The 72,089-nt window shown below is 38.4% G+C and overlaps 1 long non-coding RNA gene across 1 annotated transcript; it reads left to right on the forward strand.

The window, feature by feature from the left end:
- The first annotated feature begins 490 nt into the window (after positions 1-490).
- LOC309661743 lies at positions 491-59,397 on the forward strand. The gene is made up of 3 exons (XR_014264242.1): positions 491-602; positions 6,775-6,866; positions 59,179-59,397. It is a non-coding gene; the product is annotated as an uncharacterized lncRNA (long non-coding RNA).
- Positions 59,398-72,089: the final 12,692 nt, after the last annotated feature.

Consider the following 72,089-nt stretch of genomic DNA (forward strand, 5'->3'; position numbering starts at 1 on the left):
GGCCTCTCTCGTTGCGGAGCACAGGCTCCAGACGCGCAGGCTCAGTAGTTGTGGCTCACGGGCCTAGTTGCTCGGCAGCATGTGGGATCTTCCCAGACCAGGGCTCGAACCCGTGTCCCCTGCATTAGCAGGCAGATTCTCAACCACTGCGCCACCAGGGAAGCCCTCTGATACAATTTTAAGTGAAAATGGTGAGAAAGTGAAGCTGCCAGATGGCAAATATTTAATTTCTGCTCAGTTTTCTTCCATCACAAATACCCTGTGCTGGGCAGAGACTGAGGTCTAAATGGTCCTCATTCTTCACGCTCCTGGATTCACCCTCTTTGCCACATGGCTTTTCAGCTCCTTTTACTGAAGAGGCAGAATCTGTTCTCCCGACCCTTGATCCCGAGTTAGGTTATGAGATTTACTTCGGTCAATGGAATGCCAGCTGATGTGACACACGAAGATCAGAACAGACTTGTATTTTTCTGCTTCTTCTCTTAGTTCTGTGGCACCGCGGTGAGAGGTGCCTGGGTTTGTTTGCTGCGCAATGATACACAAGTCCAGTCATCTCAGATGGGGCCATTCTCCATCAGCGGACAACAGCCTCCCCAAGGCAGGTGCGCAGGAGACCAGAACACCTGCTGAGCCAAGAGTGTGGTCTTGAGACCCCTGAGCTCAGTAAAGTGGTGTCTGCCACTGAGGTTTCTGGTTGATTCACAGCATTATTATGGCAGTAAATAACGGATATTGCTGCTTATGTTTTTTAACTCCCATTTTTCAGTTACATTTCTATTTGGAATAGTGTGGTAAAGTAGATGTCAATGGATTCAATGTTTTTCTAGAGTTTCTGTATTCCTTTTTAAAAACAGCTTTGAGATATAATTCACCTACTGTACAATTCACCTACTTAAAGTGTCCAAATCAATTGTTTTTTTGTATATTCACAGAGTTGTGCATTCATCTCCACAATCTATTTTATCAATTTTATTGATAAAAAAAATTTTGGAAATTTTATCAATTTCCAAAAAAAGAAATCTTTCTTTTTCTAGCCTACAAGTCTCCCATCTCCCACAGCCCCAAGCAAACACTCATCTACTTTCTGTCTCTATAGGTTTGTCCTTTTTGACATTTCATATCAATGGGCTCATATAATATATGGTTCCTTATGACTAACTAATTTCACTCAGAGTATTTTCAAGATTCCTCTACATTGGAGTACTTCATTCATCAGTACTTCAGCCTAAAAAAATATCACTGGAATTATGGAATAAACTTAATCCTTAAGGGTGTATTTTTTTAATTAACCAGCACTATTACGAGTTCTCAGTCTTGTTTTCAATTTAAAAAGACTTTTAATGATAATCATTAAAATGCTTATGGTTGAATTTAGATTCAATTCTGTGCAATAAAATCAAATTGGTTATAACACAATAAAGGCCGTATATGAGAAGCCCATAGCTGATGTCATACTCTGTGCTTTTCCTCTAAGATCAAGAATAAGAGAACGATGCCCACTCTCGCCACTTTTATTCAACATAGTATTAGAAGTCCTAGTCAGAGTAATTAGGCAAAAAAAAAAAAAGGAAATCAGCAGCACCCAGCTGGAAAGGAAGAAGTAAAATTGTCAATATTTGCAGATGACATGATATTATATATAGAAAACCCTAAAGACTCCACCAAAAAAACACTGTTAGAACTAATAAACAACTTTAGTAATGTTGCAGAATACAAAATCAATATACAAAAATTGGTTGCATTTCTATATGCTAGTAATAAAACAATACCACTTACAATTGCATCAAAAGAATAAAATACCTATGAATAAATTTAACCATGGAGGTGAAAGACCTGTACATTGAAAACTATAAGACAGTGATGAAAGTAACTGAAGAAGACACAAATAAATGGAAAGATACTCTGTGGCTCAAAGATTAGAAGAATTAATATTGTTAAACTGTCCATACTACCAGAAGCAATCTACAGATTCAGTTCAATCCCTATCAAAATTCCAATGGCATTTTACACAGAAACAGAGCAAAAAAATCCTAAAATGTGTAAGGAACCACAAAACACCCTGAATAACCAAAGCAATCTTAAGAGAGAACAAAGCTGGAAGCATCATGCTTCCTGATTTTAAGTTATATTACAAAACTATGGTATGGTATTGGTATAAAAAGAGGCACATTGATGAATGGAGCAGAATAGAGAGCTCAGAAATAAACGCACACATATATGGTCACTTAATTTATGACAAAGGAGCCAAGAATATACAATGGGGAAAGGACAGTCTGTTCAACAAATGGTGTTGGCAAAACTGGACAGCCACATGCAAAAGAATAAAACTAGACTACTACCTTACACCATACAAAAATTAACTCAAAATGGAATAAAGACTTGAATTTAAGACCTGAAATCATAAAACTCCTAGAAGAAAACATATACGGTAAGCTCCTGAACATTGGTCATGGCCATGATTTTTTGGATATGACACCAAAAGCAAAGGCAATAAAAGTAAAAATAAACAAGTGTGACTACATCAAACTAAAAAGCTTTTGTACAGTAAAGGAAACCATTAACAAAATGAAAAGGCAACCAATTGAATGGGAGAAATATTTGCAAATCATGTATCTGATAATGGGCTAATATCTAATATATATAAAGATCTCGCACAACTCAATGGCAAAGAAACAATCTAATTAAAAATGGGTAAAGGATCTGAAGAGACATTTTTCCAAAGAACACATACAGTTGACCAACAGGTATAGGAAAAGATGTTCAACGTCACTAATCATCAGGGAAATGCAAATCGAAACCACAATGAGATATCACTTCACACCTGTTTGTATGATTATCATCAAAAGATAAGAAATAACAAGTGTTGGCAAGGATGTGAAGAGAAGGAGACACTTGTGCACTCTTGGTGGGAATGTAAATTGGTACAGACAGTATGGAAAATAGCATGGAGTTTCCTCAAAAGATCAAAACTGGGACTACCATATGATCCAGCAATTTCACTTCTGTGTATTTGTACAAAGAAAATGAAAACACTAACTCCAAAAGATATATGTACACCCATGTTTATTACAGAATTATTTACAATAGTTAAGACATGGGAACAACTTCAGTGTTCATTGATGGGTGAATGGATAAAAAAATGTGATACACACACTGGAATACTATTGAGCCATTAAGAAAAAGGAAATTGTGCCATTTGTGACAACATGGAGGGACTTCGAGAGCATTATGGTAAGTGAAATAAGTTAGAGAAAGATAACCTATGGTCTCACTGATATGAGTAATCTTAAAAAGAAAAAAAAGGAGCTCATAAATACAGAGAAGAGATAGTTGGTTGCCAGACTGGGGGGGTGGGGATGGGGGTGGGAAGTAGGTGACATGAGTGAAGGGGGTTCAAAAGGTACAAATTTCCAGTTATAAAATAAATAAGCCACAGGGATGTAATGTATAGCATGGTGAATATAGTTATTAATACTGTATTGCATATTTACCAGTTGCTGCAAGTAAATCTTAAAAGTTCTCATCACAAGAAGAAAGAAAAAAAATCTGTGACTGTGTATGGTGATCGATGGTAACCAGATTTACTGTGATGTTCATTTTGCAATACACACAAATGTCAAATCATTGAATTGTACACCTGAAACTAATATAGTGTTCTATGTCAATTATACCTCAATAGAAAAATTCTTAGGTCAAGATCAGATGTTGATTTTAATTTTAAATTAGAAAAGGACTTTTAAGGATGCACTCAACTCTGCCTCCCTCTTCCTACCCCAAAGGAGTAAAGAAAAATTGTGACCTTTTATGCCTTTCATAAAATTAGAAATTTTGTTTAAAGGGTATAATATATCTCAATTTAAAAAGTTTAAAAAAAAAAAGAATTTTTTTTCCTGGACACTCATGTAGTTGATTCTGTGAATTTATCCTTCTTTGTGATATGATAGAAGGAAGTTCTAGAATCTCCCTTTTCTCTATATGTATGCACCTCAGCTGCTGCCATCAGTGGACATGTGTGCAAGATGCTATTGGAGACTCTGGTGCTTGAATTGGGTAGAATGCTGGACAGCTGACTCTGCACTTCATTTTAACGTTAAGCCTCTCTGATTCTACTTGTGCCAGAATGTCAGAAAAAGTGTGTTGTTTATGCACAATCCTGTGAAATGTTTATTAAGCACTTTTGGAAATACCATGCAGTATTGCTTTTATACTTCAAGTTCTTAGTTGTGGTTTGTTCTATCTTAGATACCAGTGTTTGTTAGTCCCCAAAAGTCCTACTGGGTTGAAATGGGCTGAATTGGAAAGAAATAGTATGAGCAGATAAGGTAGGGGGTCTATGGAGAAAGAAAACCAGGCATGGCTTTCTGGACATAAGAGAACACCTATTAATTTAGTACAAGCCATTTTGTGAACTAAGCCTGGCCAGAGTGCTTGCCCTTGAACAGGTCTCAGTAATGAAGGATCTTAAGGGAAAACAAGAATGCTGACTGTTATCAGGCAAGAGAAGTAGCACTAGTAATAATGTATCAGTTGTAAAGACTTGCAGTTCTGTTTCCATGGTAAAGATTAGCCTGAAGCACTCAAGCACCAGGTCAAACGGAACCTAAGGGATGATGGCGTTGACCTTTTCTGATCCTCCGGATTTCAATCAACTAAAGCCTGGGCTCTGCCTACCTCCCAAGTCCTTTCATGAATATACATGTACCCTTAGCTTAAAACTTCCCCAGTTTTGCTGTTTGGGGAGACACCGCTTTGGGAAAGATCCCTGGTGTTCTACTTACTTGCTGCAAGTAACAAATCCTTCCTTCTCTCACTCTTTGTCTTGGTTGTGTCTTTTGGCTCGACACCCACCAAGAGGCAAACTTAGTTTTTCGGATAACAATATGAGGCTGACTATTCTCTAGCTGAGATTTATGTAATTAGATGCATAATCCTTTGGTTGTTAAAACCAGGGCTTCCAAGGGCTAGTTATAGGGAACATAGCTCATCAGAGATAACCTGCAAAGACACCGTGCAGCGTGTTTTTTATCACACATGTGACAATTCTTCTCCCTGCAGTCTGTCTCTCCATAATCGTTCTTCAGGATTTGTTGCCTGGGGGCTTATGTGAAAAATGACTCCTAATAGAAATACTATTATATTTTATTCACAGTATTCTTTCAGAGGATTTAATGATAAATCTGTTCCCATTACAAGAGTAAAGTTAAATGTATTCCCAGATTTAGATAAAACACGCAGAAATAATTTACAGGGAGAAAACTGCTGAATAAAGAAGAAAAATGAATGGAGTCATGTTTTGATCTATGGAGAGCATTGAGAAAGGATTTCATTCGGGTGGGGTGAGTTGATCCTTCCCCTTCTCGGTAGGGAATCCTGAGTGCACAGACTGCTCCCAGGTGAACAGGAAAACAGAAGACTTTGGTCAGGAAATGCCAAGGGTGTAGTTTCACTTAGAATATACTTTCCTAGGCAGCCTGTCTGCACTTACACATATGAGGGTCCACACACTTCTGAACATCGGAAGTTGATTTCTTGTCTTTTATTTGTGACGTGTGCTGATTTCAAGTTCTCTTTTGTGTTTGGTGTGAACTCTGCAGACACATACATATATGCGCGTGTGTGATTTGTGGGGTTTGAATCATCACTTATAGAAATGTGCAAGATTAGATCTACACTTTTGTTCACCTTTCCTTTGTTTTGATTTTTTAAAATTTAATTTAATTTTATATTGGAGTATAGCTGATTTACAATATTGTGTTAGTTTCAGTTGTACAGCAAAGTGATTCAGTTATACATATACATGTATCCATTCTTTTACAGATTCTTTTCCCATATAGATTATGACAGAATGTTGAGTAGAGTTCCCTGTGCTATACAGTAGGTCCTTGTTGATTATCTGTCATCTTTCTTACATAAAAGAGCAAAGGGCTGTGGAAACAGGTCACAGAATGCAGCGGACTGCCCCTGACCTGCAGGGATTTAGCTTGGAGGCCTTGGCGGTCCCGTTAGGCATCCTTTCTCCTCTGAGCCTGGAGCTCTAGCATCAGCCTACCTGATCCAGCGCCCTGTGGATGAGCATGGTGTTAAGTACTTGACATTCATTTTCTCCTGTAACCCTTGGATCAGTTGTCTGCTGGTAAGACTTCTATTATCTTATGAAACAGACAACGAAGCTGAGGATCACAGATGCTGAGCAGCTGCCGGGGGTCTCACGGGTGGGTACCAACTCCCAGGGCAGCTCTGGGGCTGGTACGTGGAATGCTCAGCAGTTTCCATCCCTTTGTGGGGGTTTCAGACCTGTAATTTCATAATGGCTCTATGACTGGCTATCATCACCATTCTACACACAAGAAAAGTGAAGCACAAAGCCACGAAGTCTCCAGCGAAAGAAGGCAGCTGGAAAGCGGTAAAACCAGGAGTCGCATCAGCTGTCTGCTAGCAAGTCCCTGCTTTGGGCCCTGCTTTGCCTGGTCTCTTCAAGCCGCCTCACCTGGGGCTGCCCTTGTCTTGGAAGATCATGTAACAGCCCCAGTGCTGTCCAGTGGTCAATGCTGTGCACCGCACAAGGACATCTGCCTGCAAATCTCAATCCCTCGTGGGCTGTTTCATCTCTGACTTGGAAAATCCATCCTGAATGTCTGCTCAAGTAATTTACCAGCATTGTCCTTTTTGGTTTTAATTGACATCAATTACTGAGGCGCCTTCTAACCCATTTTAAATGGATTTCCCATGAACAACTGAATAGAGTTTTCACAGGTGACAACTTTTCTGTTTCAGAGACCTGAGGGCCAGTGAGAAGGGGTTTCAGAGCTCAGCTGACCTGGTCCAAGTCTGGCTTGCTTTGTGACACATCCATTAAACTCTCTGAGGTTAGTCTGTCTATCCATTAAATGGGCAGAGTAACATTTACTTCAAAGGAATGCTGTGACCATTTATTTAGATTACACACACACACACAGACACACACACACAGACTGTCTGTTGTATAGGCTTTAAAAAATATTAGACACTTAATGTAAATCATTAATTTATATTTGCTTTAAAAAGTAGAAATACCATATTCAGGTTCTGGGACATGTATTAGGCACTAGGAAAATGTCTGACTAATAAATGAAGGTCACTCTACCGCTTGTGGCTTTTTTCAAGGTTCTAAATGCACCCTCCGAGCAAGCTTTGCTCAGTGTTTCCCGGGACTGCTGATTGATGGGGTGGGTGGGAAGAGTTCCTGATTCCCAGGGGCCCTGAGTAGGAGTGGAGAAAGCTGGAAAGTTGGGATCAGAATCTACATATTTGGATCAAATTCTACTTGTAAATTCTGTGGCCTTGCCAAGCTATTTACATTTTCTATTCTTGTTTTTGTTTTTTACCCAGGTTGCAGAATAGAAATAATAAAAACAGCTTTTCTGCTTTGTTCTCAGGCATATAACACCCTACTCAAGGTTAAAGTTACTTTCATATTCTGATCACTTTGGATGGTACAAGAATGCCTGGACACTGTTGCTAAGTCTCAGCACATTTGTCATGAGTCTGGTCACAGTTTTAGGAGAGTATTGATCCTAGTGATGCCATGCTCATACCTCCTTCATTTACATCTGCTGGCAGCCTCTTTAGGAAGTAGAGGAGGCCATGTGACTTACCTCAAGGTCATGGATCTTGAAATCCTTCTTCCTCCATGGGCCATCAGGCCTCTATCTGTATACTCGGAAACAATTTATCTATTTATCTGCCTATCTATCTATCCATTTATTTATCTATCCATTTATTTATTTATTTCAGACGCCTTTTATATTCCATCATTTTTCAATATGAACTTTTGGGTAATTGTATTAAAGAATTTGAATGGAAAGGAATACACATACAGTATATAGAAGCTGATTCAAAACTCTTCATTCTTCAATTAAGTGTATTCAGTTTACCTACTTAACATAAGGTCACTTCCCTGATGATATTTGGAGTAAGATTCCTTCTCCCAGGATGCCAGTTTTTAGTTTTATATATCTGCTGACCACAATTCTCAAATCTCCAAGTAGGAATATACATAAGAAAATGCTGACATTATAGTAGAAGTCGGGTCGGTGTTTGAATTAATTATTTTTTAATTTGAATATTTTCCAGCTTTATTGAGATGTATTTTGACACATAACACTGTATATATAACCGTATATATTTCGAAATGATTACCATAATAAGGTTCTTTCGGTTTTTATTTTTAAATATGAATCATTAAATGAGTTGGGAAAACAAAAGCAGTCTTTTTTACAACAGTTCTCAGTACATGTAAATATTTTCTTCAAACCGGATTAGTTACTTGTCCTAAATTCTTTTCAACCAAGAAAAAAAAAAAAACCTCACATTTTTCCTAGCATCGGTGTTAATGCTCAAGCCTCATCAGCGTGGTGAAGCTCGGTCTCAGACTGAAGTCCACTGAACTGCTCAGCTGTTCAGAGTGGGAAACCTGCCGGTGAAGGAGCTAGGACCGCGGATTCGGATTCGGAGCGAGTGCAGGTTGAAGACCTTCACCGACTTGACTCGCACTTCCTCCCGCCACCGCCAGGAGCGCCCGGGACGCGTGGAGCTCGCAGCGCGGCGGGAGCGGGTGGGGGTGGGGGTGGGGTGGGGGTGTGGCTGCAGGTTGGGGCTCCCGCCCCGCCGGCTGCGCGGGTTCGCCGAGCCCGGAGGAGGGAGCGCTAGCTACCCCGAGCGGGAGGGAGCTTGCAGACTCCGGCTCAGAGCAGCTGTCTGGACACCTTGGGTTTTGGGGTGGGGAGCCCAGGCGACTGTGAACATGGACTCCGCCGCGGGAGCCTGTCTCAGGATGCTCTTTCTTTTGTCTGCAAAGCCCTGGAGTACATTAGCAGCAGGGAATACTTGTGAGTACAGCAAATCTTTTAAAACTTATACTGACAACTGAGAATTCGTGTTTTTTAAAAAAATAATTGAATTTTACAAATGGAATCACTGGTCTGCTTCTGAAAATGAGGCATTTAAAAAACATCGCAAAGTCCCAACGCTTGGATAGGATGGTTTACAATGGTTTTTCCACTTGTCAAGTCTGTAATACACAAAGCCTGTTTTGACTTGTCTGTGAGCTGAATTTTGTCTGTGTGCTGTTGTTTGGAATATTCATTGAGAAAGCTCAAATTCTAGTAAAACCTAAAATTAGCATGAGAATATTGAGGCGGAGAGAGACCAGAGAGAGAATAGCAGGAGATGAGGAGAGAAGAGCATGCCAATATGTCATTTATTTCTTTTTACTATGAATACATTTTGCAGGATTTATGTCAGAAAGGAAATCGTTGGCCGACCTGGCGGGGTCCTGCATTAGCGCAGATGTTTGCAGTTGGCGCCCTGCGGAATCGGGTACCAAGAACTCGGGCGCTGCAGCGGCGGGCAGGCTCCGCAGCAGAGCCCAGGCGGCAAACCTTGTTAGTCCCCAGAATTACGAGAAGGATAGACCCCTCAGAATTAGAAGGCTTTTGCTTAAAGGAAAAACATAACCTGCCATTCAGGTTCATTTGCAAGTGCACATGCTTGTATATTGTGATGTGCTGTGTTTCTCATTTTGTTGGTTCAGTGAAGATGTATTAACCTCTCAGTTCTGGACTGGCAATGTGAGTCTGATCTAAAGATGCTAGCCAAATTGATTCAGCCGACCTCAAGGCATTTTAATCTGGAAATCGGAAAAAGTTTTCGAAGTGTTATTCAGATTGAAATTTCCATCATAGCGCTTTTCTTTCCTTGAGGGATTGGAAGAAAGCCCCCTTAGTCCTACATCCACACCCCATCCCCCTCAAGAATTTTTTTTTAAATCAGGTTGTAGGGAGTAAGGCAAGCTATTATGCATTTCAAGAAAGTGCTAGTAGGCATGTTAGAAACCGACCTTGCTGCTGGGTATCCAGTTTTATCTGGGGGTGGGGTGGGCTGGGGAACTCCGAGCTTACCAGGAAGTTTGTGCTAAAGTGAAAAGCATATTGTACAAATAGTTACCCTTCCAGCATTCATCCATATATGCCCCGAGGCTGTGATAAGTTTGTGTTGTCATCATTTAGTATCAGCTGATTTAATGCCATATTATATGAGTCACTCCTGAAAATGAGCCTTAGTCTCCTTTAAGAAAATACTGCCCCGTGTTTCAGACAGAATTTTAATTTAGCTTTGGGCACAATTTCCATGAATTAATTAAAATGGAGGCATTTACATGAAATCCTTAGGTCCTGCGGTAAAGCATTTATCACTTTGCTAAGAAATTAAAAATGTAGTACTAAATGATTTGCTAGTATAAAAGAATTGTAGAATAATTTAACATAGTACACTGAGGTGCAATTAAAAAGTCACCAGAGGTCACTCTTACTTAAAGGAAACATGGCTTCAAAAATCCTTCCCTTATAAGAGAAGCAGAGTGCTGTGCTGCCTTTCTTGTCTCCTTAGTTGTGATTACAGGATATTGCAAGATCAGTTTTGATATTTCTTTATTTTCTGTTTGTATTTTATTCCCTGAAATCCACAGAGGTATCATGTTCTTCATACTGAGCATCTTTTTTAAGAGTCACATGCTCTGAGGTGCTCCATGTCTGAATATCCAGGCAGATATCCTTTTCTGAATTGAATATATCTCTAAGCTCAGTTCGTCTGGGTCTCTGGCTGACTCTTCAAATGTCAATGCTAGTTTTCACTTTTCAGCCTCTGTTTTATTTAGATGTGTTTAGTACTCTGATTAAAAGTTCAGTAAGTTAAAAGTACCTATGTAAATTTGCATGGCTAAGAACATTTTAGATACTATAGAGTCCTTGATCACCGCAAAGATGGCTACTATAGTTGTTCAAGTGTCAAGTATATATTTAAATGTCTTTGCAGACTTAAAGATTCATAGAGGGTACACAAACTGTGTTTGATAATTGCTTGCTAATCTCATTTGACAGTATCCTTTGTGGCAGTAGAGGTAATTATAGTCTAGATTATAGACTATTATATTCTATATATTATAGTATTATAATATAGATTATTATATTATAATATAACAATCTATATTATAGTATTATAATATTACATATATTACTATCGTATTATAGTCTAGATTACATATTATAGTAATATGTAATAGTCTAGATAGTCTATATAGTCTAGATTACATATATAATTACTATTATATATATAATATATATATTATATATATTACATATATTATTATTATTATAATATTACATATAATACTATCGTATTATAGTCTAGATTAGCTAATTTGACCAATTGGATTTTTCCTTAACTCTCGAATATTTGGGAGGTGTTTGTTTGTATGTGTAGATGTATATACAAGCAAGGTATTTCAAACCCATATTTGAAATTTGTTACTACATAAATCAAGGTAGAGGGTTCTTCTAGTCCTGTCCCATCATTTGAGAAATTCTAAAGAGGAGTTTGCCAGCAGGATGGGATTTAGGTTACCAACAAGAAATCACGAACACGAGCATTTGCTCAAGTCTTTTGATCGCTAACCTTTTATTCCTAAGAAGTGTTTTAAGAACTCAAGTAATCTTTTCAGACAAGACTTTAAAACTAACAAAAATGAAATATTCTTAAGCCCTGATAAAATAATGAGAACTGTATGTAAATTTTTAAAAAGGTAAAGATCTTCTCCCCAAAAGGATACAGTGACATTTTTCCTCTATTTACAACTGGTTCTCAGTAGTAAATTAGTCAGACAGAGGCGGGGGCGGGGGGGGGGGTGTCAACCTGGGTGAGGTTCTGGCATAAGACATACTCTCATACAGGACTTGGTTGAAACATTTGACATCTCAGAAATTATCCATGTTTTGACATGAATCTTTATAATTAATGGGAAATTTTAAGTCAGGAGGAGTCTACACAGGGCGAGAGTAATGTTTCTAAATAGCCAAAAACATGGGCTTTTTTTTTTTTTTCTCTTATTCTTTGTCTTTTTGAAGATAAAGCAAGTTGAATGGACAGCATCCTCTAGGACCTGATATTTAAAAATTGTGCATCTCTACTTGGTCTGCCTTCTAGAACTCTTTGTATTTAGTCAAGATGAAAGTGTTATGCTAATGGAGTTATCCTCTTAAATGGAATGCAAGAGGAAAGTTAGAATATAGATTCCAAGTTAGAGCCCTGTTTTCCAGAAGTTGTTGTGCAGACAGTGGTTGGTTTGCTCACTTCCTACCATGAGCCACAAGTGGAAGAGGGCAGTAGCTCTCTGTTTTAGGATTATCCCTGTGAATCTACTATTTGTTTATGAACTTTCAGATCTTTTTGAGGGGGGGAGGAAGAAGAGATATAATCTGAATAAGAAAATGTCAATATTTTGATTGGATATTTAGTGTTGTAAATCTGTCTCCTGGATCGCATGTCACTTTGAGGAGTAATGTTTACTCTTTCCCGATTAAGGAACAACACAATTGGAAGTTAATTTACAGCTGAATTATTTTCCCCATATAAATAAAGTGCCAGCTATAGCTAGTAGCTGCTGTCCTCCCTAACTCTACTCCCCAGTGAAAAGAAAAAGGACTGAAGTCTCTGAAAAGGACTGAAGCCAGTGTTAGACATTTCAGCCGCTGTTGATGGTGATTATTCGACGTAAATGATGACATTTATAGACCCAAGGGTTCAATTTAGTGAGTGTTACACATTCATCCGCACCTTGTTAAATCTCAGTACTTGTAATTTTCTCTAGAAGTCTTCTTTTGTTTCCTTCCCTGTCAAAAGTGCCCTTCCTGTTGTGAGAATAAAAGATGTATTTCTGGCCCACTACAGGTGGGGCACACAACTTGAATCACTGTTCTAGGAGTGGTAATCAGGATTTGTTTTTATCCAACAATGTCTCTTCCCTGTTATGTCCTGCATATGTATGAGAGGTCTCTGCCCTTGGTTGGGGGAGCAGATCAAGCCCATTTTGTTGGCCAGCATGGGAGACAAACATGTGCTCTTCATGTAATACCTAGTGCTTGATCTAGGCAAATATATTAGCACCTCAATTTGAAGATTTGTATCAGATTTGAATCCTTTCTTCACTGGAGCAATGGCTCCTATGTGCTAAAGTGTTACTGTATCATCTTTAATGAAAGTTTATTAATATGATCCTCTAATAGATATTATCACACAATATTATTCTTTTAAAATAAAAATAACATACATCGTATAATAGTGAGACACTTGTTGTATAAATTATTCTAACCCAATAACATGATTAACCTTAAGAATTTGGTATAAAAATACATGAATTGCAGAATGGAGGAACTGAACATAATGCTACAACTGCTAAGAAGTATAAAGTCGTGAGAATTGATTTAAGTGAATGTCTAATAGTGTGTTTATCAAATGTCTCTTCTCAAGGGTATTGGTTGTCAGAACTCCTGTCATTTCAATGGGCACAGATTCTTTGTAATTATTTGCTAAGTGTCATCAACATATTCTATTGCTATGTGAGCACAGTCAATCTCAAGTAATGCCATGTGTGCTAAGACAATACAGTCCATAAAGAAGTTTTCACCTTGGGTAATATGGACTAAAATCCTGCTGCTGTTTTAATTGGTGCAGGCTTCTTTTTGTCTCAATAGTGTGCTTAGTGGTTTTCTAGAGTGAGTCGAATCCTCCAAGTTAATCAGGATTATCCCTGTGAATCTACTGTTTCTTTATGAATTTTCAGATCTTCGGGGAGGAAGAAGAGATATAATCTGATTAAGAAAATGTCAGTATTTTGGTTGATATTTAGATTGAATTACTTATGTCTACCTATTTCTGAAAGGCATTAGACCATATGTAATATGTTCCTTGATTTAGGGAGGGAGCCTATCAGAGGATGTGCCCCTGGAGCAGGTGAATGGGGAATCCATTCGTGATTCAGTGAAACATGTTGGGGAAAATGAGCATAGAATATGGAGAGAGGTATTTAGTAAGCACTGGAGCTTGGACTTGTTGGAAAGAGTCTTCAACAAACTGGTAAACGGACCGTTTTTTTTTAAAAAATCATATTTGAATAAACTTCCCAGAAATACTGAGGTCAGAATATTTTTGAAAACTTCGGGAAAACACCAACATTTTTTTCTCCAAAAAAACTTACAAAGTCCATGTGACTATCAACACAGAGTGACAGGCAAGGCTAGAGCTGTGAGGGTCCTGAAGCTTATGCAACTGGGGGAGACTCTTTAAGCAAACAAACAAACAAAATGACCCTAAAGACACATTATCAGTGACCCTCCCACGCCTGAAAGCCTGTTCTGGGGAGAAGACTGGAGCTCAAGAATGTCTGCTCCTTTGAGTTGATTTGGAAAAACAACCCCAAATCATTCAAAAGTACTAAATAAAGGACATATTCACTGACAAAAATCTCAATTAACTGAGCAAATTTGAATTTGAATTTTTCCCTTTAAATCAAAATCAGAATTTGAATATAAAAGTATACTTATAAAAGTATAAAAGAGTTCAAACAACTTGGAATGAATAGATCCAGGGTTTACCTGCAATTCTAATTCTAATCCTGAAAAACAAATATGAAATTAACCTCTGGATCTTCTCCCCACTTAACTTTTCAGAGCCTTTAAGGGCTTGGCTTCAACATACAAATTTCTTCAGAGTAACTTCCAAAGTGTCCCCACTCAATCTGCCTACCTGGGGCCCGTTGCGGTGCTGATTGCTATAGGCCCTGTTGCATCGTATTGAATAACTTTTAAAAACTGAATTATTTATGTCTACCTATTTCTGAGAGGCAGGAAACCATATGTAATACGTTCCTTCAAAATATCATACTTGTTTTTTCCAGTTTGAGTTCTATGGCATAAGGTTAAAATCTTTGTGCTAATTAAAGTTATACACAACTTGTAAATACTGTAAAAACTAACACAACATTGTAGATCAACTATACTCCAATGTAAAATAAAAAGTTAAAAAAAGAGAGGGTATGATAGAGTGACCTTTTGACATTATGCAGGAACATTGTTTAATAGGCCCACATGATTGTTTAATTACCTAGAAGAATGCACCCATGTCTGACTTGGTCATTTACTATTTGATTGGAGTTTAGAAGCTGAAATTGATGATTTTTTTTTTTTTCAGGTACATATGGTAACTACAAAGGTTTTATTGCCCTGTAGGACATTGATCAGTTTTTTTGTAACCTAGCAATCTCATTCTAATGTTCTTCTATAAATGCCTGTAAATTCCTAGTTTCTCAAAATGCTCTTTTACTGGATTAGTCATTAATGAGTTTATGATTCTTTGGCATGCATTTGTTCTATATTTGTACGTGTTGTGTTTTTAACTTTTTGAAAACAATGCTTTGACATAGAGATTGCACATGTCTGGTAGGTGTACACATAACCTTGTGTGATAATACATGTGCTTAGTTTGAGTGTTGCTTTACAATAAATTTCCTTTCTGGTTCATTAGAAACTTTACTTTTCAATAATAATATAGGGAGTCTGGCTCACAATAAAAAATAAAAATATTCTCCTTAGTTTCCAGGTAATGGGTATTTTCAGTGTACTGATTTGAAGTAGAATTGAAACAAAGTACTTGAAATTTTGAGTAGTTTAAAGTTAGAAACTATATAATTTTTATTTAAATATATGCCCATTTAATGGACCAGTTTAAAAAAAAAACCTCCCTCCAAGGCTGTTAATCACAAATGAAAAAATGATATATTTTATCTAGGCTATGGCTTTTATTAAGTTTTTACTCGGTAGTACATCAGGAAAAGATACTCATGGAGAATGTGCTAGTTATAGCTAACTCATGGAGAGAAACTTGAAAAAAGTTTGTTTTTTAAACTGGCAAATATGATACTTTCGGATGAGTCATTTTAGGGATATGGTAAATGGTGTATCAGATATTTAAATTCATGTGTTCCTAAGTTGTATCACCTGTGGTTCCATCTCTGGCCTTAGTGGCTGTCACCTGTGGAGAAGGCATTTTTATGCCACGTGTTCACTGGACCACTGTGGGAGGAAGGGGCTGGTGAACCTTGTTTGGAATCAGTGGCAGTTTCGATAACCTCAGAAGCCACTTAACGCTGTGGCATAGACCTAGGGTCCCCACATGCTCGTTTCAGTAGCATCTCATTACTTGGGGTGTTCGAGACCCAACAGAGGGTTTCTCTGGAGCTTAGGAGCAAGCAGTGACATTGCTGCTTGGATGATGCAGGAGCGACCTGCTGCCTTGAGACATAAGACCAGGTGCCACCTGCAGTTCTCAAGGTTGTAATTAGTTTTTATTTTAACATTTATAAATCCTCAGGCAGCCAAAGAGCTTGATAAAGTTAAGCTAAATACACTCTTCCTCGGAGTGGTGAATTGGTGGGAGAAGTGGCAGAATGAACCATGTGTGTGTACGTATGTTTGTGTGTCTTAAGGGAGGCTGGTTGGGTAGAGAGACCTGCCGAAGGAATTAAAAACCACTGTCAATAGTTGTAAGAGAGGCACAGATTGGATTAGGTGACAATCCAGTTACGTGGGATTGACCTATTTCTTACTTGTTACCATGCAGAACGGATAGTCTCCACTTTGGATTTCTGAGCATGTGAGCAATCAGGAAATACAAAGACATCTGCCCTGACCCAGTTGAACCCCAGTTGAAACTATTGCCTTCACGTGTCGGAGGTGTTTTGTGTTCTAGGATATTGCTATGCAGCCACCGTTAGAACCAGCAGCACTTAACCTGCCTCTGAGGCCTTCCCAGGTCCTGGTTCCTGTTAATACAGTTCTAAGGAATGGCTGGTAGGATTTTGATTTAAAGGCGAGTAGATATAATAAAGGGAATCTGATTAGCATGCGAAAATAATTCAGTAATTTGATTCAGGTCAAAGAAAGTAATTTTAATATAAACTTCTATTATGGAAGAAAATATTTTAAGAACTGTTAACTATTTTAATGTCTCAGATTTGGCTGATGTAAGAAAAATAATATGTTTCTATAGACATCTGTTCAAATGTTTGGAGATTATCAAAATTAAGGATTTGTCATATAGCTTTACGTTTGCTGTGTCTTTGATGATTAGAAACTTGAGAATAAGGACATTGCTATACACTAAAAGTATAATAATACAACATAAAAAGAAAAATATAGCTGTGTAATGTCATCAAGCTGGCTAGCTGCTGTGTGTCTGTGATTCTTAGGCTTCTCTGCAACGTTGTGTTAATTCATGGAAGTTTTCTTGTTTTAATTAATTAATTAATTAATTAATTTTTGGCTGTGTTGGGTCTTCATTGCGGCACTGAGGCTACGGGCTTTCTCTAGTTGCGACCAGCGTGGGTTACTCTTTGTTGTGGTGCGCGGACTTCTCATTGAGGTGCCTTCTCTTGTTTCGGAGCGTGGGCTCTAGGCGCAAGGGCTTCAGTAGTTGTGGTGCGTGGGCTTAGTTGCTCCGCGGCACGTGGGACCTTCCTGGACTAGGGATCGAACCCGTGTTCCCTGTATTGGCAGGCGGACTCTTAACCACTACTCCACCAGGGAAGTCTCGATTCACGGAAGTTCTGATAAGAAAACCTGTGAGCCTTGACATTTCAGAGCACATCCTTTTCTATGGTGTGAACCATGCCGTCATTGCGAGGGGTTAAAAAAATTGGGGGACTGAAAGAGGATATGTTGACTAGAGTTTAGTTAAGGTACGTATAAGAGAGTTTAAAGGAGCGAACGCCAAATTACTCTTTGCTTTCTTAAAGTGACAAGGAACATTTCTGAAAACTATTTTTTCTGGCATAGAACACAGTAGAATTGACAGATCGCAGAGTCAATTACCTATTAGAGGTAAGTCAAATGATCTATTTTGAACTATGGTACAAGGTTAACAAACATAATATTGATTTTCCAGTTTATAAGAATAAACTTTGGATCATAATTATTTACTATTCTTTTGTCATGATGAACTACTGATCTATTTTAAGAAACCTGAAAACCTGATCTTTGGGAGATTTGCATCGCTATGGACTGATTTCACTTGTTCTTCTTGTAAGTGATAGGATTCATTTGTTGGAAGATAGGCTGCATGCTTGCCTAGGGAAAGTTCCTTTTCCTCATGAATATTGCTGCAAGGTGAAGCAAGAGTGGGGAGATACATCCTGCAGGCTATTGCGCATTTGAGCATGAAAAGGACATATGTTGTATCTTAATCTCCATCCCAGTTCCCTAGGGATGAGACTGGCTTACCCACCCTCCCAAGGCCTCCTTCCCAACCCCCAGCATCAACATGCCCAGAGCCTTCACGAGCATCTTCTTCCATTTTCTTAGATGGAGGTGATGCCGAATGACTTCCTGGGTTGACTTGCGTGGATTTGGCCAGCCAAAGAGGTGTCCTTCCTCCTTCACTACTTCCTGTGGGATCCATCCCCCTGAGGTCTTCCACTGTTATTCCATTTCCCAGGTGTAAGAGGGACTGAAGTGGGAGGATGGCAGTGAGAATGAAAAAGTGACACTGCACACAAAGAACACTTTCAGGACTTAATGGTTGTTTGATTCTATGTGGAGTAATAAGAAATGGGAGTGTGAAGGACTGGGGTATTGGCAAGTGACTTAAACAAAACGGGGAATTGTTGGTTCACATCATTGCATTTCAGGCAAGGTTAGATCCAGATGAGGCTGTGCCATCAGGATCAGCCTCTCTTCATGTTTCCGCTCTGTCTTCCCAGTGTCAGCTTGATGCTCAGGCAGGAATCTGCTTGGTAGCTCCATGTCCAAGGTCGACCTTCCTAATCACAGTGATAGAGAGAATGCTTTCCTCTATTTGGACTTTGGTCCTTATTACCCTGAAGCACTAAGCATGTATTTATTTGTTTATTCCCTCAGCTCAAGCTCCAAGAAAGCAGAGACTTCCTCTTTCTTTTTTGTTGTTATTCCTACTTCCTAATCCCCAGAGCACAGGGATGGTCCTGGAAGACAGTGGGTTCTCAATACATATTTGTTGGATAAGTAAAAAGGTGAATGATTCTCTTTCCCCAAACATCCAGCAAGATCCCCAGATCTGACTTCCACTGTTTTGTCTGTGTTGTGACTGCTCTTATCCAGCTACTGTGACAGGAAAGGTTGGCCCTCATGACCAGTGGTGGAGCCAGGAAGTGATTGCAACTTGATCCTTGACCAGGTGCTTTGACTGCATCACTTTGACAAGAAAGCAAAATGCACAATCCATTTAGGTAATTAGTTTAACATCTATTATGAAAAGCACTAGCTTTCAGGCTCTTACTGGCTTCATAGAACAGATGCTTGGTTACATGTCTCCCTCCTTAATCAGATTTTAAACTTCCTGAAAACAGAATCACGCTTCTTTGTTCCTGCAGTGCTTTGCTGATGGTACTCAGTAAGTACCAAATAAATGGAGAAATTAATATATTTTAAATATGCTACCTTGAAAGTATATAGAATATCTGCAGAATCCCCCCGTGTATTTTATAATCATTTTTTAGGTGGCCTAATAAAAATGAATTTTTATGTGACTATCCCTGAGCTCTCTACTAGCCAACTGATTTGTTCATGGAAGGATCCATTGGCTGATTTTGAGTGTTTTGTTTTCTTCCAGTAGGAAAATGCCTGACATAACTTCTGGCCCAAGGCTTTGATAAAAAGCATGGTGCCTGTTCTAAAAGTTGCTGGGAAGCCCTGAGGGAGAGCTTGAAAAGGCCAGGTGTCAGGGGAACTACCAAAGACCAACAAGCAGCAAAGAGGAGGCCTTCTGGCAGGTATTATTAGGCAAGATGACTGTTATCTAGGGAGATCTTGATCAAGTCTGATCTCAGCAAGGCTCCATATTCAGGAGGAGCCTGAAACAGAGGTGCCTGGGGGCAGTGTGTAATTGGCATTCTCCACAAGCCTGGTTCACAGTGTCTACCTGATACTTGAAGCAGCATCTAATCCAGGTGGGAAAGGCTCACTGCACATCAGGGCAGAGGGCCTGCAGGTGCACAGGTGGCCATTGCACTTCAGAGTAGGTGTCCAGTTGTCTCCTTGACACCCATGAGGCTAAATTCATTTGGGTCACAGCTGCCTCTGGGAGTGAGAACCATGGACTCTGTGTCCAGTAACCTGCAACATCAAGTGGAAGCTCCCATTGTGCTTGCAGACTTGACCCCCTGGTCTAGGGTGAGGAATTTCTGAGTCTGTTTATGGCTGGCCATTACTGTCAACAAAACCTGTTACTATCTTTGAGAAGTTTTATGACTAGCTAGCTCAAAGGCATGACAAAATGCACATGCTATCACTTAAAGACTACCTCTATTTTCAAACAAAGATTGTTCGTATTTTCAGAATTACATAGAAGGGCACAGTGGAGGTATATAAATGAAGATGATTCCAGCAGCACTCCTTCAAACAGCATAAAACTATAAAATTCAACAAGATGTACTAACATAATGAGTCACACTTTCAGATAGGCAGTGGAATGGAGTGGTTATGAAAGGAATGTTTGGATTAGGTTTCTGCTTCCACTGATGAATGCCAGCTGTGTGACCCTGGGTAATTTGCTTATCCTTTCTGTGTCTCAGCTTCCTTGTCTCCAAAAATATAAGTAATAATTATAACCCATCTCATAGACTTGTTATGAAGATTAAATTAATTAATATATATAAATAATGCCTGGAACATAGTAAGTCCTCAGTGAATTTTAGCCATTACTATTGCTCCTGTTGATCTCAAGTGTAAAATCAGAAATGTGACTTTGGTCCATGATTTTGGGTAGAATAATCAGATAAGCAATTTTAGGGAAAGGCATTTATACTGGGTATTTCCATTAGTCAAAGTATTATCACTAATACTGCAAGATTAAGACAATATTACAAAAGAAGACTATTTAAAAATAAGTTTATGTCATAGAATTAGAAACTCTAACAGTACATTGATATGTTTCAGCTTTCTGTAATATTATATCTCTCTAAGCAATAAAGCTTTTCAGATTAAGCTATTTGGATTAAATTGTCACTAGCAACTTTGACTTCTTTCGGTTTTATATATTTTTCCGTTAGCTGAAAAGGACTCCCCAGATTAAGACAATATGCTGCTGAAACATATACTGCTTGTTATCTGGCTGTTTTTTATGAAGTCTTCTAAGACATATAGTATCTGACCATCAATATGGGTTGTTTGACATTTATGATAGTGAAATGAGTGTTAGTGTCCAAGTCAAACATATTTTGTATGCTTTGGAATGTCATCTCACTTAGAATGGGTATGAAAACTTTGGTGTGGATCCTTGGAAAGAGAGCATTACTGTTTGATTGTGAAAGGTTAGGTTTAGCCCCATCTCTTGAATTTTCTCATGTCCCCTTTTCTTCAGTCATCCCATCACTGACTTATTCAAACCCTCTAAATCTCTGGCATTTACTATTGTTGTCTTCATGATTTTCCTGTCTCTACCTCACCTCCTTCTGATCCATTTGCTATCCTGCTGCCAGAATAATCTTTCTAAAGACCACTTACCTGATGATCTTGCTTTTCTGGGTAAAGATTTTCGAATCTTCCCTCACATCACACACACACACACACACATTTATTCCTTGAAAGGTCCCTTCCCTTCACTTCCTGTTCCTAGTCCCTCCTTTAACTGACCCTAAACTACAACCACCACCTAGCTACACTGGCATTCTTCCATCAGGACTTTCAGTTACCCCTCCCTCTACTTCTGGCACTTTCTCTCCATGTCTTGTCTTCCTGTTGAATATAGTCATCTAGGCTCTTACAGATCCATTTCCAGGAAACATATGCTCACAATAAAAATAAAAACATAAAATGCAAGAGGAAGAATCATCAGAAATAATAAACTACAGAATTAGACCAAAATAAATGTATATATTGAAATAGATTTAGGATATAAAATTTGTTTTATATGTATAAAGAAATAAAAGAGTAGAAGAATGGAAAGAATAAGAGACTATCAAAATGATCAAGTAGAATTGAAAAAGAGTAGTATTGAGAAATGAAAAATGTAATCACTGAAATAAAGAATTTAGTGAATGCTGAAACAGCAGATTAGACACAGGTGAAGAGAGACTCAACAAATTAGAAGACACGTTTGAAATAAATAACCAGCATGCACTACAGAGAGATGAAGAGATGGAAAATATGAAAGCCAGGTTAGGGGACAGGGTAAAGCGATTGATTTTTGTATCTGATCTGAGTTCTAGAAGGAAGAGCATGTGGGAAAAAGAAATACTTAAGAGATAATCTATGGGAATTGCCCAAAATTGAAGAGAGTCACCAATGTTTAGATTCAGGAAACCTCTCAAATCCCTAGTGATACAAAGGAAAATAAATTCCCACCCAAAACAACACTTTATATTGGAACTGTAGAACACCAGAATCAAGAGATGTTAAAAGCAGATAAAAGGTAAGAATAACAAATAAACAAACAAAATCAGAGACAAGAACTGTTAAAGTTCTGAGAGGGAATAATTACCAACCAAGAACTGTAGACTCATTGACTTTCTCTTTCTTTCTCTTTCAAGAATGAAGGTAAGATAAAGCCATTCACAGAAATATAAAATCAAAGAGCATTTAAGGCCAATTAACCTTCACTAAAGAAGTGTTAATGGATATACTTAGCAAGAAAGAAAATTATTACAGAAGGCAGTTATGAGTACTTATAATCTAGTAGCTAGAAACAAATGGCAGGTCCTCAGGTATAATCACATATTTGAACAGTAATAAAGCTGTTTGTACAACAACATCTTCATGAAGTTGATGGAATTCAAAGGAAGAAGACAAGATAAATCTAAGAGAACAATTGAAAATATAGTTGGAAAAGGCTTACCAGACTTAAAGCATTCTAAGGTCCCTGCATTATTTTGTTTAATTTTAGGCTTTGTTAAATTGTTAAGCAGAATGCAGTGTAAAATTTTAAGGATGACCACTTAAAGAAGAGTAATAAGACACACATTTCAAACCAGTAGGAAAAATGGAATGGGATGGGGGTAGATTTCAGTCTGTTCAACAGAAAGCAAGAAGAGAGGGGAGGAGAAAATAACTGAGAAAAATAGACAAATAAGCATAAAATAGAATAAAATGAAGTGATAAGGATATAGAGATTTGAATAAATTATTTCTAACTTTGATTTTAAGGATATATATATAACAGTTAGAAAATATTATGCAGGCTTTTCAATTACATGTGGAATATTTACATTTTTACTTAACCATAAAACCAGTTTCAATAAATTTAAAAGAATTAGTAACATAAAAATAAAATTTCTTAAAACTGAAAAGCAATAATGTATCTCACTTATAAAAGCTCATATTGTGGGCTTCCCTGGTGGCGCAGTGGTTGAGAATCTGCCTGCCAATGCAGGGGACACGGGTTCGGGTCCTGGTCTGGGAAGATCCCACATGCCGCGGAGCAACTAGGCCCGTGAGCCACAACTACTGAGCCTGCGCGTCTGGAGCCTGTGCTCCGCAACAAGAGAGCCCGCGCACTGCGATGAAGAGTGGCCCCCACTTGCCGCAACTAGGGAAGGCCCTCGCATAGAAACGAAGACCCAACACAGCCAAAAATAAATAAATAAATAATTAAAAAAAAAAAAAAAAAAAGCTCATATTGTGCTGCGTTAGATGAATGGAAAACAATAATTAAAAAAAAAATACCTAGAAACATGGTCACATTTTAAACCACCAAAAATAATGATATAAACTTATTTGCTATAATGGAATGAGAGCTAGTTTAACTTCATCAGAGCTGTAATACAAGAAGCAAAAAGAAATATAGAAACAAGTATAAGTTCTGAAGGAAAATAACTTTTTTACTAGAAACTATTATTTAAACCATCGTAAAACATGAGTGGAGAGGATGAAGAAGGAGACTAAAATCTTGCTAATGTTCTTTGAGACATAAGTAGAATTTAACCATGGACATTGTTTAAAAATTGAGATAAAGTGTTGCGTTATAAATAGAAGGATGATCAGTGGAAAATAAATTAAATGTGATATTTTGTGTGCTTTTCAAAATCATGAAACTGATTTTCCTCCTCAGAAAAAGTCCTGTTTTCTGTTTCATGTTTTAATATGATTGCATGTTTTTTCATTCATTGTTCTTTCATCTGATAGTGAGAATATTCTTGGTTAAACAGTGAAAGTTTGTTTGTACTTTAGAATAGGTGTATGAAGCTGTTTAAGCATGTGGATGTTTTTACCCAATCTATTTTTTTTATAGACTACTGTTGGCTTGCGGAAGCAGACCTGTGAAAACTGTTAAGGATGATGAGTAGCACCACTGGGTGGATTTGGGTGACACAATATAATTCATGTCCTTAGCATCTTACTATTATTATACATAGAAACTTTCACCAATTATTGTTGCTGAGAAATAACTGAAACATTCTCCTGTAAGTGATTAAAATATTTGTCGATTTCTCAGATTTTTAAATAGAATGAAATTGGATCTTATCATGAATTTTCTATAAAAATCTGGAGTTCCTTTTAGGTTAACAGATTTGTATCTTTTATAAACTAATTTTAAGTTCTATAATCTTATATAATGCTTATATGTAGTCTTATGTATAATATACATATAGTCAGGTTTACGAAAGAGAAGGCCATTTCCATACCTGGTATAATTCAACAAATTCTGTGAATTTTTAATTTCCACTTGCTGCGGAATTAAAATGTTTCACCTATTTTGACATGAGTGCTGTATACCAGCACAGTTTGGAAGTTTTGTACAGAAAGGGAAAAAAACACCCTCTTCAGAAAAATTTTTAAAGAAATGTTTAGTTGTACCTTGTGAAAATAATACCAAATAGCTATTTTATCTTTTTTTTTTTGCAAATATGGACATTTTTTTAATCATCTTTTTTGGACTATAATTGCTTTACAATGGTGTGTTAGCTTCTGCTTTATAACAAAGTGAATCAGCTATACGTATACATATATCCCCATATCCCCCATATCTCTTCCCTCTTGCATCTCCAGCCCTCCCACCCTCTCTATCCTACTCCTCTAGGTGGTCACAAAGCACTGAGCTGATCTCCCTGTGCTATGCGGCTGCTTCCCACCAGCTATCGGTTTTACATTTGATAGTGTATATATGTCCACGCCACTCTCTCACATTGTCCCAGCTTACCCTTCCCCCTCCTCGTATCCTCAAGTCCATTCTCTAGTAGGTCTGTGTCTTTTTTCCCGTCTTGCCCCTAGGTTCTTCATGACCATTCTTTTTTTTTTTTTTTTTTTTTTAGGTTCCATATAAATGTGTTAGCATACGGTATTTGTTTTTCTTTTTCTGACTTACTTCACTCTGTATGACAGACTCTAGGTCCATCCACCTCACTACAAATACCTCAATTTCGTTTCTTTTTTAGGCTGAATAATATTCCATTGTATATATGTGCCACATCTTCTTTATCCATTCATCTGTCGATGGACACTTAGGTTGCTTCCATGTCCTGGCTATTGTAAATAGAGCTGCAATGAACATTGTGGTACATGACTCTTTTTAAATTATGGTTTTCTCAGGGTATATGTCCAGTAGTGGGATTGCTGGGTCATATGGTAGATCTGTTTTTAGTTTTTTAAGGACCCTCCATACTGTTCTCCATAGTGGCTGTATCAATTTACATTGCAAGAGTGTTCCCTTTTCTCCACACCCTCTCCAGCATTTATTGTTTGTAGATTGTTTTATGATGGCCATTCTGACTGGTGTGAGATGATATCTCATTGTAGTTTTGATTTGCATTTCTCTAATGATTAATGATGTTGAGCATTCTTTCATGTGTTTGTTGGCCATCTGTATATCTTCTTTGGAGAAATGTCTGTTTAGGTCTTCTGCCGATTTTTGGATTGGGTTGTTTGTTTTTTTGATATTGAGCTGCATGAGCTGCTTGTAAATTGTGGAGATTAATCCTTTGTCAGTTGCTTCATTTGCAAATACTTTCTCCCATTCTGAGGGTTGTCTTTTCGTCTTGCTTATGGTTTCCTTTGCTGTGCAAAAGCTTTTATGTTTCATTAGGTCCCACTTGTTTATTTTTGTTTTATTTCCATTTCTCTAGGAGGTGGGTCAAAAAGGATCTTGCTGTGATTTATGTCATAGGGTGTTCTGCCTATGTTTTCCTCTAAGAGTTTGATAGTGTCTGGCCTTACATTTAGGTCTTTAATCCATTTTGAGTTTATTTTTGTGTATGGTGTTAGGGAGTGTTCTAATTTCATTCTTTTCCACGTAGCTGTCCAGTTTTCCCGGCACCACTTATTGAAGAGGCTGTCTTTTCTCCATTGTCTATTCTTGCCAGCTTTATCAAAAATAAGGTGACCGTATGTGCTTGGGTTTATCTCTAGGCTTTCTATCCTGTTCCATTGATCTATATTTCTGTTTTTGTGCCAGTACCATACTGTCTTGATTACTGTAGCTTTGTAGTATAGTCTGAAGTCAGGGAGCCTGATTCCTCCACCTCCGTTTTTCTTTCTCAAGATTGCTTTGGCTATTTGCGGTCTTTTGTGTTTCCATACAAATTGTGAAATTTTTTGTTCTACATCTGTGAAAAATGCCAGTGGTAGTTTGATAGGGATTGCATTGAATCTGTAGACTGCTTTGGGTAGTATAGTCGTTTTCACAATTTTGATTCTTCCAATCCAAGAACATAGTATATCTCTCCATCTATTTGTCTCATCTTTAATTTCTTTCAACAGTGTCTTATAGTTTTGTGCATATAGGTCTTTTGTCTCCCTAGGTAGGTTTATTGCTAGGTATTTTATTCTTTTTGTTGCAATGGTAAATGGGAGTGTTTCCTTAATTTCTCTTTCAGATTTTTCATCATTAGTGTATAGGAATGCCAGAGCTGTCTGTGCATTAATTTTGTATTGTGCTACTTTACCAAATTCATTGAATAGCTCTAGTAGTTTTCTGGGAGCATCTTTAGGATTCTCTATGTATAGTATCATGTTACCTGCAAACAGGGACAGCTTTACTTATTCCTTTCCGATTCGGATTCGTTTTATTTCTTTTTCTTCTCTGATTGCTGTGGCTATAACTTCCAAAGCTATGTTGAATAATAGTGGTGAGAGTGGGCACCCTTGTCTTGTTCCTGATCTTAGAGGGAATGGTTTCAGTTTTTCATCATTGAGAAAGATGTTGGCTGTGGGTTTGTCATATATGACCTTTATTATGTTGAGGTAGGTTCCCTCTATGCCTACTTTCTGGAGGGTTTTTATCATAAATGGGTGTTGAATTTTGTTGAAAGCTTTTTCTGCATCTATTGAGATGATTATATGGTTTTTATCCTTCAATTTGTTAGTATGGTGTATCTCATTCTTTGATTTGCGTATATTGAAGAAGCCTTTCATTCCTGGGATTAACCCCACTTGATCGTGGTTTATGATCCTTTTAATGTGCTGTTGGATTCTGTTTGCTAGTATTTTGTTGAGGATTTTTGCATCTATGTTCATCAGTGATATTGGCCTGTAGTTTTCTTTCTTTGTGACATCTTTGTCTGGTTTTGGTATCAGGATGATGGTGGCCTCGTAGAATGAGTTTGGGAGTGTTCCTCCCTCTGCTATATTTTGGAAGAGTTTGAGAAGGATAGGTGTTAGCTCTTCTCTAAATGTTTGATGGAATTCCCCTGTGAAGCCATCTGGTCCTGGGCTTTTGTTTGTTGGAAGATTTTTAATCACAGTGTCAATTTCAATGCTTGTGTTTGGTTTGTTTATATTTTCTATTTCTTCCTGGTTCAGCCTTGGAAGGTTGTGCTTTAATAAGAGTTTGTCCATTTCTTCCAGGTTGTCCATTTTATTGGCCTAGAGTTGCTTGCAGTAATCTCTCATGATCCTTTGTATTTCTGCATTGTCAGTTGTTACTTCTCCTTTTTCATTTCTAATTCTGTTGGTTTGAGTCTTCTCCCTTTTTTTCTTGATGAGTCTGGCTAATGGTTTATCAATTTTGTTTATCTTCTCAAAGAGCCAGCTTTTAGTTTTATTGATCTTTGCTATTGTTTCCTTCATTTCTTTTTCATTTATTTCTGATCTGATCTTTATGATTTCTTTCCTTCTGCTAACTTTGGGGTTTTTTTTTGTTTTTCTTTCTGTAATTGCTTTAGGTGTAAGGTTAGGTTTTTTATTTGAGGTGTTTCTTGTTTCTTGAGGTAGCATTGTATTGCTCTAAACTTCCCTCTAGGACTGCTTTTGCTGCATCCCATAGGTTTTTGGTGATCGTGTTTTCATTGTCATTTGTTTCTAGGTATTTTTTGATTTCTTCCTTGATTTCTTCAGTGATCTCTTGGTTATTAAGTAGTGTATTGTTTAGCTTCCATGTGTTTGTATTTCTTACCGATTTTTTCCTGTAATTGATATCTAGTCTCATAGCGTTGTGGTCGGAAAAGATACTTGATATGATTTCAATTTTCTCTAAATTTACCGAGGCTTGATTTGTGACCCAAGATATGATCTATCCTGGAGAATGTTCCATGAGCACTTGAGAAGAAAGTGTATTCTGTTGTTTTTGGATGGAATGTCCTATAAATATCAATTAAGTCCATCTTCTTTAGTGTATCATTTAAAGCTTGTGTTTCCTTATTTATTTTCATTTTGGATGGTCTGTCCGTTGGTGAAAGAGGGGTGTTAAAGTCCCCTACTATGATTGTGTTACTGTTGATTTCCCCTTTTATGGCTGTTAGCATTTGCCTTATGTATTGAGGTGCTCCTATGTTGGGTGCATAAATATTTACAATTTTTATATCTTCTTCTTGGATTGATCCCTTGATCATTATGTAGTGTCCTTCTTTGTCTCTTGTAATAGTCTTTGTTTTCACGTCCAAATAGTTATTTTATCTTTATATATGTATCTAATGAGGTACCTGAGAATGCACTGCTTTATTCAATAGTAATCTAATTTTTTATTTACTTGTTAAATATGTGCGTGCACGCATGCGTGTGCATGTGCACACACACACACACTTCCTAAAATGATTGGGTTTTCTACTCTTGTAACAGCAGTGGCCTGTAATTTTGAATAAACATGAACAATTAAGCATAATGATTGTTTTATGGAAACTTTTTGGTCAGAGACCCAAGTTTTCAGTGAACTGTTGCTATTAATAATTAAATAATTTTTAGGTAAACATTACATTAAACAGCAATGCTATATTATAATAGTGTACCTCAGTAGATTAAACCTGAAAATATTTACCAGGAATTAATTATTTTAAAACTTTAGGTGTCATTTGGATCCAAATTCCAAACTATAAAATTTTCCTTTTTCCCCTATATATTTTGTGTATATTCTTGGAACTCTACAAAGAAGTTACTGTCTTGTTTTTTTCCCCTCTGGCAAAATGAGAAAAGCGGTATTTTATGGAGGGATCATTAACAGGTACTTGTGCTTTGAATGGATTGATTGTACTTGCTGCCTTTAGCTATGAACATCTTTTTGACAACTGTCCCCTGTTGAATATCTTGGAGAAAAGAAGGAAGAGAGGAAAGGAGGAAGACAAGGAAGAAGGAGAGGGTGGGAGGAGGAGAGATGGATGGACAAAAGGAAAGTATTTCCAAATTGCAAGACAGCGTATGAATCGAGTTTTATCCTAGTTAAACAAGCTTTTTGAAACGCCCAGTTGATTATTTAAAGCACCAAATACACATTTCTTTGCAATGATGTGTATTCTCTTTTCTCATTCTACCACAAAGCAGTGAATCTTTAGCTTTGGAATATGTTGGTTATTTTATTTTAAATTTTTTCCAAAGAAAATGCCCAAATTACCAAACATAGTGTAAAAATTTCTTGTGTAACTTAAATCTTGTCCTAAAATTTTAACAATTGTTATAGTATTTATGGATCAAATATTACAGTATAGGTGTTATTTTTTTGTTAAATTTTGTAAGTTTTTAAAGTTACATGGACTTTTAGAAGAAGCACTCCTGTAAATATAAAGGAACATCTAACCCTTTCATGTTCATCACAGGTTTTTAAAAAATTTGTGCAGCAGTTTTTAACTCTTCTACAATCACATAATACAGAAAGAAATACATAATTTTGCCTCCAATTTTTAGTGGAGAAAATTGAAGGATAAAAAAAATCTCTAAAGTTTCAAAATAAATTATTCACTCAAAAAATATTTATTAGGGGCTTCCCTGGTGGCGCAGTGGTTGAGAATCTGCCTGCCAATGCAGGGGACACGGGTTCGAGCCCTGGTCTGGGAGGATCCCACATGCCGCGGAGCAACAAAGCCTGTGAGCCACAACTAATGAGCCTGCGCGTCTGGAGCCTGTGCTCCGCAACAAGAGAGGCCACGATAGTGAGAGGCCTGTGCACCGCGATGAAGAGTGGCCCCCGCTTGCCGCAACTAGAGAAAGCCCTCGCATGGAAACGAAGACCCAACACAGCCAAAAATGAATTAAAAAAAAAAAATTTATTAGGTCCTTGCTCCATGAAGCAACTTATATAGCAGCAACATTTGTAGAAGAAAATTATGTGATTTTGGCAATTACAGTAATTTGGTAATTCACGTGAACAATGTATGAACAGAAAAATATAAAATTGCACACTTTTTTATTGAGTAAATTTGACTTGTAACATTGCATATGTTTCAGGTATACAGTATGTTACTTTGATACATTTATATATTGTTAATGTGATTGCTGAAGTAATATCACATTACATAATTATAATACACATGATCACATTATATAATTATAGTACAGTATTACTGTCTATTTATTATACTGTTCATTAGATCTTCATGGCTCATTTACCAATTCTTACAAGTTTGTACCCTTAAAGACCATCCCTCTTGTCCCTGTCCCTGGTAACCACCGTTTTATTCTGTTTTTCACAGGTTTTACTTTTAGATTTCACATGTAAGTGACATCATACAGTACTTGTCTTTCTCTATCTGACTTACTCTCTTAGCATAATGTTGTAGCAAATGGGAGGATCTCTTCCTTTCTCATGGCTGAATAACATTCCACGGTGTATGTATACCACATATTTTTTTACCCATTCATCCACTGATGGTCTTTTGGGTTGTTTCCGTATCTTGGCTATTGTGAGTAATGCTGTGATAAACATGGGAGTGCGTATATCTTGTCAAAATCCTATTTTCATTTTCTTTGGTTGTATACCCAGAAGTGGAATACCTGGAGTATATGATAGATCTACTTTTAAATTTTTGAGGAGCTTCCATCTTGCTTTCTATAGTTGTTAGATTAATTTACATTCCCACATCCTCACCAGCATCTGTTGGTCCTTGTCTTCTTGATGATAGCCATTCTCACAGGTGTGAGGTAATGTTTCACTGTGATTTTGATTTGCAGTCCCCTTATGATTAGTGATGTTGAGCATCTTTTCATGTGTCTCTTGGCCATTTTGATGTCCTTTTCGGAGAAATGACTATTTACTTCTTCTTCCCATCTTTTAACCAGATTGTTTGTTTTTTGTTATTGAGTTGACTGAGTTCCTTATATATTTTGGATATTAATCACTTATTCGATAAATGGTTTGCAAAATTTTTCTCCCATTCTGTAGGGTGTCTTTTCATTTTGTTAATTAATTTATTCTTTTGATGTGCAGAAGCTCTTGAGTTTGATGTAGTCCCATGTTTTGATTATTTTCTTTTATTGTTTGTTATTTTGGCATCATGCCCACCAAATTATTGCCAAGACCAATATCAATAAACTTCTCCCCTAACATTTTCTTTTAGGATTCTTATGGCATCAGGTCTTATGTTTAAGTCTTTGACCCATTTTGAGTTAATTATTGTGAGTGGTGTGAGATACGGGTCTACTTTCAGTGTTCTGCATATGTTTCTCCAATTTTTCCAGCACCATTTGTTGCAGAGGCTATCCTTTCTCCACCGGCTATTCTTGCCTTCCTTGTTGAATACTAGTTGACCGTATATGCCAGGGTTTAATTCTGGGCTCTCTATTCTGTTCCGTTGGTCAATTTGTCTTTTTTCCCCCCAAGTACAATACTGTTTTTCTACTATGGTTTTGTGGTATAGCTTGAAATCCAGAAGTGTGGTGTCTCTGGCTTTGCTCTTTTCTCTCAAGATGGCTTTGGCTGTTTGAGGTCTTTTGTGGTTCCACACACATTTTAGGATTGTTTCTTCTATTTCTGTGAAGAATGCCTTCGGTATTTTGGTGAGGACTATGTTCAATTTGTTGATGGCTTTAGAACTATTGATATTTTAAGAATATTAAGTCTTTGGATCCATGAACATTTGTTTGTGTCTTCAATTTCTTTGATTTTGTTTGTGTCTTTCCATTTGTTGGTGTCCTTGATTTCTTTCAGCAGTTTTGCAGTTCTAATTGTACAGATCTTCCACTTCCTTGGTTAAATTTATTCCTAAGTATTTTATTGTTTTTGATGCTATTGTGAAAGGGATGGTTTTCTTTATTTCTTTCTCAGATGCTTTATCATTAGTGTAGAGGAATGAAATTGAGTTCTGTACGTTGACTTTGTATCCTGCCAATTTACTGAAATTGTTGATTAATTTCAATAGTTTTTTGGCTGATTCTTTGGGATTTTCTATATATTCAATCATATCATCAGCAAATAATGACAGTTTTACTTTTTCATTTCTGATTTGGATATATTTTATTTCTTTGTCTTGCATAATTGCTCTAGCTAGGACTTCCAGTACTATATTGAATAAGAATAGTGAGACTGGGCATCCTTGCCTTGTTCCTGGTCTCAGAGGAAACACTTTCCATTTCTCTCCATCAGGTATAATGTTACCCTTGTGTTTGTTATACATGGCCTTTATGTTGAAGTATGTTCCTTCTATACCCAGTCTGTTAAGGGTTTTTATTATGAAAGGATGTTGTTTTATGTCAAATGGTTTTTCTTTCTCTATTGAAAAGATCATGTGATTTTTATTTTTTCTTTTATTGATGTGATGTGTTAGATTTATTGATTTGCATATGTTGACCCATCCTTTCATCCTAGGAATAAATTCCGCTTGGTCATCGTATATACTTCTATTAATGTGTTCTTGAATTTGGTTTGCTAATATTTTCTTGAGAATTTTTGCACCTATGTTCATCAGGGATATTGGTCTATAGTTTGCTTTTCTTGTGGTATCCTTATCTGGCTTTGGTATCAAGGTAATGCTGGCCTCATAGAACAAGTTTGGAAGTGTTTTCTCCCCCTCAATATTTTGAAAGAGTTTGAGGAGGATTGGTATTACTTCTTTAAATGTTTGATAGAATTATCCAGGGGAGTTTTCTGGTCCTGGAGTTTTCTGTGTTGGGAATTTTTAAATTACTGATACAGTGTCTTTACTCATTATTGGTCTGTTCCTACTTTCTATTTCTTCCTGATTCAGTCATGGTACGTTGTGTGTTTCTAGAAATGTATCCATTTCTTTTAGGTTGTATAATCCATTGGCATATAATTGTTCATAGTAGTCTCTTATGATTCTATGTATTTCTGTAGTATCAGTTGTAATGTCTTCTCTTTTCATTTCTAATTTTATTTATTTGACTCTTCTTTTTTTTCCTGAGTCTAACTAAAGGTTTGTCAATGTTGTTTATCTTTTTGAAGAAACATTTTGTAGTTTCCTTGATCCTTTCTGTTGTTTTTCTGGTTTCTATTTCATTTATTTGCATTCTGATACTTACTATTTCCTTAGTTCTGCTAATTTTGGGCTTAATTTTTTCTTCTTTTTCTAGTTCCTTGAGGTATAAAGTTAGGTTGTTTACTTGAGATTTTTCTAACAGCTTAATGTATTTATTGCTATACACTTTCCACTCAGATCTGCTTTTGCTGCATGCCATGATATTTGATATGTTGTGTTTTCATTTTCATTTGTTTTGAGGTATTTTTTATTTCCTTTTTGACTTCTTCTTTGACACAATGGTTGTTTAGACGTGGGTTTACTTTCCACATGTTTGTAGATCTTCTCATCTTCCTCTTGTTGTGGACTTCTAGTTTCATACCAATTGTGTTCACAGAAGATAGCTGATATGATTTCAGTCTTCTTAAGTTTGCTAAGATTTGTTTCGTGACCTATCATATGATCCAGCCTGAATGTTCTATGTGCACTTGAGGAGAATGTGTGTTCTGCTACTGTTGGATGGAATATTCTATATGTGTCTATTAAATCCATTTGTTCTAAGGTGTGGTTCAAGTCCAACGTTTCTTTGTTGATTTTCTGTCAAGACAATCTATCCATTGCTGATAGTGGGGTATTGAAATCCTGCAATTACTGCATTGTTGTCTATTTGTTCCTTAATATCTATTATTACATACTTGTATATTTCAGTGATCAGGTTTTGGGAACGTACATATTTATTATTGTTATATCTTCTTGATGTAGTGACCCCTTTACTGACCTTCTTTGTCTCTTCTTACCTTTTTTGGCTTGAAGTGTGTTTTGTCTGATACAAGGATGGCTATACCCACCTTCTTTTCATTTCTATTTGCTTGGAATATCATCTTCCATCCTTTCACTTTGAGCCTATGTGCCTTTAGAGCTGAAATGAGTCTTCTGTAGAGAGCATAGAGTTGGACCTTGTTTTTTCAGCCATCCACCCACTATGTGCCTTTTGATCGGTGAGTTCAATCTGCTTACATTTAGGGGTGATTATTGATACGTAAGAATTTACTATTGCCATTTTATCTTTTGCCTTCTGCTTATTTTGTCTCTCTGTTGTTCCTTTTTTCTTCTCTTTCTGTCTGCCCTTATAAGTTGGTGGTTTTCCATGGTGATTTGCTCACTCTCCCCTTTTTTATGTTTATGTTTCTGCTCTAGATTTTTGCTTGTGGTTACCATGAAGTTTACATAAAACATCCTACAGGTAAAATAGCCCCTTTCCTGCTGATGCCAGTTTATCTTCATTCACCTATAAAGGTTTCATCTGCTTACTCTTCCCCTTTTATATTTTTAATGTTAGAAATGATCTCTATGCTGTGATTTCATTACCAAGTTGTAGTATCTATAGCTATTTTTAATGCTCTTTTCCTTTAACCATTATATTATAGTTAAGAATTTAATATACTGTTCTAGAAAAGATTTACAGTATTCTAATTATGAGTATTTATCATCTTAATCAGAGTTTTGTGTACTTTTGTCTTTTTGTTTCAGCTTGAAGAGCTCCTTTCAACATTTCTCATAAGGCAGGTCTAGTGGTGGTAAACTCCCTCAGCTTTAGTTTGTCTGGGAAAGGCTATAATTCTCCTTTATATCTGAAGGATAACTGCCACATATTCTTAGATGGAAATTTTTTTTTTTTTTTTTTTTTAATTTTTGGCTGTGTTGGGTCTTCGTTTCTGTGCGAGGGCTTCCTCTAGTTGTGGCGAGCGGGGGCCACTCTTCATCGCGGTGCGCGGGCCTTTCACTGTCGCGGCCTCTCTTCTTGCGGAGCACAGGCTCCACACGCGCAGGCTCAGTAGTTGTGGCTCACGGGCCCAGTTGCTCCTCGGCATGTGGGATCTTCCCAGACCAGGGCTTGAACCCGTGACCCCTGCATTGGCAGGCGGATTTTCAACCACTGCACCACCAGGGAAGCAAGGAAATTTTTATCTTTCAATATTTTGAATATGTCATTCCACTATCTATCTCCTGACCTTCAAAGTTTCTGCTGAGAAATCTACTGTAGCCTAATGGGGGTACCTCTGTAGGTTGCTGTCTTTTTTTTTTCCCCCTGCCTGCATTTAAAATTGCTTCTTTATAATTGAATTTTGACAGCTTCATTAAAATGTGTCTTGGAGGTCTTTCTGTGATGAGATAACAAGATATTCTGTTAGCTTCGTGGATCTGTATATTCATCCCTTCCCCAGATTTGGGAATTTCTCAGCTCTTATTTCTTTAAATAAACTCTGTCCCCTTCCCACTCTCTTCTCCTTCTGGGATGCCCATTATTCTTACATTTACCTTTCCAGTAGAATCAGATATTTCTCATAGGCTTCACTTTTTAAAAATCTTAGCTCTCTCTTTTCTTCCACCTGAATTATTTCTATATTTCTATCCTTGAGCTTGCTAATTCCTCTTCTACCTGATTTGCTCTATTTCCAGTGCATTGTAATGCATTCTTTGTCTCATTTATTGAGTTCTTCAGCTCCAGAAATCTGTCTGATTCTTTTTTAGAATTTTAATCTCTTTGGTAAAGTATTCCTTCTGCTTGTTATTTTCATTCCTAATATCATTGCATTGCCTTTATGAGTTTTCTATTGAATTTCTTCGTAACAGCTATTTAAAACTCTTTATCAGTTAGATCACAATATTCCATACCTTTGGGTTTGGCTACTGGAAAATTGTCTTTCTTTTTTTTGCGATACCGTATTACCATGATTCCCTAAATAAAAAATGGAACACCATTTTTATCTAGGTAAGACTTTGTTTACTTTGATCCTAAGAATGCAACAGGTTGGTAGTTAGGAGCCTTCCTTTCCAGAAGGTGGCGCTATGGCACAAGTTTTTGGTTTCTCTTACCAGTGTTAACTAGCGGCTTCTAAGATTGGGAACCCACACAGTTAAAACAAAACAAAACAAAAACAACAACAACAAAAACAACGCGTGGTGGCAGAATGTGGGCGCAGGGGGGAGGTGTGTGTACTTAGCACTTGGGGCTTTGTGGGTGTCCATGGCCTGGTAGAGGTATCCTCAAGTTGGGATGGGGGCGGTGTCCCAGGGGTCCTTGGGTGGTCGGTCCCCTTGCCTCCAGGGGCAGACAGCAGGAGACATTTTACTTCAGTTCTCTTTGTCTGTCTACTTACCTTTCCTTTCCCTCTGCCCATTCACTGCAGTCTCTCCTCAGAGAGAGCAACTGGTCCCGCCAGCTGTAACACACGTGGCTGGGCAGACTTCCAGTCACTGCCTTCATCCTCCAGCTCCTCTGCCAGAAAGGTGGTGCTGGCTCGCTGCCAGAAGAGCAGCTGCCTTCTGTGCTGTCACAGCCTCCTGCCACCAGCTCTGCAGCCACTTACCTCAATCCCTGCTACCTACTCCATGGTCCAATCCACCCACTTTGGATGCACAGGTGGATGGATCTCTTGGATGTCGTTGTATGCTGTGGATAGGTGCTTTTGCTTTTTTTTTTTTTTCTGGTTATGGACGTCCTAATAGTTGTAAATCAAAGGAGAGAGAGAAAAAAGGAACGATTCACACTATCATGATACTGACGTCACCCCAAAACCGCATATTTCATTGCTCTGTGACTATTTCAACAATTTGAGTAAGTTGTGTGGAATATTAGACTTTGCCCCTTAAATGGATATTTCAGATTTATATACAAGCAAGGAAGTTTTCCAGTTAATGAGCTATGGATAGTGAAAGTCTTTTTAAACTAAATATTTAAAGTAATATCAATACTAATATGAGTCAACAGGTGAGTTTCCCAAGTGCATCTTTCTGGGCACTAGCGTGATAGGGCTTCAGATTTTTGAAAGTATGTCTTTTACACTGCCCAACTCTCCAATTCTGGTTTAATAACCACAGAACATAATACAGATACCAGGGCTACTCATATGAAAACTGCAATTTAGTGCACACTCCTGGTGGCCACGTTGAGGGTCTCTCCTGGCACAGTTGAGGTTTTCATCCACTGCAGAGATCTCTCAGCTCCTGTCCCGAGTGTTGTACATTTTCTTCTCTGAAGAACAGAATGTGTCTGCCTTAAGTACACAAATAAATCCTCTCACTAAATCAGAATTTCAGGGGCAGGGATGGGGAATTGCCCCTTGGGTATCAGTGTCTGAAAAACTGCTGTGTCTATTTCTCCCCTGAATTTCATTGCACAAAATTATACAATCTTGATAAATCTAGAGATGTTACTTCTAACACAGACATGTTCTCATCTTTCCATTTGTGAATTATTTTTGAAAAATATCTGAGTGTGTGGGATTGCTGAATTTTACTGACATGCCCTGTTTAAGCAGGAATGAGAATGCCTTCTGAAATGAATACTTCATTGGCAGTCCCTTCCTATTAGTGAGAACCCCTCTTCTCTCTCTATATTTTCCTGGGTCCCACTATCACATACCTACCCCACACCCAGCCTGGAAGTTAAGACCGCATGATTTTTCTGTTAGGATGAACTTGGCTGTTTCAATGTTTTAAGCTCAATATATGTCAGGGTTGAAATATAACTTAGATATGGAGATTTAAGAAAGTTGCTCTCGGACTTGTGATCAATTTAATTCAGCAAGCATTTATCAAATGCTTACCATGTGCCAGGCACTGTGATAGAAGCTGAAGAAATAAAGATAAATAGTGGTTCTTTAAAAAAAAAAAAAGTGCTGTTCCTGTATGAGAAGCAGTATGATTCATTAAACTGCCACAAGTTATAATTTTAGAAACACTCCCACCACTGGGAATCTGTTCCTTTTGTCGAGTATAATTTTTCAGCAGTCATGAGTGAATAATAATTGGGATAATTAAAATTGACCTTTAAAACAGGTCTAAATCCTTGTCTGCTTAGGGTGCTGAAGCAGGACAATCCATGAAAAACTACAGCCATTCTTCCTCCAGATATTTGATTCCTCTGAAGGCTGGTAGAGTCACACACCCTTGCACAATTTTAAAACCATGAAGGGATAGAACTAAGTTTTATAAATGGGCTCCAGGATGTATAACTGGGGGGAAAAAACCCTGAAAGTTTCTCTTCTTTCTCAGTAAGTTATTTAAATCATAGCACTTATTTTTAAATGACTACTCAGGGTAGTTGATAAAGAGAAAGCCCCCCTGCCCTTTTTTAAAAATAAACTTTATTTTTTGAGCAGTTTTAGGTTTATGTAAAATTGAGCAGAAAGTACAGAGATTTCCCATATACCCCCTTCCCTCACACATGCTTAGCCTCTGCCATTACCAGCATCCTTCTCCAGAGTGGTATTGATACTTTTTTTAGTTTACAATTGGTGAACCTGTGCTGACACGTGATAGTCACCCCAAGTCCATAATTGATGTTTCACTCTCGGTGTTGTACATTCTGTGGGTTTGGACAAATGTATAATGACATGTATCCAGCATTATATTATTATACAGAATAGTTTCACTGCTCTTAAAATCCCTTGTGTTCCTCTTATTCATTCCTCTCTCCCATCGAAACACTGGCAACCACTGATCATTTTACTGGCTTCACACTTCTGTTTTTTCCAGAATATCATATAGCTAGAATCGTATGGTATGTAGCCTTTAAAGACTGGCTTCTTTCACTTAGTAATATGCATTTGGGTTTCTTCTGTGTCTTTTCATGGCTTGATGGATCATTTCTTTTTATTACTAATGTTCCATTATATGGATGTACCACAGTTTGTTTATCCATTCCCTACTAAAGGTGTCTTGGTTGCTTCCAAGTGTTGACGTTTAATGACTAAAGCTGCTATAAACATTTTTGTGCCTGTTTTTGTGTAGACATAAGTTTTCAACCCCTTTGGGTAAATACCAAGGAACAGATTTTGGATTGCATGTAGGAATACGTTTAGTTTTGTAAGAACCGGCCAAACAGTCTTCCAAAAAGGCTGCACCATTTTGCATTCCCACCACCAATGAGAGTTCCTGTTGCTCTACATCCTTGCCAGCATTTGGTGTCATTAGTGTTCCAGATTTTGACCATTTTCATAGGAGTGTAGTGGTATCTCATTGTTGTTTTAATGTGCATTTCTCTGAAGACGTATGATGTGGAGCATCTTTTCATATGCTTCTTTCTCATCTGTATATCTTCTTCGGTGAAGTGTCTGTTAAAGTCAGCTTAGGACCATTTTTTAATTGGAGTTGTTTGTTTTCTTATTGGTAAGTTTGAGTTCTTTGCATATTTTGGATAAAAGTCATTTGTTCGATGTGTATTTTGCAAATATTTTCTCCCATCCTATGGCTTGTGTTTTCATTCTCTTGACTGTCTTTTGCAGGGCAGAAATTTTTAATTTTAATAAAGTCCATCTTATCAGTTCTTTTCTTCATGGATCGTGGCTTTGTATCTACAAAGTCTTTGCAGAACACAAGTTCATCTAGATTTTCTCCTATGTTATCTTCAAGGAGTTTTATAGTTTTGTGCTTTACAGTTAGATCTGTGAACCATTTTGAATTAATTTTTGTGAGGGGTAAAAAGTCTGTGTCTAGATTCATGTTTTTGCTTATGGAAGTCCATTTGTTCCATTACCACTTATTGAAAAGACTATCTTTGCTCTATTGTATTGCCTTCGCTACTTTGTCAAAGGTCAATTGATTATATTTGTGTAGGTCTACTTCAGGGCTCTCTGTTCTGTTTCACTGATCTATTTGTCAGTTCTTTTGCCAATACACTGTCTTAATTACTGTACCTTTATGGTAAGTCTTGAAATCAGGTAGTGTCATTCCTACCACTCTGTTCTTCTTCAATATTGTTTTGGCTATTCTGGGTCTTTTGCTTTACCACATAAACTTTAGAATCAGTTTGTTGATATCCACAAAATAACTTGCTTGAATTTTGATTGAGATTGCCTTGAATCTATAGATCAGATTGGGAAAAACTGAAATCTTGACAATATTGAGTATTGTCCATGAACATGGAGTATCTCTCCATTTATTTAGTTCTTCCTCGATTAATTCCTCAGAGTTTTGTAGTTTTCCTCATATAGATCTCATGCATATTTTGTTAGATTTATACCTAAGTATTTTATATTTTTTAGGTGCTAATGTAAATAGCATAGTGTTTCAGATTCCTAATTCCACTTGATCATTGCTGGTATATAGAAAAACAATTGACTTTTGTATTTTAACCTTGTATCCTGTGACCTTGCTATAACCACTTATTAGTTCCAGGAGTTTTTGCATAGATGATCTTGTCATCCATAACAAAGACATTTCTTTCCTAATCTGTATCCCTTCTATTTCCTTTTCTTGTCTAATTGCATTAACTAAGACTTCTAGTAGGATGTGGAAAAGGAGTGGTGAGAGGGAAAATCTTTGCCTAGTCTTGATCTTAGTGGGGAAAGTTTCCAGTTTCTCACCATTAAGTGTGGTGTTAGCTGTAAGTTTTCGGTAGATAGTCTTTATCAATTTGTGAAAGTTCAACTCTATTCCTAGTTTACCAAGAGTTTTTACCATGGATGGGTGTTGGATTTTGTCAGATGCTTTTCTTCATCTATCGATAGCACCATGTGATTTTTCTTTGTTAGCTTGTGGATGTGATGGATTACATAAACTGAGTTTTGAATGTTGAACCAGCCCTGAATACCTGGGACAAATTCCACTTGTTTCAGTATGTAATTCTTCTTCTATTTTTTAAAAATCTGTTAAAATTTTTATTTTATTTTACTTTATTATTTTGTTTTTGGCCACACCGTGTGGCTTGTGAGATCCTAGTTCCCTCACCAGGGATTGAACCCGGGCCCCCTGCAGTGGAAGCATGGAGTCCTAACCACTGGACTGCCAGGGAATTCCCTGTAATTCTTCTTATACATTGTTGGATTTGATGGCTAATATTTTGTTGAGGATTTTGCATCTGTGTTCATGAGAAATATTGGTCTGTAGGTTTCTTTTCTTGTAATATCTGTGATTGGTTTTGGTATTATGGTACTATTAGCCTCATAGAATAAGTTAAAAAGTATTCCTCTGTTTCTATCTTCTAAAAGGGATTATGGAGACATGGCATGATTTCTTCCTTAAATGTTTGGCAGAATTCACCAGGGAAGCCCTCTGGACATTGTGCTTTCTGTTTTGGAAGGTTAGTATTATATTATTAAAATAATTATTTGAATTATTGTTTCAAATTTTTTAATAGATATTTGTCTTTCTCCGTCTGACTTATTTCACTTAGTATGATAATCTCCAGGTCCATCCATGTTGCTGCAAATGGCATTATTTCATTCTTTTTAATGGCTGAGTAATATCCCATTGTATATATGTAGCACATCTTCTTTATCCATTCATCTGTCCTCAACAAAATACTAGCAATCCAAATCCAACAGTACATTAAAAGGATCATACACTATGATCAAGTGGGATTTATCCTAGGGATGCAAGGATTTTTCAGTATCTGCAAATCAATGGCTGTGATACACCACCACAAGTTAAAGAATAAAAACCATATGATCATCTCAATAGATGCAGAAAAAGCTTTTGACAAAATTCAACACCTATTTATGATTAAAGACTCTCCAGAAAGGGTCCTAGAGGGAACATATTTCAAAATAATATAGACCATATACAACTAACCTACAGCTAACATCATACTCAACAGTGAAAATCTAAAAGCATGTCCTCTAAGATCAGGAGCAAGACAAGGATGTCCAGTCTCACCACTTTTGTTCAACATAGTTTTGGAAGTCCTAGCTGTGGCAAACAGAGAAGAAAAAGAAAAGGAATCTAAATTGGAAAAGAAAGAAGTAAAACTGTCACTGTTTGCAGATGATATGATATTAGACATAGAAAATCCTAAAGGTGCTACCAGATAACTACTAGAGCTCATCAATGAATTCAGTAAAGTGACATTTTCTTTGCTGAGGAATTTTTAGTCTACTTTAGAACATAATGCATATTGAAAAGATGCCATTTATATACAGTTGTGTATAAACTGGATTTGAAAGTTCTGAAGAAACTAAGAGCATGCATCACCAAGGAGCTGTAGTAATCCAAAGAGGTTTGTCTGGGACTGTTTTTTATTTATGGAGGGGGTAGATTTAAGTAGTTTTAGGAGGAGGTCAAGGGTCTGGAAAACACTCAGATAGTGTCACTTAGATTGAGAGGATTAAGGCAACTATGTTTTCCCCAGCTATGGGAAGTTCCAAATTTCTAAGATTTTACCTGGAGAAAAGAATATATATATAATTTTTAAAAACAGAAGCTGAAATATTGTTTAATAATTTCAGTATAAAGCTGTTCTGTTGGCAGGACAAACAATAGGCTATTGATTAAAATGATGTTACAATAGGTACAACTACTGAGACAATGTTTGCTCATTTAATACATAAGAACTTATTCTAGAAGCATGCACACAAGGATGCTCCGAGCACTCTGATCTGAATCACACATAAATCATGAACAATTACGGTGTGTCTGTATTTTCCACAAGACACGTTACAATGGATCATCAGTTTCCCTTTAGAGTTCCTAAGCTTTTCTGAGAACATTTGAGCTTCTGAGTACATTTGAACTTTTGAAGGAATAAGTGCATTTCAAAACTGAGATTATTTCATAGAATAATTTCTTCTTAATATGAGTGTTATTATGAAGAGAAATAAACTTGCTTTAGCCTATTGAACTGTAATATTATCTGTCTATTTTCATTTGTTAATTCTTACAAGATTATTACTTGTACTCACCTCATTTTCCCCCTAAGTGGTAAATAGTTGCACTTTTCAGTTGTTTTGCCATCTCGTTTGTTAAAAACAATTATTTATGAATAATTGTTGTAGCTTTGAAGCATTTCAGGATTCATCTTTTTTTTTTTTGGATAGAAATAGTATGTATCAGACTATTGATAAGAATAATATTCAGTGGAAATCAAATATTTTTTAATGATTCCAGAAAAAGAAAATTAAATTGTGTCTTAACAATTTTGGCTCCAGGAATCGTAGTATAAAATATAGACATTTCAGATTGAAAACAATGGTTTAGGAGATTTTTGGGTGGCATCTGAGACTTCACCTTACTTGAATGTAATTTAGTTAAAAACACAGTGAATGTACAGAAAACACTGTCCAAACACAGAGCAGCTCTTTTCCAAGTACCTTATTGGACATGGTCACGTTTTTTGATCACGTGCATTCTCAAATTTGACTGTGTGGAAGTGAATTGGAACAACCAATTAGGGTTTTAAAGAAAATGATCACTTTTAAAATTGTTTCTCAAAGGCAAAGATGACTTCATAAGAGCGAGTACATCTTACTCTTTTTTTTTTTTTTTTTTTAAAGGCTAAGATTCATATGCCTTCTTTTGAGGAAAGAATAAAAAATGAGAATATGGCTTGGAACGTTGAATGCTGCCTTCTGTATCTCTCTATAGGGAAAACGTCCTTATAGAATATTTTGAAGAAGCTTATGTGATGACTTGTCTTACCATACTGAAAATAATAAAAGCAAACACTATTGATCCTCATAGAAACCCTATGAATTGTGTGATTCCCCTTTGTCCAGTTGTGTGATTCAGTTGTGTGACATCCTCATTGTACAGATGAGGTAACTGAGGCTTAGGGAGGGCCAGTGACTTCCCAAGAGTAGGCAGCTTGGTAAATGTCATGCCCACACCCTGTCTGGCTCCAGAATCTACACTTGGTCCTCACTGTTTCCAACCCAGAAAGGAGAGACCCCAATACGGTGAGATGAGAAAGATGTGAGCAGAGGGGACTGAGTGGGGAGCATCTGGGGAGACTCAGGAAGGAAGCCATGCTGGGGGGGGTGGGGGAGGCTGGGAAAGGAGCAGGCTTCCCAAGCTAAACAGTTGATGGAGATAATCTTCATTTACCCTCAACCAGCTCTGTGACTTTGAGCAGGTTACTTAGATCCCTGGGACCCCTTTACCTAAAGGGGGAATGATGCAGGCCTGGTCTGCTCAACAGGCAGGGAAATTGTCCCCTGAGAAATTGTCACGTTAACATTCGAGTTAGCACAGCTGACTGTGGATTGTGGATGATCCCAATCTTCTGGAATTTTCTGAATGGCTAATAATGCCCCAGTAATGTCTCAACAGCTTTGTACTTGCAGTGCACACACTCACAACGGGTGCTTCTTTGCTCTTCCTTTTGCCAAGGACCCTTCGGGCACTTTGCTGAAGCCTGACTCCTTCTCACAGCAATGCTTGTAAATGCATAAAATGTATACATAGGGTTACAAAGTAAATAGTTATATTGAAATGCTGATATCAATGTACTAGAAATTGTAACATAGTGTCTTCTTAGTTATTAGCGCATTCAAAAACAAGATCTAGTGGTGACTTTAATAAATACTGTTATTTTGAAGTAAAGGGGACCATAAACAATATTTCTAGATGTCTGTGACAACGATTGCTATTAAAATATCTGTAACTTATGTTGGTAACATATGTACGGGCACTGGTGAATATAGTCTGGTTTGTCTACATTTGTGACTGAAGAATATGCTAAATTTTAGCTAGAGGTTAGTGAAAATAAAGATGTAATTTTTTTCTATTCATCTCAACAGACCCCCTATATCATATTTGTACCACATGTTAAGAACCCCTGAGCTGTGTGGTTCACTGCTTCAAGTTCTGTGAAAAACCCTCTTGAGCTTTGATTGAACTTCTAATGAATCTTTAGATCAAGCTAGGGAAAACCAGTACCTTAAAAGTAGTCTTCCTATTTGCAATCATTGTAGTCTGAATTTATGTAGTTTTTCTTTAATATCTTTCAATACAATTTTTATAATAATCTCCATAAATGTCCTGCAAATTCTGTAAGATTCATTCTTAGCTACTTTATATGTTTTGTTAGTATTTGCTATTCTATTTAATTTCTAACTATGGATAAGTTTAGAAATACTATCAGCTTTTGTATAATGAATTGTTAAGCTAGCCAATGACTTTCAGAATTTCTACCTCCATAATCGTATCATCTGGAAACCATAACGGTTGCTCTTTTTTATCCAATTTTGTGCTTTTAATTTTTAAATTTTCTCTTACGTACTGATGGGACTTTCAGTGCAATGTTCAATAGAAACAGTGGTGTCTGTGAAAGTGTTCTTTCTGATTTTCAAGGAAATACTTTTAATATTTTCCCATTTAGGAGTGACGTGCTGGAACCAATTTTTAGCAGCTAGCAAGAGCCAATCATTAACTTTTCATGAATTTTGCATGAGAATACAATCATTATTAAAAATTAAATTATATAAACATAATTAATTAAATCATATTAAAACAAAAGTAATACATTCTGAAAACTCACCACTTCCTACTTTATTTTATGTCATCTTGCTGTTATCAGTGCTCTTGAGGTGATTTACATACCTTGTGTCTGCGTGGTGAAAATACTATATAATGATTCTTTTTCCAACTTCCTGGTCAGTGACATCACGTTGATAGCTTTGAATTGGCCATGGTACGAGTATTTACACCATGGAAAGTGGCAAATGCTGCCAATCAGGGTTTTTAATTTTCCTTAAGAGCCTGTTGTTCAATGTTTACTAACACACCTCTGATCAAGACTGATGTTTGCCACAGGCTCTAGCATTTTCCTAGCCTGTTAACTAAAAAGAAAGGAAATTAAGGAAGAAGAGAAGGGAGGGTGGCAGGGAAATAGGAAGGAAAGGAAAGTAAAAGGGAAGGAAGAAGAGAGGAAGAGAGGACAGGAAAGCTTTACTCAGTGTATTAACCCGCACGTGGTGTTTCCCCCCAGATAGCTGTGACGCTCCTCTGGAGTCTGCCCTCCCCCGGGCTTCCTTCAGCAGCTCCTCAGAGCGGTCCAGCAGCCACGGCCCTGGCTTTGCAAGCCTTAATCGCAGAGACGGTGAGTCTGCAGCTGTCTTCTTGTCAATCCACGCTGATTCTTTCCCAGAGAGAATTATATTCATTTTTAGTTCATATTCCTTCTTATAGGTCAAAACTTAATTATATTGAGTTTAATGAAACTGAAGAAAGCAGCAGGTTCATCATATCTGCTAGTATTCCTCTGCTAGCTTTCTTCTTGCTTATGATCCATTTTTTGGTTTGTTTTGATATCTTCCTTCCCTGTTGATTGCCAGCAAATGATCATCAATAAGATTTATGAGAAGGGAATTATTGGAGTCTAGATTTTTTCCGGGGTTATCATCCCTTTTTAGTTTTAGGACCGGCGACAGAAGGGTGACTAGTCAAGTGCGCTGGTCATGAATAACTACAACAACACAAGAAGGAGCCAGTGCTGCAGCCACTGGGGAAAACTGAACAGGCCACCGCGTGATGTTTGCGAGATGTGAGGCTGCCAAAGGATGTCATGGGAAAATGACTCCATTCCCAGGACTTGGCCTGGGAGGAGACCAGGTGAAGGCTGCCACTGAAAATAAAGATTCCCTTCCTATTAGTGGGAAGGGAGTTAATGACTTACTTTTTGGAAAGGTCCATTTTTGCTACTTGAATGTTGTCCAGTGAATTACCTCTTCTATTGCACAAATACTAATTCAGTGGATTAAATAAGTGAATACATACACTTCAAATTCAAATGCTTTGCTACTTTTTTTGATTAACTTTTATTGGAGTAGGGTTGCTTGACAATGTTGTGTTAGCCTCCACTGCACAACAAAATGAATCAGCCACACCCGTACAGATATCCCCTCCCTTTTGGACTTCCCTCCCACTTAGGTCACCACAGTGCCTTAGGTAGAGCTCCCTGTGCTATACAGTATGTTCCCATCAGTTGTCTATTTTATACATAGTATCAATAATGTATATATGTCAATCCCAGTCTCCTAATTCCTCCCACCCCACCCCTTTCCCCCTTGGTATCCATACATTTGTTCTCTACGTCTGTGTCTCTATTTCTGCTTTTGTTTTGCTACTGTTTTAAGGGATAGATTTTTTAAATGAAAGATTAATTCAGAAAGTAAAAGTTAAAATTAACTGTGTCCCATGTAAACGCACTGCTGTAAATTCTGGAGATAATACTAAGGAATGGAGTGTTTTCCTCCCTTTCTTTGACATTTCTAAGATCAGAGTTAAAGTCTAGCTTGAGCTTTACTGTGTCCTTAAGGATCAAATTTGGGAACCTAGTAAGTGATCAAATAGATTGGCAGGGAAGAGTAAGAACACAGGTGAAGAAATTCAATGAGCTCAGGATGGGAAGGCATGTCCATTAATTGTCCAGCTTCATGGTCTTTTCCCAGGAAAAAGCATTTTGTGGCCAGATATTTACTCCTCAAAGCATCATTCATAATCATTTTTAGCACCCCAGTAAAAATATATTCTCATTGAAACCAGATTTCAAGAAGATCAGTTATCAAATTACCCATTTTCGGTCTGGTGGTTATTCTAATATCAGCTTAACATCTAAACTTTCCAGTGGTTTCCCTAAAATTGTAAAAACTAAGTAAGCCATCTTTAATTAGTTTAAAGAGGCCCGAGGGGCTTGTGTGTTGTGTTTCTAATTTGCATGTGTAGAGTCTCTTTATGATTCAGGCCTCCAGTGCTATCAATATGGTGGCACTGGGAAGTTTATAAACATTAGAAGGGAAAATCCTGAAGCTTAAGATGAACTTATTTCCATTATATTTAATTAAAAAACTAATAACTCAGAATATTATAAGCCATCATTATAAAATGGTAAGTACAAAGCTTATCTTTTATATTTAAACTACTCTCTTTGCAAATTTAAATTAATTATTTTAAGAGTGGCAATCAACTGATGAGGGTTTCTTTTTAATGGTTGTTGCTACTCTGATTGCATATAGTGTACATTTCACTAAATATCCCTAGATATTACCACCTGATTTCAGACCCATTTCTAAAGCATGCTTTAGACAGCACAATTTATCAATATTCCTTCTGAAGGATTATCTATATGTGTTTTCTGTTAAAAGCCAGCATCCCAGAGTCTTTATGGACATTTCCTTTGCCTTGGTAAATGCTAGAGATCATATTAGTTCACTTTAGTTTATATTATTATGATGTAAAATGTGGATAGTATGAAATGTGGATGAATATAATGAGGGCGATGATGCTTCATATATAGTAGTTTTAGCTTTTTGGAATATTTTGTGTATGATCTAGTGAGGAAAATCATGTTAGACTCCCTGATTGTATGGTTAAAATTTCCTTGGTCTGTGTTGTGGTATTTGGAAGTTTTAAAGAAGGTGGTCTGTCTTACATCCCTAGTTTCTTATTTTGCCCATAAGTCATTGCGCTTCTAGAATGTTCATTAAGAATTAGAAATGTCTCAAATATCACAGCTTCCACCAAGAACTTTATACATAGCAGCTGATCAATTCATCTACCTGATACATAAAGGTAGTAAGAGAATAGTCTATACATAATTTTTGATTGTATGTGTGTGCATATATATAAATTTGACCCACTGTATAACCCCCCAAAGCCAAATAATTCAAACTTTAAGGCATTTGATGATTTTAAAGTACTTCACTGATTCAACACATAACAAATGTTAATTAATTGACTAGAACTTATTGCACATTTCATGTTTTCTCTTTTACATATTTTTTACTTATGCAGTTTATGTATTTATTTTGTTTTCTATTAATTTATGAAAAGTAGTAAAATATTTCTTAGAAAAGACTTTGCAATAAATAGAAGAAAGAAGTCTACGAAGGATATTAAGAGGAATGAGCAGAGAAGTTAGGAGGGATCCAGGCGTTTCTAGGGACAGGTGGGCCAAAGCAGAGAGATGCAGACCTTGCATCTTTGAAAACCATGATTCCTGAGCATGTTACCACCTGTTTGCCAGTGTTTTCTGTGAGCTCCCTAATGGAATTGTTGGTTATGGTAGAGATAGTAATGGGCTAGTATCATCACTCAACATTGGACTAAGTGCTCCTGGAGTTTACTTTTGAAATTTCTAGTCTGGTTCCTCTAGCATTCCCATTTTGAAGTCTGGGATTGGGTTCCAGATAATACATTTAGCAAAGTATCCCCTCTGAGGTCATACACCTTACCTTTGTATACAGAGAAACACAAATTACTGGAAATGCCTGAATGTATAATTTTTCAGAACTGATGGATTTTTTTTAAGGGGTAAAACACAGACACGTACATGTATTCATATACCTATTCAAGAAAATTAATGCCATTAGATAAAAATGTAAAGTTCTTGAAGCTTTACATCTTTACAGTCAAATTGGGTTTGACTATTCCTATTAGCTGAATTTCTTTCCATCAATATTAAATTGATATTTCCTAGAATTACAAGTGACCTAATATTTCTCATATAAAATCAAGGTTGCTGAAATCTGTGTATTCTAAATAAGAACATGCTATAATATTGACTTCAGTTTTTTCTTCTCAAAAATCTCCTAAAGGAACTTTATGCAGTTTATCCAAGTTTATTCAAAACAAAAGTTAAAAAACCAAAACCAAAAGTAAAAAAACTACCTTAGAGTAAACCATGCTGGACTTTCATTCTAGATCTTGCATGTGAAAATAACCTTTTGTTTTTACAATTATTGTTACTGTAGGTGACCCTTCATGAAACTGGCTTTAGCATTTCAGATGCTGCTTTCCAACTCCGGATAACATGTTCTTTTTAGCCACGTGACGTGTCCTCTTTAGTCACCGCAGGCATGGTGGTGAGATGAGTGGTCTGGCCAGAGCTGATTGAGATTGATTAGGAGGAAGTGTACACACAGTTTGTTCTCCTTTTTTGTTCCCCCAAAGTGCTTGCATAAACAATCATCCCCAGAAAGAGGGACAACTCCATCCATGGCCCAGATGCTGAAAATCACGCCCACTAATGCGGCAAGCCACTCATCACTGACAGCAGAAATGAGACTGCTTTAAATTTAACTTGATCAAAAATGGCATATCAGATTACCATATTGTGTATTGCAAACAGAAAGTAGATGGAGACAAGCTGAACTGACTGGATGTTTTCTTTTCTCTTTGTAATTCTTCACCTTTCCCGTACCGAGACATTGATCATATTTCCTCACAACAGACTTATGTGTTGGTGGAGCCAGGAAAGATTTTGTCTAATGCTCCCAATACAATTAATGGCTGAGCATATTAGCAACAATTCTCAGCGTTAAGATATTTATTTCTCACTTTAGGAAGTACATTTACTAGTACAAGTTAATACTCCAGGTTTTAGCAGGAAATAAATACACATGATTCGATTAGGAGAAAATGCTTAGGCCTGGGCATCAGACACTAAATATTTTCTTATAACCTGGAACGTCTGATTATTTGGACTCTGCAATATCCCAAATAAGCTATGATGTAAAATTCACTGTTTTTTAACAAAGAAATGTTAGAAAATGGAAAGAGTGAATAATAATTTAAAATATCTAGACGTATATCAACTCCTGATATAAATCAGAATATTACTGAATACATCAAAAATGTTTGATGCAAATCTTATAATAATAAACTTGTCCCTCATATTTTTTCATAAAATCGTAGTTCTCCAGTATTTCTATCTTTTATTCACAGGCTAGGTGCCTGGTAGAACTGGTCAGTATTCCCAAATACTAGTCTGAGCAATTCAGATGGCAATAAAAGGGCTTGCAAACCAGATTTTTATAAAGGCATATGAATGTACTGGGGAATTTTTGCCTCTGGATGTCAGATTTTTCATTCTGTTTATCTGTGCTTCCTAAAAGTTTTTAGACCTATTAGGGCCAAGACACATTCTTTTTCCGATTTTTCTTAACAAATGATCCTGCAGATGCAACTGTGGGTATTGAGTGCAGTGGACAGGCCAAATGTAATAGCATCCATGTAAAATACACCCATGTACTAAAGCACAGAGCACTGTCTTGGTGACCATGCAACTTTATTAAATCACGGCCTGATGGTAGCATGTGAGAGGAGAAGCCCCCAAATCCCAGGGTTCGTGCAGACCCTGCTGTACAGTTGTCACACAGAACTCATCTGCTCAGGTTTTCCCATGGTCCTTTTCAAGGTCTGGAGTCTCCAGGTTACCTCCATAGAACCTAAGATGCTAGATGAGACAAACCAGAACAAACCAAACGTGTTTTTCAGCGTTGTCAACAACCTTCAGGGAGGCAATGTTGTCATTTCTCTCTACCAAGTAGCCCAAATTATAGCACTACCCCCAGAATAAGGCAATCCTCAGTCTCTTTTGAATTCAGTGGACTCTTTTGAATGGGTGAGCATCTTCCAGGGATGCTCAGATTTCTTTGTTCCTCCTTCTTTCCAAGACAGTGTTTGGGTTTACAGAAGGGCTGGTGCCCTCATGCAGCTGGATGGTGGGGCTTCTCACGTTGGGGCTCAGCTCCTTGCTATCTGCTGAAGGGAGTTGGTCTGCTTTTAACGCTGAGGGTTACTTGGCACCTGCTCCTGAAGCCTGTGGCGGATTTACCTCTTGGTAAGACCGTGTTCCCAGGGAACAGGTCATTGTCCCTTCCGGGATCTTTGCGATGTCACTTCTTGCCTCCCTGAAGCCTGACCATGAGTCTCATTTGGTTTCCAGCCTGAGCAGCCTTGGTTACAGGTTTAATTTGCCTTTGCCAAGTTGACCTTCTGTTCAGATCCAGTCAGACTCTCATCTCACTTCTGTGCCCCCTTTTGATGGCCTGTGGGCAGTCTGGTTCACCATACCAAGGGGAAAAAGATCGTCAAATGGTTTTGTCCTGGCAGTTTAGTCCAGAAGTAACCTATCACTTCCACTCAGAGCTTGTTGGCCAGAACTGGTCACATAGCCCCACCCAACCACCAGGGGGCGTGGAAATCGCAATCCTCCAAGTGCCTGGAAGGTAGAAGAAGGGAAATAGTTGGCAACCATTAGTAATGACTACACAGCCCCCTACAAGGTGATCTCCCAAAATTCCAAATGGAAGCCAAGACAAAGCCTTTCCACAGCTTGCTTATTCCTCTCACTTTTCTGATCCCCCTGGGACTTCGCTCCTGAGCAAGGTGTCTGAATCACCCTCCCACCACCTTTTACCCTTCCTCCATTTCCTCTCTTTCCCACGATCGTCTGGGTTCCCATCTCTTCTTCCTGCCAAAGAGGGAGACATCACACGTCCTGTTTCCTATTTTCTTAGTTGGTCTTTGCCCTCCCTGGCTTCGCTAGGGCTTCATGGGATAATGATCACCGGCTAACAGGATTTACCGGAGAGGAATGAAAAACACAACAGTTTATCCTTGCAAAATTATGTCTGTGTTTATTATCTGCCCAGTAAGTATCTTATGGTGGCCACAATTTTGCCATAGTATTTTTCCAAAAGTAAGTACTGCCTATGACGTACTTGGCAACTTCCCAAAAGATATGTGGAAGCCCTTCTAAGCACTATCCAAATTCAAAAATAGTTGTCTAGCAAATTCTACTCTGTTCTTTTCCAAAGTAATCACTTTTATATCATGTATAATATACAAAAATGTTCATGAAAATTATTTATTTAACAGTATGTATCCTTGACATACACCATGATGTCTTTGTTTCCTCCACTTTTAATAAATATTATTGGCATCCCTATGGAGATATATTTTATCCCATTACATACTGCTTTACTCATCCAATGCAATTACATTGCCTCTTGTAGGGATATTCCCTTTTTCTTGTTTGGAGTCACTGATGAAAGACGTACCAAGTGAGGTGACCTTCAATCCTGCCAAAGGGGTGAGGTTCAATTAGCAACCTTTCATGAGGCATCTGGGATCACTAATGACCAAAGCACACAGGAGTCTTGAACTTCTGGTTTAACTTGTGGCACAGAGACTGGTCCAGGAAGGCCACAGCCAGTGGCAAAGGCTAATGGAATATCTCAGTGGACCCTGTGGTCAGCTACTCCCACCTTTGCTCTGAACATTAATGAGGAGCTTCTGGACTAGGGGCTGACTGGAAGATGGTATTTCAGGGGTTCCCTGTTCTCTCTGTCCTGTGATCCTTGCAGTAGACTCTTCCTTGTTGCCGTGTTTCCTCCAAGGAAATCCAGTGGAGCAGGCTTTTCTCCGACACAAAATAATGCCATACTTTGCTGGGGATGAATGCCTACCCCCCAAAAAATGCACCTTTGTCAGTAGTATTTACATTTTGTGATGCTCAGACCTTATCCTTTTTGCATTCTCATTTTACCACTCTATTTTGTATAGCAGCTCGTCTGTACATATCTCTTTTTATCCAAGGCTTTCACAGTGTGCTTACAAATTGTGATGAATTCAGCTCCATAACATCACTAAAGAAAATGTAAGTTTTACCATCAATGGACTTTTTTTCCAAAGGCTTCTGGTTAACTGAGCAGTCAAGTATGGATGGATAATTTAGTACTCATGGTTTTATTTCTAAGCATCTCACCCTTGCATTTCCTGACATGATCCTACACTGAATTTAATTAAAAAGAAAAAGGAGCTCTTGCCTTAAGAAGAGTAACGGTGTGTCCCTGGGAAGTGGTGGGGGCCTTGGAGCAGAACGCCTGGCCTCCTGCCTTTCTGGGCATCCTGGATTCCCCACTGTTCTCTACATATCAGAGGGAGATGCAGCTATTCTGAGTGGCCTCAAGAATGATCTGGAATCATATCTGTTCTGAATAACTCAGGGGGCCTCTGAAAGATGCACAATGATGCTTTTATAGAATTAGACCAGATCTCAGAGCTGCATCTCTCCTAAACATGAAGATTTCCCGGGAGATGCACAAATAAACTTGGTCATACATTTTATTCAGTCATGAATGAGGTATTTAGTACATGTTCGGATGGTTTATAGGCTTGCTGGGCAATTCGTATTTTATTTCTAAGGTGAGAAATTAGCAAAATCATCTTATAGTCTTGTCAATACAGAACTTCAAACACATAAGAACTGCAAAGCCTGAGATCAACTCAGATCTGAATGCCTCTCTACTGTGTGTTTCTTTAAAACTTGGTCAGGAGTGTCTATGAGAGAAGCAAAACAAAACACACAGTAGCAGTGGATTTTTGTTTATTTTATGCAGAAAGAGCTGCAGCGATGAATGTTAATTGCCAAGGGCATTGAAAGTTGTCCCTCGGGACACTGCACACAGAACTTAAGGGAGTCACGTGCGAACAGTCACACTGTACTTTTTTTCTTTAATATCACTGGCATTTAATTTGAATCACAAATTAACAAGTATACACTTATTTTTTATTTAATTTTAAATTGTCTGTTTACAAAACCATTACTGGGTATGTCTGCATTTAGTAGAGGAATCTGTTTTACAATTAGGCAGCTCTGTGTGATTTTTTCATTATGGATGCACTTTTTGGAAAACTACCTGTTGTCTCCTGCTCAGGCTGCTAGCAGACTGCAGGAAGCACAGCAGAAAGGGAATCAGAGGTTACCTAGACAGGTCCAGAGGGAGGATTTCTGCATTTTTTACATCCTGACAGCCAGAAATGGTATATGTAGATAGTTGGAATTGCTCCTTAAGAAATCAGAGCTGGAGCAAATGCTTAAATTTCCCTCAGCAATGTAGGCAGGGTTGTGACAAAAACACCAATATATAAACCCCAGAGATCTCTGAGTGGGATGGTCAGGGAGCATCCCCAGGGCCTGCTGCCCTATGGCCCCTTTTTCCTGGGAACATCTGTTACTCCTGCTTATCTCACCCTCTCCCCACTCACCCAGCCCCGCCTGGAATCTGGAATGAGTTTTCTGTGAATTAAGATGCATTTAAGTGAGGAAAGAAATACACAGAGCTTGATGAGCTCCCATTTGAGACGATGTAATGAAGATCTTGGAGGGAAACTTCCCTTGGTTACAGTTTCAATGTAGCCATTTACTTGCTTGACATTTAGATGCCCTGGAGATAGGTTAGTCTGTTCACTTCAGATTATCCCACTTGACTTTGCTCCCTTTGGTATCTTTCTGCTCTGGACCTTGTTCCAACTTGAAGAAGGCATGAGCTATTCTCCTTTTCACCTCTGGGTAATTTCCACCTCTGGGTAATTTCCCCCTCTGCACAAAGCTGACACTCATTATGACAGTGCATGCCCCCTGGCCACCAGGGGCAGGGGTCATTTTCATCTTGATCAGTGACCAGAATAATTAAGGCCCTAGCTGAGAGTTTCCTGTTCAGCCTTTCCTCTCCCCAAAGACACAAGTCACTGCCTGTGTCTGAGCCAACGAAAGGTGGGGAAACAATCACGCAGGCATAACTAGAGACAGAAACCTTCCAATATATCTGCCAGTGTATCACTATAAAAGACAGTCTGCTATTGATGAGCAAACAATACTGAATAACTGACACATCACAGGGATATGTTCTTAGAAGGGGTAGAGAATGAAAAGGGAGCTAAGCTTTAACAAAATACCCTCACCCCAACCTAAAATGATTGTTTTTTGCTTGTCTGCAAAGCAGAGACTGTAACACCCGTCCCACTTGCCGGGTGCATGGAGGAGTTGTGAGGTAGCACTTAGAGCATCTGGGAGGGTCCTGAACACATCACATGCTTGTGACAAGTTTTGGCTTTCCTCATTTTCTCTCCTTTATCTAGTATAAAGTGGCAGGTAACGGGCCATTCAGTAATGAAAAGACTGCAATGCCCCACACTCTGGATGTCACCCCTCTTTCACCATGACTGTCTCCCGTCTTGCGATCGTGTATGGGAGAGAAAGTATTGTGCTAGATGCTCTAACACAGCTTCTCGTTGAATTCTCATTGCAGCCCTAAAGCATACCTATCACACTTTGCTGGGAGGGATGTTTTGTGTTCAGTGTCCTAAGCTGTGGAACCTTGTTCTGTGCAAGTCAGACCCTCTGGACATGTTTTCCTTTGTATGAATTGTGACACTTTATTCAACTAAGGGGCTGAGGCAGGAGACAGGACGGTGACAATGGAAAAAGACAGTCTGTGGTGTGGTCAGGGGAAGAGCTGGGTGGGAGGGCAAGTGCCTTTCTTGTGGGTTCAGCACTGGTGACTCCAAAACAGTAATTGCAAATCCCTGGGCTCTGTTTCAGGGGGTGTTGGTTCCCAGGGGGAATTTACTGAAGATTTGCAACATTGAATAATGCAGGCTGATCAGTTTCAGAACCACTGCTCTGCAACTAAGAGCTGGTGGGGCGGCTGTGCTCAAGCGTACCCACTTTAATGTTGTTTCAGTGTATTTTGTTTTGTTTTCCATTACAGAACAGTGATCTCCCTTACCCGTCAGTAAAACTGTTCGGGGCTCCCTAACAGTCCTCAGGTTATGTTTGTGCATTTCCCACTTTTTCCAGTCATTAGAAAAATGGGCATCTACCCCAGTGGACTGCGTGCATGGGCAAATACACAGTAATTCAACATCATCACCCTACAGGGGTCTGGGGATTACGCCGTGGCTGTGTTACCCAGCTGAAATGAATTGCTTTGCAGCACAGGGAATTCTGCAGTTTCATTACTTTATCAGAGTACCTACTTAATCAGATAGCTTAATTTGCATACCAGTAGCACCTTCTCACCACAGGTAAGGAATATGAAATGTTCAAGGTTGATTACCTGCAGATGGTGAAGAGTGGCTGACAGAGACGTGGCTGCATCTGTGGGAGAGGCTGGTCCCAGGGCAGATGCTGGAAGCATGCTGACGCTTTTTACTCTGTTGCGTTTCTGTACATGTGGTGCCCGTGTTGATGATACTTCCCGCTTCAAGAGAGATGAAAGATGACAGAGAAAGATTGTGAAATGCAAAAAGAAGAAGTATCTTCAGTACATTCTTTACAACCTTGATACTAAGAATACAGGACATTTAGCAGTTTCTCAGAGATTGAAACTGATTCATATAAAACTTCAAATGTAGAACCTTTAAGTTAAAATGATCAGCTAAAAGCCAACACCTAATTTCTGACTTCTTTTGGCAATTATTATAAAATTACAGGCAGTTGCAGAGTAATGTTACTTGGGACTGTTAGTTAACCCTCAGCTAGAACCCAGAAGGACTTATCATTCATCAAACATTAGATGGGACCTTTGCACAAATCAGTAGAAGTAGCAGGGAGGTGTTGGGTGGTGATCAATCTTGTTATTAAAGACAAAGGAAGACTGAAAACTATCACAGGTTGGAAGACACTAAGGAGACAAGGTGACTAAATGCAATGTGGGATCCTGGAACAGAAAAAGGGAGTTAGTTAGTGGAAAAACTGGAGACATCAAAATAAAGCTTGTCATTTTGTTACCATTGTACCAGTGTTAATAGCTTAGTTTTGATCAAAGTACCATGGTGATGTCAGATATTAACATTAGGACACACTGAGAAAAAAGTAGACAGGATCTCCCTATCCCATCTGTGCAACTCCTTTGTAAATCTGAAATTATTTCAAAATAAAAAGTTTAATAATGCATTACAGAACAGCCAGAGTTGTGGCATGTTTAAGATGTGGATCAAAGGAAAAGACATTGTGCTTGTGGTTGAGAGGAAATTTTGGAATTTTGGAATAAGGATTGCAGGAAATGAGGAAATCTTAGAAAGAATTTGAGTTTTAAAGAATTTGTAAGCTTTAAATTTTGCTAAGGGTTACACACGTAGTGCCGTTAGTGGAGGACATAGTGAAGCAACAGATGTGCCCACTTGCTAGTTTCACCTCCACACCCTGATGTAAGCGCTCCACTTCCATTTTCCTTTGAGCTGTCTTGTAACCATGTCACACACCTCCTGACATGTACTTGGTCGTGACAGCTTTTGTAAACAGGACATGGATGTTAATAATAGCCCCTAATAAAAAAGATAATAAATGTTGTCTAAAGTGTCAGACCTTATTATGAGAGCCTCAAATTAGATGTCAGGACAATGGGGAAAATTTTTTTTAAAGCTAGTTTTTTTGTGTTAGGGACTGTTTACATGACACTGTGTTTTCTAGACATGGATAATTAGCAAAATATCAGTTCCAGAATGCCTTTCAAACCTGTTTCCCAATTTTTATATGGCATAATAATTTAAATTCAGAAAATTTAATATGACATCTAAATCCAAATTCAAAACTCATGTTTCTGTTAAACTAGAAGAACAAGATATATCAATCATACATTCACAGGTATCCCTAATTCTTCGGTGTCTCACAGGCACTGGAGAAAACAAAGCACAGTAATTTCCACTCTGCACCTATTGTCTTGAATACCTGAGAAACTCCTCCTCATTCACTTCCTCTGGGTTCTCTCTCACCCTCCTTGCTACCTTTTTAGAACTCTTCCTCCCTGCACAGAAATCACTTTCACCTCCACCCCTCCCATATTGCATTTCAAATTGTTCTTTGAAATGTCTGCTTCTCCTATGAGTCTGTAAGCACCTTGAGTGTAGGGCTATGCCATAGCCATCTTTGTTATCCCAACATTCAACATTGTACTTCCTCATGCTGGGAATCCAGAATTAAGGTTTTCTAGCTTTATTTTCCAACAAAGGAAAGTTTATTTTCCAACAAAGGAAGGTTTGCCCTTTGTTTATGTCCAACAAATGGCAAGTCATGCATTGAAGCCAGTAACGACACTAGTTCCAAGCACTGATGTAATGGCATGGTGTTTAGTTGTCCACCTATTACATTAAGCAATTTCACTTAGCGGGACACCCCAATACCAGAGAGTCAGGGGTTATGAACTAAGAAACAAAACAATTAATATAGGCTTCATCCATTTACATTTAACCTGTGTTTTTATTTTGTGTTGGTGTGTGTGTATGTGAGTGTGTTTGTATAGTTCTGAGGCATTATATAATGCAGAATTTGAAACTATGATTTTCATAAATCTTATTTATGACCCCATTCTTACAGGTTAATATAGATTTCAAAGATTTCTCTGTCTTTACCGGTTTTCTTATTTTTATTCCCACAAAAAGGAGCTGGTGGCTGGTCTCCCCTTGTGTCAAATAAATACCAGTGGCTGCAGATTGACCTTGGAGAAAGAATGGAGGTCACAGCTGTGGCCACCCAGGGAGGATACGGGAGCTCCGACTGGGTGACCAGCTACCTCCTGATGTTCGGCGATGGCGGGAGGAACTGGAAGCAATATCGACGAGAGGAAAGCATCTGGGTATGTGCTTTATTGAAAAGCAGTCTGTCGGACTATGAATTATGCCAGTTACTGCATGTTTCCGCCCATCTGTCAGATCAAGTATAGAACCAGAGCCTCCTAAGTTACTTGAAAATGTTTCCACTGAATGTAAGCCACATGTGACGTTCCAGAATACACCGTCCATGGCTAATTTATGAAATAAGTAAAACAATTTTATAATGTAGCGAAATATTGAAAATGTCTTCCCATTATTCCTTTAAATAGTGTGAAGTCTAAGGAATAAATAAGTCACATACAACTGATTTTATTTTTGTTTTATAACAAACACAATAGTTTATATTGCCTCAGCATTTTTAAATAAAGCAAATTCATTTTCTCTGTGCCCTCTGATAAACTGAAATTTCTGAAAGACCCTGAACATGTAAAAATAGATGTAATGGAGAGTCTCTCTGTGGAGGACTTGTTGAGGGATATGTTGAGTTCCTGCTCCAACAGGACCTTGGGCACCATGTGGCCCCTTGTAATTTATGGACAATAGATCCCTAGGATTCTTTGGAATCATAACTGTTTTACATCAGTGACATAGTTTCTACTTCTGATTACATATCCATGCTTCTTTTAGAAGAATTAAATTTTGTTTGCTTAACTTTTTGAATATTAAAATTTATGTAATTTATTCTATATTTAGCATTTCATATCTTTAAATCACAGTCTGCTCTGAATGAGAAGCTCTAAGAGTAGAGTGTTGTAAAGGTCTGCAGCAGGTTTGCAATTGGCTGATGGGGTGTGGCCTGAAGAAGATTCATCAGGTGGAGAAGAAATTACTTTTTTCTTCTTATGAAAAATATAATTTAGATGGTTGCCAAGAGCCAGGGGAAGGGAGTAATGGACTGTAAGTGTTTTAATGGAGACAAAGTTTCAGTTTCAGAAGATGAAAAAGTTCTTGAGATGGAAGGTGGTGATGTTTGCACAACAATGTGAATGTTAATGTCCAGAACTGTACACTTAAAAGTGGCTAAAATGCTAAACTTTTTGTTATGTATATCTTACCACAATAAAAAATACACAGTGTATCTTCCATTTAATTTAGGCTAAGAATGTTGTATCACTTAAGAAATTTTTTTTCTTAATTGTCAGAGTAAGAAGAAAATTGTCAGCTAAAAAGCCGTTATGTCTTAGCACATAGCTTATGTATAAAACTAACAGGCAACAAAATGATAATATTCGTTGTGTAACAAACTGCCCTCATTTGAATTTCCTTAGAACTCTGTAGCTTATTATAACTTAATGGATTGTGGTCTACTTAATTTCTTATCCCTGGAGCTTTTATTAGTTAGTCAATAAATGTTGATGCAAATTGAATCAAGAAAAACTAGTTAGTTGTCTAATACTAGATAAAAGAACAAAGTGGGAAGGGCTATGTGAGTGTTTTTAGGGCTGGCTGACCTAAGGTTTCCAAACAAGTAATTGCCATGTGTATGATCCGAAGCAGATATTAATGTTGTGCTTATTCTAAGAACACCAAGTCCAAAGCAGGGTTAAGGTCAATATTGCTTAAGTAAGTTAAAGCTTAATGAAACATCTACTTACATAGAGAACTTTTGTTCAAAATTAAATATTATTTTTCAAAATTAGTTAACTAATAGTTAATGCCTACTTATTCTTCATTGTATTAATTAAGGTTCATATTTTCGCCCCGCTCCAATCCCATTTGATTGAGCAACTCTAACAAATCTTGTTTTTAGTTAAGCAGGTTGGAGAGGAATCATATGTAAGCATCACCCTCTGCTGATTTCTTTAAAGGTCAGGCACCCTTGGGGAAGTAGGGTCAAGAATATACTGGCATTATTAACCCTAGATCATGCAGGTGAGGACAGAAGTGGACCCCTCAATCCTATCCATCCTATCACACAATAAACATGGGTAAAGTGGCCTGCCTTACACTCCTGCTGAGCTTGCATCCCTCCCTGTGTCCCCATGGTGCCTGGGGCCAAGCACGTTAGTAAATGTTTGCTGAATTAAAACGAATGAGTGGAATCTACGTTCTGGCAGGATGCCTTCCTTGGCTCCCTGCTCTGTGCTTCTCTGTAGCCCTTGGTCTCAACTTAGTGATCCTTGAAGCTCCAGTGGAGGTGTTTCTCCTCTCTTACAGTTTGAGCTCCTTTAGGAAAAGGGCTCATCCTCACATCTTCTGCGTGCACCACCATGGGTTAAGTGAATTCTTCTCCTAATCTGGGCCCGACTATACACAACTGGCATTGACAGCAGTAAATCACACTAGTTGATGATTCTGACATTATACTCACAGTTTCTTTAAGAAGATTGAGCTGGTTTGGCTGCTTTCCAGACCTCTCACAAAATGTCAGCTGCTCTTAAAAATCAACCATACACCTTACCAGAGGTTCTACCCCTTCTTCACGTGGTTGTTTTAGATATGAATTGCTGATGTTAACTTGAGAATGAATTTAAGATTTTAAAAAATGTCCTTGAGATATTATACTCTTCATTAGTGAAAGTAATATGTTTATTCACGGTGCCATTTACTTAATTTCCTATCACTGCTTTAACAAATTTTCATGGATTTAGTGACCTAATACAAGACAGAGTTATTATGTCATAGTTCTGTAGGTCTAAAGTACAGTAGACCTGGCTGGGTTCTCTGCTTAAGGCATTTTTCCTGGAGCCTCTGGGGAAGACTTGTCCTTCAAGGTGTCTGGAGAGTCCCAGAACCTTCCCCAGGTTCCATGATTTGCTGGGAGGATTCACAGGACCAGTGTGTAGTCATACAGCTATGATTTAGCACAGTGAAAGGACACAGAGCAAAATGAGCAAAGGAAGGGGGTGCTTGGGGTGAAGCCCAGAGGAAATCAGGCCCAGGTTTCTACAGTCCTCCCCCAGGGAAGTCATATGGGACTAGCTTAATCCCCCAGCAGTGAGTTATAGAAACCCACATGGAATATTACCAACCAGGTGACCTCATGTCCTGGGGGCTGGTCATGTAGGCACCCTCTGCCTTGCATGTAACAAAATCCCAGACTCCCAGAAGGAAGGCAGGTATTGAGTAGGAACCACACTGTTTGAACAAACATTAGGCACAGTAAGCCACCTTTATCATTAGAGTCTTGGGAATGGGCCAGCCTTGCAAGCAGGCCTTTCAGAGGGCAGCAGTCAGGACTGCCCTCCTGATGCTTCTGCGTACACACTCACTCACTTCCTTGTGGGTGTAGGACTGAGACACTGATCTCCTGTAGGTTGCCAGCTGGGGGCTGGTCTTTGCTCCTAGAGGTTTCCCACATCCCTTATGCTTTCTGTGTGGCCTGTTCTTGCAGCAGGGGGTCAAGTCCCTTTCATCTTTAAATTGCTCTTTGTTCTTCTTCTTCTGCTGCACCTCTCTGATTTCCTCTTCTTCTAGCTGGAGAAAGTCCTCTACTTTAAGGGCTCATGTGGTTAGACTGGATCGACTTGGGTAATCCAGGACAGTCTTCCTAACCATAATCCCATCTGCAGAGTCCCTTTTGCCATGCAAAGTAACATATTCACAGTTCCTTTCTTTAGGGCCTGGACATCTTTGAGGCCTTTCTGCCCACCCCACTGTATTTATACATCTCTGATTTTTTTTTTCTTTCTGCATTTGGTATCCTTTCCTAGCAAACACATTTCTCATTGGATCTGAAGATGTTTTCCAGAGTCATATGAAGTCATGTTGCAGGGGTATCTGAGCACCTGCTCGCAGTTGGTGTGTCACAGGTGTCCCCCCTGAGAGGCTGCTGCCCCGCCATCACTAGTGTTGCTCTCACCCACAGCAGTGTCCCCAGCTTGTGGTCTCGCTGATGTAACCTTGACCCCCAGCAAGAAAGACTGTGTATTGGCTTTCTTCTCAGGAAGCCTCCTTCTACTTTTATAAGAAAGTCCAAATCAAGCACTCCTTCTCTGGCCTTAAAAGTTTTGTGGATGTTCTCCCTGTCATAATTTTTTTAAGTGACTTTTCTTGTTCTTCTGGGTCTGTCTGCTGTCTGTGCTAACTCTGTCCGCTAATACATGTTAACTCTTTCCAAATTCCGAAAACTCTGAGAAAAAGGTCTATCCTAACTCCTTACTGAAAATGGACATGAGATGATAATAAGACAAAAGGTCTTTACTTATGTTCCTTTGGGCAAGTTGTCCATATGCTTTGCCACATGTCTGCCATGGAATATTAATTAATATGTGAAATGCAATGTATACCTCTTTAAATTCTCAAAATTATAAAATTGAGACATGGCTGGCCACAAAGTCTTTGACTAAAAGATTTGAGGACTGCAGGTCCAGTTACTGAAGGTTAGTTATCCAAATTGACTTTCTTAAAAAAAGAAATTATGTTCTTCACTGGTGATATGGTCCACTTTAATATTTTTTCTTAATGAGTGACTGCTTCCATGGCTGAGTTGGATTTCTATGTGAAAATAACCAAAAAAATTAAACAAATACTCAGATCTGTGAAATACATTCCAAAAGGGTTTTATTTAAATGGAAATATAGGCATGTGTCTTACATGACAGAAAAGGCATCACCATCTCTCACCAAGGGATGCACTACATCTCACGACATACAAACTCTTTTGATGTGCAGAGTAAATGTCCTCACTTGAAATGTAGTGGAAGAAGTATCACTGTTGGAACAAGTTTAGAAGGGGTGCATTTCCTATACGATGTGAACAATCATGGTTTATATCGGTCATTTAGTAAACCAGGTGGCTTGACCAAGCTTGGTGCTAAACGTCCATAGGACTTAGAAGATGAGTTTGCAACTTCAGCCCAACTAAATCAGGAAGTGGCCAGAGTCTTAGGACGCTGAGGATCATAGAACAGCATTGCAGTGAGCAGTGCAGCAGATCAGTGATCACTGACAGAGCTCACTAATGTTTATTTTCTACTGTTTCCCTGAGAATATGTCAGCCAACACTTACATCAATCTACTGTGACTCTTAGATTCATTACAAGAATTTTGTGGGGCAGCCCTTGCGAACCAGGATTCTTACCTGCAAGCTAATGTGAGCTCTGAGCTCCCTGGGGGCCTCTGGACCAGGCTGGGGAGAGGTGTGGGCGCCAACCACTGTCCTGCTCTGAGTCTGGGTCTGTGAGCATCCCTGGTGGGCAGGAGAGATCTGTGAGTGGGCAGCCTAGAGCGCTGGCAGTATTCTAGAGGGGTGTTGGGGCAGCTCCATCACCACCCTCCTGGGCACCTATTTGGTCTTCTTGGGACCCTATAGCAAGCCTTGTCCCTCCCAGACCACCTGCCTGCCCTGACTCTGTCTCTTCTCCCTCCCCGTTCCAGTTGTTTGGGAACAATGGGCTGACTCAATGAGAGCCAGGCCAATACCCACCTCTCCTCTGGGGACACCGTGCCTAATGGTGTCCACTGCAATGGTGTCCTCTGTTGAGGCTTATCTGGCCCAGGGACCACTGGGTCCCTATTGGCCATGGGGACCTTTCCTCCTGCAATTCCTGGGTGTTTTTTCTTCTATTTTATCAATACTTTGTCTTCATTCTCATCTCCTTACTATTTCTCCCTCTTCTCCTCTATCCTTCTATTCTTTCCTTATCTATTTTTTTCACCTATCATTAAATACTTTTCTCCTTATTTCTCTCTTCTCTCTCCATTTTCCCCTATATCCCTCTTCTATCTGTATTGTTACAAATTCTAGAAAATTAACTTGAATCAGTCTAGGTAATTTGGGAATCCGACCATACGGAGAAGGGGAGGATTTAGCTGGGTCTCTGGCATGGCTGTAACTAAGAGGCAGCCCTGCCCTGTGCCTTCTGTGGATTAGCTTCTGGCATTCATTTTCCTATATTGGTTCAAAAATCTGAGGAAATGCTCGGACTTACTTGGCTCTGGCTGAGGGGAGTCTCAGATCTCACCACCTGTGAAGAGCTGATCTGATCAGGACGGCTCCCAGGCCACCCTACACTTAGCACCGAAGCCCCTGGATTGGGGGGTGGGGCCATGTAAAGACTTGATGTCCACCCTAATGGGGGCACTTAGAAGGGAGGGATGCTGGGAGGGCCATATTATCAAATTTCCTGTTCTTTGTCTCTCTCTCTCTCTCTTTCACTCTCTCTCCATGACCTTTTGCTTTCTTTTCTATTTCTCTGCTTTCCTCTTCTTATACATCTTATCTTTCTCCTCCTCGCCTTCCTTTTTTCTCTATGAATTAAAGGACCTAGATTGCTATGAGTCCTGCTACTCAACATGTAACCTACGGACCAGCAGCATCACCCGGGATCTTGATACAAATATGGAATCTCAGCCCCCACCCCAACCTATTGAATAGAATCTGCATTTTAACAAGATGAGCAGGGGATTCCAGTACAAGCTAGATTGTGAGAAGCACTGACTGGGATGAACCAAGTCCCATCTGTGGGGGAAATTGTTTTGCCCCTTAACTATCCTCCAGCTGCCTGGATCAGAGGAGACTGTGCCGCCTGCTCTAGGATGCAGCTTATCCCACGCACGTGTTAGCCTGAACAGGTGATGCTCTCTGTAACAGGGCCTCAGGAAGCTTGCTCCAGTGCCCTCTGACTGCAAGACACCCTCTTTCTCCCTGATAGTCACCAACCTAGGGGGGCGGAGCCCAGGTATCTTCTCATTGTTATCAGTGAATAACAATCAAGTGGTTAAAGTTAGTCCTATCTTTGAGAACTATAATATTTCCTGAATCGCTATACTCTGCATTCATTAGGAGTTTATTCTTCATATTAAAAACGCATCAGAACTCTAATTCAGAAGTTATATCCTTTATGAATTTAAGATGGAAATTGTTATTCAAGATGCATTGAATTAAACTTAGAATTTAAGTGCATTTTTCTTCCTATGCAGGCCCTCTGTGTGAAAAAGGCATTCTTCTAGGAAAGGACTGGCAAAATATATTTGAGAAAAATAAGAAAAGAAATTACATGAAATAAACATCAGTTCTAGTATAAATAATTCTATTTAATAGATTTCTTTCGCCTTGAAAAAATAGGTAGCAGTAGGTCCTTAAATGAATATAAAATAGACATAGCAAATCGTTTGAACCTTTGTTCTTCTCTAGATCATTTCCAACCTAGAACACCAAGTAGACTAATTAATAAGGCTAATTAATATTGTATTGAAAGATTCACAACAATCTCACAGTGCTCTAAGAGAGCAACAAAGGTGACCCCAAATTTGCAGGGCAGAAGAAAGACACGGAAATACTGGAAGCATGGGGGTTGGGAAGGGGACTGTTTGTTATACCTGCACCACTTCATTTATTTAAGAGAAAGAGCTGATGCACATATGGCAAAATATTTACCTTGTTAAAATAAATCTAGATTATCAGTACATGCATATCTGTTTTGGGGGGATGTTTGAAATATTGCATAATCAAATTAATAAAGAATATTGGATTCAGGTTTAAAAGAATTACGTTTACTTGGTATAAATAGAAAGATCATATGACTGTGTAGTTTCAGAATAAAGAGGGATAAGAACAGTGTCAAATCATAATAAGAAACACTGGACTCAGAGATAAGGAGGGTTTGTATGTAAGGAAGCAGACACTCTGCTAAGTGTGAAGCTCTATTGGTAGAAGGAGCGGAAATTCTCTTGACAGAGATTCCTGCTAATTCAGTCATTTAAATATATGTTGGTTTATTTCAGGTCTAGGTTAATACATTTATTGCTAATGAGTTGATGACTCAACAGAGCCAAGCCCCACATCAGGTAGGAGGTTGCAAAGAAGGGTCTGCAGAGTGTGCCTTGGCTGTCTGAGGCTTGTGCCAGCTCCAGGCTTGCCGATTTCAAGTTTGGCTCTGAGACTGGGTGGTTTTGGGCAGAATAGGAGCAGCCTTTCAATGATTGTGTATCGATCTCTTCCATGTACTTGGCCTTGTCAGGGACACGGCCCTCTCCGTCCTAACCATTCACCTCATTACGTCAAGCGCATTGATCCCCGAGGCAGTGACTTTGTACCATGGACAGTCTTGTTGATTGCACTTACCATTGTGGACCACAGTCGAATTTTCTGTACATGTCTCCCCCTCCTGGGCTCTGAGAGCCGTTAGGTCAGGGGTTAATCTCCTCAGAGGGCGAGGCCTATTACAGATTCTCAATAAGGAGTTGTTAGATTGAGTTAAGGAAAAGTTGCTGTTCTCAAACAGACCTCAACCCAGATGGTTAGTTAAGTTAAAACTTAGCCAACTGTGTGATGCTGCTTGTGTGATGAGAGGCTTTCGGTGCCAAGCCTGAGTGTAACAAGAGGCTTAACACTTCTTCCCCACAAAGTTGTACAAGGACGATGCCCTACTGAACCTGAGAGAGAGGTGGTTCCATTTGCCCTTCATTGCAGGTCTCAGTGACAATAGAGATAAAAGCTGGATTTGGTCTGTCGAAAACTCTCAGAGCAGCTGAAAAGGTTGAGGCAGAGAAGTGAATGAGACACCTGAGCTGCTACCACAAAGTAGCCGATGGGTCCCTGGAAACCCAGGATCCAGTAACAACTGCCTCTTGCCAGGGCCAGCTGCATTCGGTGGGTGTGGAGCGTCCTTCCTTCCATTTGTCGATTACACTCCTTCCCAACTTGAAAACCTTCACTCAAATCCCTTTTACTCTGTACTAAAATTGTGTAGACACGCCCTTCTTTTTCTACTCCTAGGATTTTTCATTTTTATTTCTCAGGTATTACTTTTCTTTTGCCATATTTATTCACCTCGTGCTTATTTCACATCAATTGTGGCATCAGGGACTACAGCTTGTTTATCCCGATATCCTTTGTACCTACTTTATTGCTTTGCAAAAGTAACGATTTTGCTCATTTGAATTGCCAGGTGTTATCAGGTTGGGAGGGAGGGGTGTGGTGGTGAGTAGAATTTTAAATATGCAGCAGGATAAATAGCAACTCTTGAGACATCTTACAAATGACAGTTTTACTTTTCCTGGAATGAAGTAGTTCCAGAAGTGGTGTTATTAGAGATATATGGAAATTAGGATATATTTTATGAAAAAGGTAAATCTTAAACAGTAATATGAACAGAGTATGGCAGAGTTGTGGGGGAAATAGCTTTATAAGTAGACTTTTTTATTCATTTGGGAGATGGCAAAAGTATTGTTTTTGATCAAGAAAAGTAAATGATGGAAAAAGTGAATTTTTACCAAAAAAGGTGCTCCGGCAGCAGACTCATTGAAAGGAAGTGCTGCAGAGCCAAGTTTTGGGAAGGTGGAAGGCAGGACAGCCCAGGGAGCATCTCACCAGGGTTTCATGGAAATTCTTCCTCGTGACTGCAGTTCTGGCAGCTTAGCTTCATAGGATGTTGTACTAATAGTGGGTCTCATAGGGAACGACAGGCAAAGTCTACAAATTCTACAATTTGCACACATAATGTAAATGTACAGAAGGCACAGATATGGTATGTACTTCAGGCTATTCATGGGTGATTTCCTGGGTCTGTTGTTTTGACATAAAAGACTCAAGTGGTTTGGTACCAAACTAATTGGGATCTTGAGAAAATGGCCCACAGCAGAGGTGGAGTGTTTAGAGCACTGCTGTGTTCACAGCCCTTGATAACTCCTATGGTTTCTGCACTCTGCAGTCCTATGCCACTTAACAGTTAGAACAATTTTCTGCCTTTGATGCAGACCACATTTTATATATTTGTATAGACAAAAGCTGAATGATGAAATTTTAAAATTTTGCAAAACAGAAAGACAGGCTTTGAGTACTTTTTTTAATATTAATATCACAGTCTCAAAACTCTTGAGATGTTGAGAATTTCTGATCAGCAAACCTCAAACTTTCAGAGTGGCTAAGACTAGGGCAGCAGTTGAGAAGCTGGATGCTGTCCAAGCATGTTTAAGGGTCTCAGACAGAGAGAAATATTGGTTTAGACCAGGGGCCAGCCAACTTTCTCTATAAAGGGACAGATAATAAATATTTTTGGTTTTGTAGACCATGCAGTCTCTGTTGTGACTGCTCAACTCTGCTGTTGTGTGAAAGTAGCCAGAAGCAATATGTAAATGAACGAGTGTGGCAGTGTTCCAATACAACTTTATTTAAAAAGCCACACAGCCAGCTGGTTCTGGGTTTAGGTTGCTTACCCCTGGTCTAGTCCACTTTGTATCTATTTAAGGTATGATGTGTGGATTCAGTATGAAGAAATGAAAATTACAACATCAGTGTGACACAATGTAACCTCTCCCACTTGAACTCCACAAAACCTTTGCTAATACTCTTGCTTAGGACAGTCCTTTTCAAACTGTGTCCTAGAAAAACTTTCTTTTCATTTTAAATGTATGCATGTAATTTGATGTCTTTCAGAATAAGATATAGATAGTATACATCTGATCTATGATATTATTACATAGCATTTAGCATAAAACTAAGGTTAAAAAGAGAATCAATTTAAAGAAAACTATTAAACCAATAAGAAGTGTTATACTGAGTACTTAGTGAGTGCCTGACACTGCTTCATGCGCTTTATACATATTTATTAAACACATCCTCACAACAGCCCTCTTATGCCCAGTTTACAGAAAAGGACACTGAGGCATGAAAAGTTCAAGTTCACTATCCTCAAATCACAGAACTAGTTAGTGATGTAACAAGGATTTGAACCCTAGCTGTCTGGCTGCAGGGCCCACACTCAAACCACCTCACCACAGTACAGAGGATTCATGTTGGAGGTGAGTAAAGTGATGATACAGGATGGGGATCCTCCTCCTCAGGGCGTGGGAAGCAAGCACTCTCAGACAGTGCTGGTAGGAGCATAAAATGGCCTAAGATGGGGATATGCCCAAAGCATATACCCAAAGCGGGATCTTGAAGAGATGTTTGTACACCCATGTTCATCACAGCATTATGCACGTCTTTGGAGGACAATTTCTATAAACTTAAGTGTTCAAAAGCACCCGCTATTTAGAGCGCTGAAGATGACAGCCCAAAAGGAGTAATGCTTTGAAGTCCTGTCAATATATCGTCTACACCAAGTAACAATTCCACTTCTAGGAGTTAGTCCCACAGGAACACTCAGAGGTGCACAGAAAGTGCCTGTAAGAAAACTAAGTGCATTGTTTACAGTCAAGATCCAGTTTTCTGTCAATAGGTGAACACAAAGAAATTACGATACTCCATTTTATGGAATAATATAGTATTATATGGAATTCATTCCTTTGAAAACAATGAGGTTATTTAATTAATTGATCTGTTTATTTATTTGAGGTAACGTTGGTTTAAAACATTATATAAGTTTCATGTGTACAAGATTATCAAATGCATTTATTCATAATGAGATTTAAGAAACCTTTTTTTTTTTACAGCTAGGAAAAGGGATGTATTTATTGTGCTCCCATTAGAAATTTCCAAGATGAACATATACGTATATGTGCATGTAAATATATATAGACTATTTCTGGAAGCATACAAGATAAATTATTAATAGCATTTCTCATTCTGGGTAAAGATATGCCATGAGTACGCGATGAATGGTATTTTTAAACTACATGCGTATATTGCTGTTCAATTCAATACCAGGTTTTGAAAGGATTAGAGGAAAAAAAGCAAAGGAAATACAAAATAGTTTTTTAATTGTGGTAAAAAAAAACATAACATTAAATTTACCATCCTTACCATTTTTAAGTGTACGGTTCAGTGGTGTTAAGTATATTCACATTGTTGTGGAATAGATCTCTAGATCTTTCTCAACTTGTAAAGCAAACTTAAACCCACTAAACACAACTTTCCCTCCCCATCCCCTCAGCCCTTGGCAACCATCTCTCTACTATCTGTTTCAATGATTTTGACTACCTTAGATACTTCATATTAGTGAAATCATACAGTATTTGTCCTTTCGTGATGGTTTATTTCCAGTAGCATAATGTCCTTGAGTATCCATATTATAGCACATGACAGAATTTCCTTCTTTTTAGGGCTGCATAATATTCTATTGTATGTATATCCCAGATTTTGTTTATCAGTTGCTATGGTCTGAATGTTTGTATCCCACCAGAATTCATACGTTGAAATCCTAACCCCTTAAGGTGATAGTATTAGTAGGTAGGGGGTTTTGGGAAGTGACTAAGTCTTCCACTAAGAAAGGGCTTAGTGACTCATAAAGAGGCTCCAGAGAGATCCCTACCTGATTCCAACATGAGAGAATGCAACAAAAGTCTGAGACCCAGGGCTTCCCTGGTGGCGCAGTGGATGAGAGTCTGCCTGCCAATGCAGGAGACACGGGTTCGAGCCCTGGTCTGGGAAGATCCCACATGCCGCGGAGCGACTAGGCCCGTGAGCCACAATTGCTGAGCCTGCGCGTCTGGAGCCTGTGCTCCGCAACAAGAGAGGCCGCGATAGTGAGAGGCCCGCACACCGTGATGAAGAGTGGCCCCAATTGCCGCAACTAGAGAAAGCCCTCGCACAGAAACGAAGACCCAACACAGCCATAAATAAATAAATAAATAAAATAAAATTAAAAAAAAAAAAAAAGTCTGAGACCCAGAAGAGGGCCCTCACTCAAACTTACTGGCACCCTGACCTCAGACTGTCAGCCTCTAGAACCGTGAGCAATAAATTTCTATTGTTTGTAAACCACCCAGTCTGTGGTATTTTGTTATATCAACTTGAATGGACTAAGAGAGCTATTCATCCATCTACCGGCAGTTGGGTTGTTTGCACCTGTTGGCTATTGCGAATAATGCTGTGATAAACATGGGTATACAAATATCCCTTCAAGATCCAGATTT

The sequence above is a fragment of the Balaenoptera physalus genome (genome assembly GCF_965194825.1).
Source record: "Balaenoptera physalus genome assembly, chromosome: 5".
In the NCBI taxonomy this organism is placed as follows: Eukaryota; Metazoa; Chordata; class Mammalia; order Artiodactyla; family Balaenopteridae; genus Balaenoptera; species Balaenoptera physalus.